The sequence below is a fragment of the Mustelus asterias genome, unplaced genomic scaffold (assembly GCF_964213995.1).
Source record: "Mustelus asterias unplaced genomic scaffold, sMusAst1.hap1.1 HAP1_SCAFFOLD_87, whole genome shotgun sequence".
NCBI classification, from domain to species: Eukaryota; Metazoa; Chordata; class Chondrichthyes; order Carcharhiniformes; family Triakidae; genus Mustelus; species Mustelus asterias.
This window is the reverse complement of record NW_027590140.1, coordinates 385954-458042: the sequence shown is the minus strand read 5'-3', so window position 1 is coordinate 458042 and position 72089 is coordinate 385954. Positions and strand designations below refer to the sequence as shown.

General features: G+C 43.8%; 9 non-coding genes across 9 annotated transcripts; 7 read left to right on the top strand and 2 right to left on the bottom strand.

The window, feature by feature from the left end:
• Nucleotides 1-13982: 13982 nt before the first annotated feature.
• trnap-agg (transfer RNA proline (anticodon AGG)) lies at nt 13983-14072 on the top strand. Its single transcript is given in 2 exon segments — nt 13983-14018; nt 14037-14072. It is a non-coding gene; the product is annotated as a tRNA-Pro (tRNA).
• A 4474-nt stretch (nt 14073-18546) lies between these two features.
• On the top strand, nt 18547-18619 carry trnac-aca (transfer RNA cysteine (anticodon ACA)). The gene has a single exon. It is a non-coding gene; the product is annotated as a tRNA-Cys (tRNA).
• A 19751-nt stretch (nt 18620-38370) lies between these two features.
• trnak-cuu (transfer RNA lysine (anticodon CUU)) lies at nt 38371-38443 on the top strand. Its single transcript has one exon. It is a non-coding gene; the product is annotated as a tRNA-Lys (tRNA).
• Nucleotides 38444-43309: 4866 nt separating this feature from the next.
• Nucleotides 43310-43382, bottom strand: trnat-ugu (transfer RNA threonine (anticodon UGU)). The gene has a single exon. It is a non-coding gene; the product is annotated as a tRNA-Thr (tRNA).
• Nucleotides 43383-47301: 3919 nt separating this feature from the next.
• On the top strand, nt 47302-47374 carry trnak-cuu (transfer RNA lysine (anticodon CUU)). Its single transcript has one exon. It is a non-coding gene; the product is annotated as a tRNA-Lys (tRNA).
• A 4117-nt stretch (nt 47375-51491) lies between these two features.
• trnac-gca (transfer RNA cysteine (anticodon GCA)) lies at nt 51492-51563 on the top strand. The gene has a single exon. It is a non-coding gene; the product is annotated as a tRNA-Cys (tRNA).
• A 5474-nt stretch (nt 51564-57037) lies between these two features.
• trnan-guu (transfer RNA asparagine (anticodon GUU)) lies at nt 57038-57111 on the bottom strand. The gene has a single exon. It is a non-coding gene; the product is annotated as a tRNA-Asn (tRNA).
• A 9668-nt stretch (nt 57112-66779) lies between these two features.
• Nucleotides 66780-66852, top strand: trnak-cuu (transfer RNA lysine (anticodon CUU)). The gene has a single exon. It is a non-coding gene; the product is annotated as a tRNA-Lys (tRNA).
• A 2744-nt stretch (nt 66853-69596) lies between these two features.
• On the top strand, nt 69597-69668 carry trnac-gca (transfer RNA cysteine (anticodon GCA)). The gene has a single exon. It is a non-coding gene; the product is annotated as a tRNA-Cys (tRNA).
• Nucleotides 69669-72089: the final 2421 nt, after the last annotated feature.

Here is a 72089-nt window from a genome sequence, read left to right as displayed (position 1 = left end):
TGAATTGAATATCTCTGGAATTGAATATCACAGAATTGCAAACATAACTGACTAACAGAACGAATCGAATCACCGGGTAATACAGATCGCAATTTTGAGATTGACTATCGCCAGCTTTTAAACAAAGTCAACTCCGTTTAAATGGAAGTGATTCAAGAATTAACTGTTCGTGACACTTGGGCCTTTTTTATTATGGGCGTGAATTATTGAGACGCATAAATTCCGGCCATTTATAGGAAAGTCCAGAAGATCTGCACTGAGTCCCGATTCCCTCATCTGTCTGAGTGTTTTTTTAAAAATTTCTTTGTTGTAAACAACGATTTTAAAATGGAATCTTCTGGGAAATGAGCGCCATTTCCGATAGATCACTTACACTATCACTTGTGTCAGTCTTCTGGAGCACATACTGCCATTAGATATATTTCAGACGGTGATTAGCCATGTCAGTCTGCACCTGTAAACCCATTAAATTCTGTTGGAGACTGAACGAGATGCGAATATGTGCTCGTTGTCAAAATCGAAACGTTTCTTTCCTGTCAGGCATCAAAAAAAAATCAGCATTTCTTATTTTACAGAAAACATTGGAGGCCGATGTCAGAGCAACGATAATATGCCTGTAATATCGAGGTTCAGATAATGTTGAGGAACGAACTGAAATCATGCAATTTTCCTTCACCCGACATGAGAAATCTTCATGAATGTTTCTGCTTCGTTTGGAACCAGGATCCTTCCGCGTGTCGGACGAACATAATAACCACTGCACTACAGAAACAGCTGGACGCAAGCTGCAGCAAATCGGCCTGTCCGCAATGTTCAACTGCTGCAGGTTCCAATGGTTAGACTGAGAGCACATGTCACTTAATTCAGGAAGATAACCGTTGCTTTCAATCTGATTGCTCAAATTATCTTGAACTTCAAAAGTTAAAAGCGTTCTTCTGGCAAATATCTAAGGGAACAATGATTTCTGGCCATTCATTAATGCATCATTCTCATCTTCCTTCGACTAATCTCAACCAATTTTACTCAGCGATAAAAGCAAATTCCTGCAGATACTGGAATCGGAAACCAAACGAAAAAATGCTGGTAAATCTCAAAACGGCTGACAGCACCTGTAAGGAGAGAAATGAACTGATGTTCGAATCCAGGTGACACTTTAACAAAGTTCATTGTACAATTGTACTCAGTATTTGTTTCAGTATTTAGTCTGAATGCATTATTTAACACATATGTCTTCATTATGAATTGTATACCTCTGAAATTCAATATCATAGAATTGCTCCTCCCTCTGGGGGAGGATGACCTCACTGGGCCTGGAGGTCTGGAGTGCTTATACTTAAATGCAAGGAGCGTAGCAGGTAAGACAGATGAACTGAGGGCCTTAATGCTCACGAGGAATTTGGATGTGGTTGCGGTGACAGAAACTTGGTTGAAAGAGGGACAGGACTGGCAGCTGAATATTCCGGGGTACAAGTGTTTTAGGCGAGACAGAGGAGGGGCCAAAAGAGGTGGGGGGGTAGCAGTATTAGTTGGAGAGCATATTACAGCGGTGCAGAGGGACGACAATTCAGAGGGGTCGTGTAACGAGTCACTCTGGGTGGAGCTTAGAAACAGGAAGGGCGCAGTCACTATGTTGGGGGTATACTACAGGCCCCCCAACAGCCCAAGGGAAGTGGAAGAACGGATATGTCAGGAGATACTGGATAGGTGCAGGAAAAATAGGGTTGTTGTAGTGGGAGACTTCAATTTCCCTGGTATAGACTGGAAATCGCTGAGAGCAGGGACTCTGAATGGGGAGGAATTTGTAAAATGCGTACAGGAGGGTTCTTTGGAACAATATGTAGATAGCCCGACTAGAGAGGGGGCTATACTGGACCTCGTACTGGGGAATGAGCCCGGTCAGGTCTTCAAAGTTTCGGTAGGGGAACATGTGGCAAATAGTGACCACAATTCTGTTAGCTTTAGGATAGTGATGGAAAAGGAGGAGTGGTGTCCCAAGGGTAAGGTGTTGGATTGGGGGAAGGCAAACTTTAGTGGGATTAGGCAGAAATTGGCAGCTCTTGATTGGGAGAGGCTGTTTGAGGGTAAATCCACATCTGGCATGTGGGAGTCTTTTAAGGAACAGTTGTTAGGGCTACAGGACAGGCATGTGCCTGTTAAAAAGAAGGATAGGAAGGGTAGGATTCGAGAACCGTGGATAACCAGGGAAATTGAGGGACTGGTCAAAAAGAAAAGAGAGGCGTATGGTAGGTCCAGGCAGCTAAAAACGGAGGGAGCTCTGGAGGAATACAAAGAAAGGAGGAAAGAACTCAAACGGGGAATTAGAAGAGCAAAAAGGGGTCACGAAATGTTATTGGCAGACAGGATTAAGGAGAATCCCAAGGCATTTTATTCATACGTTAGGAACAAAAGGGTTGTCAGGGAAAAAAATTGGACCTCTCAGGGACAAAAGTGGGGAATTATGCTTGGAGCCCAAAGAAGTAGGGGAGATCCTAAATGAATACTTTGCGTCGGTATTCACAAAGGAGAGGGATGTGTTGACTGGGAGTGTCTCGGAGGGGAGTGTTGAACCGTTGGAGAAAATCTCCATTACAAAGGAGGAAGTGTTAGGTTTGTTAGAGAATTTAAAGACTGACAAATCCCCAGGGCCTGATGGAATCTATCCAAGGCTGCTCAGAGAGACGAGAGATGAAATCGCTGGGCCTCTGACGCAAATCTTTGTCTCGTCACTGGACGCAGGTGAGGTCCCAGAGGATTGGAGGATAGCTAATGTGGTCCCGTTATTTAAGAAGGGTAGGAAGGATAACCCGGGTAATTATAGGCCGGTGAGCTTGACGTCCGTGGTGGGGAAGTTGTTGGAGAAGATTCTTAGAGATAGGATGTATGCGCATTTAGAAAGGAATAAACTCATTAACGATAGTCAGCATGGTTTGTGAGAGGGGGGTCATGCCTCACTAACCTGGTGGAGTTTTTTGAAGAAGTGACCAAAATGGTTGATGAGGGAAGGGCCGTGGATGTCGTCTATATGGACTTTAGTAAAGCATTTGACAAAGTCCCTCATGGTAGGCTGGTGAAAAAGGTTGGATCTCATGGGATAAAGGGGGAGGTGTCTAGATGGGTGGAGAACTGGCTTGGTCACAGAAGACACAGGGTGGTAGTGGAAGGGTCTTTTTCCGGCTGGAGGCCTGTGACTAGTGGTGTTCCGCAGGGCTCTGTATTGGGACCTCTGCTGTTTGTGATTTATATAAATGATCTGGAAGAAGGTGTAACTGGGGTGATCAGTAAGTTTGCGGACGACACAAAATTGGCAGGACTTGCAGATAGTGAGGAGCATTGTCAGAAGCTACAGAAGGACATAGATAGGCTGGAAATTTGGGCAAAGAAATGGCAGATGGAGTTCGATCCTGATCAATGCGAAGTGATGCATTTTGGTAGAAATAATGTCTGGAGGAGCTATATGATAAATGGCAGAACCATAAAGGGTGTAGATACGCAGAGGGACCTGTGTGTGCAAGTCCACAGATCCTTGAAGGTGACGTCACAGGTGGAGAAGGTGGTGAAGAAGGCATATGGCATGCTTGCCTTTATAGGACGGGGCATCGAGTATAAAAGTTGGGGTCTGATGTTGCAGATGTATAGAACGTTGGTTCGGCCGCATCTGGAATACTGCGTCCAGTTCTGGTCGCCACACTACCAGAAGGACGTGGAGGCTTTGGAGAGAGTACAAAGGAGGTTTACCAGGATGTTACCTGGTATGGAGGGGCTTAGTTATGAGGAGAGATTGGGTAAACTGGGTTTGTTCTCCCTGGAAAGACGGAGGATGAGGGGAGACTTAATAGAGGTGTATAAAATTATGAAAGGCATAGATAGGGTGAACGGTGGGAAGCTTTTCCCCAGGTCGGTGGTGACGTTCACGAGGGGTCATAGGTTCAAGGTGAAGGGAGGGAGGTTTAACACAGATATCAGACGGACATATTTTACACAGAGGGTGGTGGAGGCCTGGAATGCGCTGCCAGGCAAGGTGGTGGAGGCGGACACACTGGGAACGTTTAAGACTTATCTAGACAGCCATATGAACGGAGTGGGAATGGAGGGATACAAAAGAGTGGTCTAGTTTGGACCAAGGAGCGGCGCGGGCTTGGAGGGCCGAAGGGCCTGTTCCTGTGCTGTATTGTTCTTTGTTCTTTGTTCTTTATAACTGATCAAAAGGAATCGAGTCACGGGGAATACAGATCACAATTATGAGATTGACCATAGTGAACTACATTTAACCAAAGTGAACTACATTTAAATAGTCGAGATTGAAGAATTATCTGCTATTGACACTTGTGTCTTTTTTATTATGGGCGTGAAATATTCAGGCGCATAAATTCCAGCCATTTAAATGAAAGTCCAGTAGATCCGCACTAAATCTCGATTTCCTCATCTGTCTGAGTGGTTTCTTTTTCCTATTTCTTTGTTTTGAAGAACGATTAAAGAGAAAGATTCTTCTGGGAAATGTGCGCCATTTCCGATAGTTCGCTTGCAGTATCACTTGTGTTAGTCCCCTGGAGCACATACTACAATTCGAACAGTTCCAGATGGTGATTAGCTGCGTTAATCTGCACCCACGAACTCATTAAATTCTGTTGTTGACTGAACGTGATGCGAATATGTGCACAGTGTCGAAATCGAAATGTTTCTTTCCTGTCATTTCGTCACAAAGCTATCAACATTCTTATTTTACAGAAAGCATTTGAGGCCGAGGTCAGAGCAAAGATCATATGGCTGCAATATCAAGATTCGGATAACGTTCAGCAACGAAAGTCTAATACAGATAGGAAATATACAGTAAATGGCAGCACCCTTAAGAGTATTGATAGACAAAGGGATCTGGGTGTACAAGTACACAGGTCACTGAAAGTGGCAATGCAGGTGGAGAAGGTAGTCAAGAAGGCATACAGCATGGTTGTCTTCATCGGCCGGGGCATTGAGTTTAAAAATTGGCAAGTCATGTTGCAGCTTTATAGAACCTTATTTAGGCCGCACTTGGAATATCGTGTTGAATTCTGGTTGCCACACAACCAGAAGGATGTGGAGCTTTGGAGAGGGTACATAAAAGATTTACCAGGATGTTGCGTGGTATGGAGAGGATTAGCTACGAGGTGAGATTGCAGAAACTTGGTTTGTTCTCACGAGAGCGACGGAGGTTGAGGGGCGCCCTGATAGAAGTCTACAAGATTATGAGAGGCATGGACAGAGTGGATAGTCAGAAGCTTTTTCCTCGGGTGGAAGAGTCAATTACTGGGGGACATAGATTTAAAATGCGAGGGGCAAGGTTTAATGGAGATGTACAAGGCAGACTTTTTAAACAGGGATTAGTGGGTGCCTGGGACTTGTTGCCAGGGGAGGTAGTGCAAGCGAATACGGCAGTGACTTTTAAGGGGCGCCTTGACAAGTACATGAATAGGAATGGGAATAGAGGGATATGGTCCCCGGAAAGGTCGGGGGTTTTGGTTAATTCGGGCAGCATTGTCGGTACAGACATGGAGGGCCGAAGGGCCTGTTCCTGTGCTGTAATGTTCTTTGTTCTTTGTACTGAAATCATACAGATTTTCCTCAATCTAAATTAGGAAGCTCAATAAATGTTTCTGCCAGGTTTTGAACCCGGAACCTTTCGCCTCTCTGCAATGTTCAACTGCACTGTATTGCTGCAGTTTCAAATGATTAGACTGAGAGGCCATGTCACTTGTTTCAGGAAGATAACCGTTACTTTCAATGTGATTGCTCAACTTATCTTGAACTTCAAAATTTGAAAGCGATCGCCTGGCAAATATCTAAGGGATCAATGATTTCTGCTCATTCACTAATGCATCATATTCATCTTCCTTCGAATAATCTCAACCACTTGTGCTGATTAATTAAAGCAAATTACTGCGGATGATGGATTCTGAAACCAGAGGAGAAAATGCTGGAAAATCTCACATGGTCTGGCAGCATCTGTAACGAGAGAAAGGAGCTGACGTTTCGAGTCCAGATGACACTTTGTCAAAGCTCATTGTACAATAGTACTCAGTATTTGTTTCAATATTTAGTATCAATGCATGATTTAACACATATGTCTGAATATCTCTGAACTTGAATATCACTGAATTGCAAACGTAACTGGCCAACGAAAAGAGTCGAGTCACCGGGTAATACAGATCCCATGGTGTTTGTTTGAGATTGGCCATCGTCAGCTTTTAAACAAAGTCAACTATAATTAAATGGAAGAGATTGAAAAATTATCGGTGAGGTATACTTGAGCCTTTTTTATTATAAGTGTGAAACACTCAGGCGCATAAATTCCAGCCACCAATAGGAAAGTCTAGTTGATCCGCACTGAGTCTCCATTTCCTCATCTGTCTGAGTGTTTTTTTTCCGATTTCCATGTGATGAAGCAAGATTTTTTTAAAAAGATTCTTCTGGGAAATTTGCACCATTTCCCCTAGTTCCCCTAGTTCCCCTAGACTTCTATCAGGTCGCCCCTCAACCTCCGTCGTTCTAGTTCACTTCGAGTATTACTTGTGTCTGTCTTTTTGAGCACACACTCCCATTAGACATGTTTCAGATGGTGATTCGCTATTTTAGTTTGCACCTATGAACCCATTAAATTCTGTTGTCCACTGAACAAGATGATACTATGTGCGTGTTGTCAAAATAGAGACGTTTCTTTCCTGCCAGTGCGTCAAAAAACAAATCAGCATTTCTTATTCACAGAAACCATTTGAGGTTGAGGTCAGAGGAAAGATAATGTTGCTGTAATATCGAGATTCGGATAATGTTCAGCAACGAACTGAAATCATACAGGATTTCCCTCATCTTACATGAGAAAGCTTAACGAATGCTGCTTCCCTGTTTCGGACCGGCGGCTTTTCGTGTTTTAGGAGAACGGGATAACCACTCCATTGCAGATAGCATTGGGGCCTCAATGGCCCTGACTACAATGTTTAACTCCACTTTGTTGCTGCAGGTTTGAATGGTATGATTGAGGGCACATGTCACTTAATACAGCAGCACATCCCTTACTTTCAACCTGATATCTCAACTTATCTTGTTCTTCGAAATTGAAAAGAGTTCGTCCGGCAAATATCTAAGGAAGCGCTGATTTGTGCTCAATTATTAATGCGTCATTCTTATCTTCCTGTGAATAATTTCAACCAATTATACTCAATATCTGTTTCATAGAATCATAGAATCAGTGCAGAAACGGCCAATCGGCCCAACGAATCAGCAGCGACGCCAGAGTATCATAACCAGGCCATTTCCCCTGCTGTCCCCACAACGCTACTCCTTTCCCATGGCTAATCTATCTAACCGAGGGGCAATCCACCTTGGATCATCATTCAATTTTTAATATCAATACAGTTATTTAATATATATGTCCAAATTCTGAATTTAATATCTCTGGAACAATATCTCTGGAACATGCAATCGGTCTGACTGCATTGTTCAACTCCGCTCTATTGCTGCAGGTTCGAATGGTTAGACTGAGAGTCCATGTACCTCAGTGCAAGAAGGCAACCGTTACTTTCAACGTGATGTCTCAACTTGTCTCGAATTTCAAAATTTAAAATAATTCATCGGACAAATGTCTAAGGGAGCAATGATTTCTGCTCAATCATGAATGCGTCATTCTCATATACCATCGATTAACTTCAACCAGTTATATCCAGTATTTGTTCGGCAATCAACATTTAATATCAATCCAGTTATTCAACACAGATGTCCTCATTGCGAATTGAATATGTCTGAAATATACAACATTGAATTGCAAACATTACTGACCAACAAAATAAATCGAGTCACGGGTAATACACATCCCATGGTGCATTTTTGAGTTTGACCATGATCAGCTTTTAAACCAAATCAAATATATTTAAAGGGAAGAGATTCAAGAATGATCTGTCAGTTGTAATTGATCCCTCTTTATTCTGTGTGTGAAACATTCTGGCGCCTAAATCTCGTTCATCTATAGGAGATCCAGAAGGTCCGCTTTGTTTCTCGATTTCCTCTTCTGTCTGAGAGGTTTTCCCTATTTTGTTAGTATGAAGAAAAATTTTAAAAAGATGCTTCGGGGAAATGTTCTCCATTCCAAAGATGTGCGGGTTAGGTTGATTGGCCAGGTTAAAAAAAAATTGCCCCTTAGAGTCCTGAGATGCGTAGGTTAGAGGGATTAGTGGGTAAATATGTGGGGTTGGGCCTGGGTGGGATTGTGGTCGGTGCAGACTCGATGGGCCGAATGGCCTCCTTCTGCACTGTAGGGTTTCTATGATATGATTTCTATGATTTTCTCTACTTCAGTTACAGTATCACTTGTATCTGTATTTTTGAGCACACAATACTATTAGGCATGTTTCAGTTGGTGATGAAGTATGTTAGTCTGCATCTATAAACCTATTAAATTCTGGTGTGGACTGAAAATATTACTAATATGTGCACGGTTTTAAAATAGGAACATCTATTTCCTCTCATTGCGTCATGAAAATACAAGGTTTCTGATTTTGCTGAAAGCTTTTGAGGCCGAGGTGAGCGCAATTATAACATGGCTGTAACATCGAGTTTCGGATAATATTCAGCTACAATCTGAAATTATACAGACTTCCCTCAACCTTAATGAACAAATTTCATTAATGCTTCTGCTCGATTTCGAACGAGGCCATTTCCCCTGTTTTCCCCACAACGCTACTCCTTTCCCATGGCTATTCAATCTAACCAAGGGGCAATTTAGCATGCCCAATCCACCTTGGATCATCATTCAATTTTTAATATCAGTACAGTTATTTAATATATATGTCCAAATTCTGAATTTAATATCTCTGGAATATGCAATTGGTCTGACTGCATTGTTCAACTCCGCTCTATTGCTGCAGGTTCGAATGGTTAGGACTGAGAGTCCATGTACCTCAGTGCAAGAAGACAACTGTTACTTTCAACGTGATGTCTCAACTTGTCTCGAATTTCAAAATTTAAAATAATTCATCGGACAAATGTCTAAGGGAGCAATGATTTCTGCTCAATCGTGAATGCGTCATTCTCATATACCATCGATTAACTTCAACCACTTATATCCAGTATTTGTTCGGTAATCAACATTTACTATCAATCCAGTTATTTAACACAGATGTCCTCATTGCGAATTGAATATGTCTGAAATATACAACATTGAATTGCAAACATTACTGACCAACAAAATAAATCGAGTCACGGGTAATACACATCGAATGGTGCATTTTTGAGTTTGACCATGATCAGCTTTTAAACCAAATCAAATATATTTAAAGGGAAGAGATTCAAGAATGATCTGTCAGTTATACTTGATCCCTCTTTATTCTGTGTATGAAACATTCTGGCGCCTAAATCTCGTTCATCTATAGGAGATCCAGAAGGTCCGCTTTGATTCTCGATTTCCTCTTCTGTCTGAGAGGTTTTCCCTATTTCGTTAGTATGAAGAAAAATTTTAAAAAGATGCTTCGGGGAAATGTTCTCCATTTTCTCTCCTTCAGTTATAGTAACACTTGTATCTGTATTTTTGAGCACACAATACTCTTAGACATGTTTCAGTTGGTGATGAAGTATGTTAGTCAGCATCTATAAACCTATTAAATTCTGGTGTGGACTGAAAATATTGTTAATATGTGCACGGTTTTAAAATAGGAACATTTCCTCTCATTGCGTCATGAAAATACAAGGTTTCTGATTTTGCTGAAAACTTTTGAGGCCGAGGTGAGCGCAAATATAACATGGCTGTAACATCGAGTTTCGGATAATGTTCAGCTACAGTCTGAAATTATACAGACTTCCCTCAACCTTAATGGACAAATTTCATTAATGCTTCTGCTCGATTTCGAACGTGGGCCCTTACGTGCGTGAGGCAAATGCAATCAGCACTACACCACAGAAACTGTTAGCGGCTCCGCAGCCCAATGGGGCTGAGTTGATATGTTGCAATATTCGTTGGGAATGCTGGAGACACATTAATCTAAGAATGATTGAAAATGGTTAACAATGTCACAGAACGATGAGAGGCTCATCAATCCATCAGATCTTTGCGAATTATTTTATGAGGAGCTAAATAATTAAGATGTCGTTGCGGGATTGATGGGCCGATGGGCCTGTTCCTGTCCTGAACTGTTCTTTGTTCCAATTTCAATTTCCTCCTCTCATTCCATGAAGTTGATGTTTCTCCCTTTTAAGTCATTGAAAAATCCCAATTTGAAGAAGGAGTTTCTGCGGAATCCATGGACAATTTGCTTTAACAACCTTTCCCTTACCCAATGGCAGGAAGTATTGGATTTAGCTTCCTGATATAGTTTTCAACGTAAACATATATTTATTTTTGCAATTGATTTTATATCGATTTTACAAAACGAATTTAAATCTGATGCAGCATCTCCTCATTATTTCTGAATTATATCTAATATAACTACATTTACTCCACAGCCTTCCACAGAGTGTGGAATATAACAGACGAGAATAAATCACCTACACCTGAAGCAGTCTTCTTGTGCTGTCCTCCTGTGTCCTGAACATCCAATCCGAAAACCTCGAGAATGGATGGAGAATCTGTCTTATTCACACGGACTTCACATAGGCCAACACAGTGGCACAGTGGTTAGCACTGCTGTTTCACAACGCTAGGGACCCGGGTTCAATTGAAATTCCTCCTTAGTGTACACGAACAGGCGGCGGAATGTGGCGACGAGAGGATTTTCACAGTAACTTGAAGTATGAATTGCAGTATTAATGTAAGCCTGGTTGTGACACTAGTAAATATGTTTTGCACACGGACACATCCAGAATATGTTTGGCGTAAAAATAAATACATCCATTATTGCTTATTCTGCAAAAGGGTCCACGTCGATTTGTCAATCAATGATCAGCATTGATGAGAAATAGATTTCTGGCTGCTCCTGTTGTTAAAATGTTGTGTTCCATCGCAATGAATATCTAACACGATATTGCCGCACTTACACCACACCAGGGAATTCCAGTTCAGGAAGTTTACTCTGGAGCTAGCACGCTTTTTACGTTGCCAATGAGTTCATGTCTCTTTTGTGTGTCAATGGCTGTGCCAATCTGCTTGGTTATCTTTCTTAGTGATTGTCCGTGTGTCTCGTGGAACAAGCTGCCAGAGGTATTAGTAGAGGCCGTTACAAGTTTATCTTTTAAAAAGCATTTAGATAGTATATGGGTACGATGGGTATAGAGGGATATGGGCCAAATGCGGGCAATTGAGATTAGCTGAGGGGTTTAAACAAAAACGGGCGGCATGGACAAGTTGGGCCGCAGGGCCTGTTTCCATGCTGTAAACCTCCAGAGATTTTAGAGAGAGTGCAGAGGAGGTTTACCAGGATGTTGCCTGGTATGGAAGGGCTTAGTTATGAGGAGAGATTGGGTAAACTGGGGTTGTTCTCACTGGAAAGACGGAGGATGAGGGGTGACCTAAAAGAGGTGTATAAAATTATGAAAGGCATAGATAGAGTGAACGGTGAGAAGCTTTTTCCCAGGTCGGTGGTGACGTTCACGAGGGGTCATAGGTTCAAGGTGAGGGGTGGGGGGGGGGGGGGGAGGTTTAATACGGATATCAGAAGGAGGTATTTTACACAGAGGGTGGTGGGGGCCTGGAATGCGCTGCCGGGCAAGGTGGTGGAGGTGGTGGGAACGTTTAAGACTTATGTAGATAGCCACATGAACGGAGTGGGAATGGAGGGATACAAAAGAATGGTCTAGTTGGGACCAGGGAGCGGCGCGGGCTTGGAGGGCCGAAGGGCCTGTTCCTGTGCTGTATTGTTCTTTGTTCTTTGACTCTATGACTATGTTTGAGTCGATCGGTTTGGGAATATATCACTTTGTTTACTGGTCTCTGTGTTGATTCTGTGCAGTATCCGAGGTTTCCAGTGAACACGGAGGTGGAAGTATTCATGCATTATCATGGTTAGCAACGCAAACTAATAGGTGTCAGAAATCTGCAGAATAATTCTGGATTTATAACGAGGGACGTTAGAATTGATGTCACTGTCTGGGTATATATCTATATGGTTATATATCCTTATTCGTGTTGGTCTTTCCACGTGACCGTGTGTCTATCTGTTCTCCGCATGTCTGCTGGGTTTCCTCGGGTGCTGTGGTTTCCTCCAACAGACCAAAGATGTGCGGATTAGGTGGATTGGCCATGATAAATTGACCCCTAGTGTCAGGGAGATTATGTGTGCGGTTACGGGAATAGGGCCTCGGTGGAATTGTGGTCGGTACAGATTCGCTGGGCCGAATGGCCTCCTTCTGTACTGTAGGGGTTCTATGATTCAATGTTCCCTATAAGTGTCAGTCTTTTCAGGTTGCCGTGTGTGTACCTGTTTCCAATATGCGGCTGTGCTGTCCACGGGAGAGCACTCTCTGATCACTTATGAAAGATCACAGTCCCTTTCTAAAGGAAGCGTCTGTTTGAAGATGTAAAGATGGGCGGAGAGATGGAGTCACCTTGGACCTCATGACATCCCCCTGACTGGCGGCACGGTAGCACAGTGGTTAGCACTGCTGCTTCACAGCTCCAGGGTCCCGGGTTCAATTCCCAGCTCGGGTCACTGTCTGTGTGGAGTTTGCACATTCTCCTCGTGTCTGCGTGGGTTTCCTCCGGGTGCTCCGGTTTCCTCCCACAGTCCAAAAATGTGCGGGTAAGGTTGATTGGCCAGGTTAAAAAAAAAATTGCCCCTTAGAGTCCTGGGATGCGTAGGTTAGAGGGATTAGCGTGTAAAATATGTGGGGGTAGGGCCTGGGTGGGATTGTGGTCGGTGCAGACTCGATGGGCCAAATGGCCTCCTTCTGCACTGTAGGGTTTCTATGATTCTATGACTGTTTCAACATCTCCAATTGCAGATCTGATTCAGACAGTGATCAGTCTCTCTGTTTCTGCTGTTCAGACTCGAACCATGGGGGTGAAACTCTGTCTCACTCTGGTTATTGTCCTGATAACAGGTCTGTCATTTTGAACTTCTGCCTGAAATCTGCCAGTCACCACATTCATTCCCCATTTCCATCTGGAGGGGATTATTCCATTGTTGTTACTCCTTCTAACCCGCTGCGTGTCTGTTACCTATTTTCAGAATGAATAACGGTGACTCAGTGTCCCAGTCAGGACCAGGTGTTGAAGCAGCAGAGGGTGAAGATTCAGCAATACCCTGCAGTTACTCGGGACAGAGTTTAACTGTACAACATTACTGTTCTGGTATCGCCAGTATGCACACCGAGCCCCTCATTGACTGCTCAGAGCCGCGAATGTACCGAAACCGCTCAAGATTTTTTACACTGCAGCGGGAATCTCAACCTGAAACAAAGCACTTTTCACTTGCCCATGAAAGATGGGAAGGTGACAGACAGCGCCGTGTATTACTGTGCACTGAGAGCCACAGTGAATGAGGCTCCCGCGGGCCGCATACAAAATCTGGCACAGGTCGATAATCAATGATTCATTGTCAGGACAACACATGGGGTTAAAAATCAGACAAAATTTACTCATAGCGAACCTGACAATACAGCCCCGTCTGAGTGTTTTCCCTCACTGATTGTCACTGTTGGGAAATTTGACATGTTTTTACTCATATTACTATCACATCAAGTCCAATCGCTCCCCGATCCTTTCACACAAACCCTCAGATCTCCCAGGTAAACCGTGTCATCAGACAGACCACACCTTTCAAAAGTGATCAAATATCAAAGGCAGACTCAGAGTTGTCACATGTTGATGTTGCTGGGTTAAAATTATTGACTGTAACATGTGTACTTTATAAACAAAAACCCCCAGTTGCAAACAGTCGAGGTAACAATATTGGACGGATATTTTGCTGGAACTTAAAGTCCACAAATGCTGATGCGGTGAGTTATTTAATCAATTTCGGCTTTCACTCGAGGTGTCAGAACTGCTTTGTAGAAAGTTAAACAATTTTTATTTTGCTAGCTATTAACGTGCAGGCTCGTTGGTCTAGGGGTATGATTCTCGCTTAGGGTACCTCACCCGATTAGCATGCGAGAGGTCCCGGGTTCAAATCCCGGACGAGCCCCGTTTTGACCAAAATATTGTGTTCGAAAGGAGATATTTTGATTTGTTTCAGGTGCAAACGGCGGGATGGCTTTCTGCTGACTGGCTCCGAAAAAGATTCAGAAAGGCACAGAATTTTACAGCACGGATAGAGCCCACTCGGACACCCACATGAGAGCACGTGAGAGCTGGACGGGAAGCGTTAGTTCTGATTCTCGCTGCACAGATACTTCCAGAAATACTGACATAACCCAGCATTTTCTGTTTTTATTTCAGATTTAGACTTTGGGCTGACAAGTGGCAAGTAACATTCGCGCCACACAAATGCCAGACAACGTCCATCACCAATAAGAGAAAATCTAACCACCGCCTCTTGACAGTCAATAGTTTTTCCATCACTGAATCCCCCACTGTTAACATCCATACGGTTACCATTGACCAGATACTCAATTGGACTCGGCACATAAACACAATGGCTACAAGAGCAGGTCAGAGGCCAGGAATACTGCGGCGAATAACTCACCTCCTGATTCCCCAGAGTCTGTCCACCATCTACAAGGCACAAGTCAGGAGCGTGATGGAATATTCCCACCTCGCCTGGATGGGTGCAGCTCCAACAACACTCAAGAAGATTGACATCATCCAGGACAAAGCAGCCCGCTTGATTGGCACCACATCCACAAGCATTCAATCCCACCACAGCCGATGCTCAGTAGCAGCGATGTGTATTATCTAAAAGATACACAGCTGCAATTCACCAAAGATCCTTAGACAGCACCTTCGAAACCCACGACCACTTCCATCCAGAAGGAAAAGGGTACTGTTTCCACATGGGAACATCACCACCTGCAAGTTCTCCTCCAAGTCACTCACCATCCTGACTTGGAATTATATTGCCTTTCCTTAGCATGGCCTTATTCTGTGGTGTACTCATTTTCTAATTTAGTGCGTACCTCACCCTGAGGCCGTGAACCGCAAAGTATTTTCTCATTTCTCATTTCTGTCATCTCTCCCTCAATGTCAATAAAACGGAGATTGTCATTGACTTCAGAAAACGTAGAGGAGAACATGCCCCTGTCTCCATCAAAGGGAACGAAGTGGAATGGGTCGAGAGCTTCAGGTTGTTAGGTCTCCAGATCACCAACAACCTGTCCTGGCCTCCCATGCCGACACTATAGTGAAGAAAAGCCCATCAACGCCTCTACTTTCTCAGAAGACTTAGGAAATTTGGCATGTCAGATACGACTGTCACCAAGGTTTACAGGTGCACCATAGAAAACATTCTTTCTAGTTGTATCACAGCTTGATATGGCTCCTGCTCTGCCCAAGACCGCAATAAACTACAAAGGTTTGCGAATGTAGCCCAATCCGTCACTCAAACCCGCCTCCCATCCATTGATTCTGTCGACGCTTCTTGCTGCATCGGCAAAGCAGCCAGCATACTTAACGACCCCACGCACCGCGGACATTCTCTCTTCCACCTTCTTCCTTCGAGAGAAAGATACAGAAGCCTGAGGTCAAGTACTAGCCGACTCAAGAACAGCTTCTTCCCTGCTGCCATCATACTTTTGAATGGATATTACCTTGCATTAAGTTGATCTTTCTCTACACCCTGACAGTGACTGTAATACCACATTCTGAACTCTCCCGTTTCCTTCTCTATGAACAGTACGCTTTGTCTGTATAGCGCGCAAGATAAAATGCTTTTCACTGTATACTAATACATGTGACAATAAATAAAACCAAATCAAATCGTTGCATTTCTCCTGACTTCCAGACTATTCCCGTTGTTACATTTCCTCCCTCCTGAGTTTCAGTCGTTTCAAATTCCCACATTTTTCACCTTTTCCTGTTGTAATGAAAGGCCATGGACGTAAAAGATGAGCTTTGTTTCCCTGTCCACAAATTCTGCCTGAATTCCTAAGTTTCTGCAGCATCTTCCGCCTTCGCTGCAGTTATCTGATCGGCTTCGAATGGCCAAGAGAACATCGTTTCTTTCAAACAGTGGCTGCTTATAGGCTCCTTGGTGTAGGGGTATGAATCGCATTTTGGTATGCCTTAACCACCGAGATCCCGAGTTGAAATCCGAGACTAACCCTACTGTTTCTTCTTATCCCTGTTACATCAAAACATCGAAAGCAGGAGTAGGTCATTGGAACATCATCTACCATTCATTGTTGTCATGCCTGATAATCAAATTCAATACCCTGATCCGCCATTTAGCCCCATGAGCTATATTAAACTTCTCTTGAAATCATAGTGTTTGGCCTCAACTACTTTCTGTGGGAGTGAACTCTGCAGATTCACCACTCTCTGGCTGAAGGAAGTCTCTTCATCTCAGCCATTATCCTCAAACTATAATCCCAAGTTCTGGACTCCCCACTAACGAGAACATTCTTTCTGAATCTACCCTGTTTCATCTGATCAGAATGTTATAAGGTTCCATTAGAATCATAGAATCCCTGCAGTACAGAACGAGGCCAATTCGGCCCATCAAGTCTGTACGGAGCACAATCCCATACCGGCCCCTCTCCTGTAACTCCATGCATTCACCGTGCTAATCCCACTGACACTAGGGCCAATATAACACGGCCAATCAACATTAGCCACACATCTTTGGACAATGGGAGGAAACCGGAGCACCCGGAGGAAACCCATGCAGATACGGGGAGAATGTGCAAACTCCACACAGACAGTGACCGATGCCAGATTTGAACCTCGGACCCTGGCGTTTTGAGGCAGCAGTGCTAACCAATGTGCCACCCAAAACATATCTGCCCAGAAATAGCCAGGATTAGTTGGCAAGAAATGCATTTGCCAATGTTGGACACCTAAGTGTTAAAATAAGCCGCATCCCAGAAGTGACTCGAACACACGCTTCCTGGTTTAGGAAGCCGGTGCCTTACGCATTAGGTCACTGGAACTATAGGTGAGCTACTGCTGCAGCTTTAAAAAGCTGTATATCTCCATCCACATGGACTGTGACTAACCCCAGAATCGAAACCAGGTCCCTGGTATTGTGAGCCAGCAGAACTAAGCACTGTGCCGCCCTCTCCCACGAAGATTTCATCAGATTTTATGAGCTGCAGATTTTGTTTTTTTTCTTTGCATTGCAGACTTTGGGATTGGTTCACATGGGGTTTCGTTTGGGAACCTGAGCACAAACCGTGAGGAATCTATCAGCACAACACACTCGCTCGAAAATAAATATATGATCAACAGGGTTGGCTCTGTAACTTGACATTCATTTTATCTCCATTCACCTCTTCAGCTGGCCGCATGATTATGGGTTCAGAGAGCTGCCTGGATGTTTCTTTTTGTTCATGTGGGTGTCGCTGGCTAGATCAGCATGCACTGCCCATCAGTATTTAGCCTTGAGAAAGTAGTGCTGAGCGGTCTTCTTGAAACGTTGCATCCATTTGTACAGGTACACTTACAGTGCTGTTAGGGAGGGAATTCCACGAATTTGTCCCAATGACAGTGAAGGAACGGCGATATATTTCCAAATCAGAATGCTGAGGGACTTGAGGGTGGTGTTGGCTGTAGGCGTTGGAGGGGGGCGGGGGGGCGGGGCGGGGCGGGGGGTGGGGGAGCGGGGGAGCTGCCAGGTGGAAGCGGTCATGGGTTTGGAAGATGCTGTCTAAAGTGCCTTTGGTGGATTCCTGCATCATGCAGACAAGTGGTGAATATTCTATCGCATTCCTGACTTGTGCCACGTCGATCATGGAACATAGAACAGTACAGCACAGAACAGGCCCTTCGGCCCACGATGTTGTGCCGAGCTTTAAGTGAAACGAAGATCAAACTATCCCACTCTCTATCATCCTGGTGTGCTCCATGTGCCCATCCAATAACCGCTTAAATGTTCCTAAAGTGTCTAACTCCACTATCACTGCAGACAGTCCATTCCACGCCCCCAACCACTCTCTGCGTAAAGAACCTACCTCTGATATCCTACCTATATCTCCCACGATGATGCCTATAGTTATGCCGATCGTGGACTGTTTTTTAGAAGTCAGGAGGTGAGTTACTCCCGCAGGATTCCCATCCTCTGGCCTGCTCTTTCAGCCACTGAATAAACTGATAACATGTGTGCTGAGTCAAAATAGGTGTGTCTTCTTTCCTGCTCAGTTTGTCGTGAATTTTCAGCACTTTTGTCTTTTCCTGAATGTATTTTGAGGCTCAAGTAAGAGCCAATGTCATATGATTGTAAGATACTATATTCAGGTAATATTCAACAGTGGAATCACTGGCGGGAGGGGTACGGTTTCGAGTCATGTTGTTGACGCTGGATTTGACGCTTTGGGAACCAGGGTTCGAATTCCAACACAGCAAGTTAACTCAATTCAAGGCAAAGTACAATTACTGTAAGTGAGTCGAGAAAAATTTAATGATGCAACATTTCCTCACTAAAACGAATATGGTTTGACCATGGCTCTGCCGGTTTTGAAGCCTCGAACCGATATGTAAAACATTGCTGCATGGTGTTTCGTTGTGGGCCAGTGGCGCAATGGATAACGCGTCTGCCTACAAATCAGAAGATTCCAGGTTCGACTCCTGGCTGGCTCTCTGTGATAGTTTAACAATAGTTCGAAAACTCTATATTCGTGTGGATGAAACATGTGTCTTCACAAATTTTGGACCAATTCAGAGAAATGTTGACCAAATGCAGTCAGCTTCTCTGAAGAAATTTATCTTAGCTAATTATTTTTCAAAACAATGTTGACAATTTTAAGAAAGAAATTACTGATAAACTTCAATTATTTTTTTTTTTTAAATAGTTTCTTTAAATGACGAATTCTCGTTAAAGTATTTGGGAAAAATATGTTAGCAAGTTTAAGCTACCTTTTAAAAAGTTGGAATTTTCTCGAAAAATACGTGGAAACATTACATTTTTCAAAATGGTGAAAACATTTTCTAAAAGATTGATGAACTCTGCGGAAGAATTTCTTTTAAACATGTTTAATTTTAAGAAGCAAAATACACAGAAATGTTTTATAAAAGTTGACAAATTTCAGTTAAATCAGATGGAGGAATTTCTTTGGAGTAAGTTTAGTTTTTAAAAGTTCAAATTAGCCAGAATTTTCTGGTTTGTGATGCTGGGATTGTTGTCTAATGGAGCGAAGGAGATTGAGAATCGAGGTGGACTAGATCAGGCAAGTTTCGAGGGGGAGGGGCAAGTTTTAAGATATTGGGCAAGGTGTGGGCGAAGAAGATTTGGAAGCAACATTTTTTCCACAGCGAGTGCTCAGGACCTGGAACTCATTGCCTCCGAGAGTGTTGGATGGGGTCAATTTAGGTAATAGAAATTCTGAGGTTGAGGTGGACATGGACCTCCTGAGAAAGGAGATGCGTCTCCAGGAACATTCTAAGTCAGACAGATGGATCTCCTCGGTAACATTGAATCTGAAGATCAACCTGTAGCAGGACACCCCTCCCCGGCCCCGCCCCCGCCCCCACCAACTGTTGAGATGTTTGAAACATCGAAACCCTACAGTGCAGAAGGAGGCCATTCGGCCCATCGAGTCTGCACCGACCACAATCCCACCCAGGCCCTACCCCCACATATTTACCCGCAAATCCCGCTAACCTACGCATCTCAGGACTCTAAGGGGCAATTTTTAACCTGGCCAATCAACCTAACCCGCACATCTTTAGACTGTGGGAGGAAACCGGAGCACCCGGAGGAAACCCACGCAGACACAAGGAGAATGTGCAAACTCCACACATACAGTGACCCGAGCCGGGAATCGAACCCAGGACCCTGGAGCTGTGAAGCAGCAGTGCTAACCACTGTGCTACCGTGCCGGCCCTTTGATAAGAACTCCGCTGATATTAAATGCGCGGGCATCAAAATCAAAGAGGGGATTTTGGAACATTGGTTCTTAGTTGTATGTATTTTCAATTTCATATAATGTGAAAAAGGAAATGCAAAATATTCAGCCTGTTGAATGGGAACCCCCGACATTTTGAATGGGAACTCCCGACATTGTTACAAGGATAACATTAACTATTTCCCCTCATTACCACCATCTCAGAAGCTGTCTCGGCGAAAGAGCCAACATTGCGGTGAATCCTCGTTTCGGTCCCGCTGTGGGGAAAACAACTTAATTGCTTCGCTGTTCCTGCTCTGACGTAATAAACTGGAGAACAAAGGGTCTGTGAGCTGATTGGATGAATTGGAGAATCAGGGACATGATTGGACGTTACCAGTTGACTCTTTTGGGAATTAACCAATCGCTGGAGAGACCGGATATATATGTAAATATCTTCACCCAAACAATTACAGTTTAAACCCATTCTGTTAAATTCCGCAATAAACACGCTGTAAACATGTCGGGTCTCATTTTGTATTCATTTCTCATTGTTTCAGCTCTTTTGCCTGGTAAGTCGGCAAGGGACATAAATTTCTTCTTGCAAGCGATGTCGACAGTAATTTAATTCCGCTTTCATGCTGATGATAATGTGATCCATGTTCTGATGTTATGAGTTACAATAGAATGATAATAATATCTTATCTTTCAATATTTCTAAATTTCTGCCGGTGTCACGACTGGAGACTCAATATCAAAGGAGCCGGCTACAGCGATGAATTTTGAATGGGACTCAAAGAACAAAGAACAAAGAAAATTACAGCAAAGGGACAGGCTCTTCGGCCCTCCAAGCCTGCACCGATCACGCTGCCCGACTGAACTAAAATCCGCTACCCTTCCGGGGACCATATCCCTCTATTCCCATCCTATTCATGTATTTGTCCGGACTCCCCTTAAAACTCACTATCGTATCTGCTTCCACTCCCTCCCCCGCTAGGCACCCACCACTTTCTGTGTAAAACACTTGCCTCGTACATCTCCTTTAAACCTTGCCCCTCGCACGATAAACCTATTCCCTCTCGTAATTGACTCTTCCACCCTGGGAAAATGCTTCTGACTATCCACTCTGTCCATGCCCCTCATAATCTTGCAGACTTCTATCAGGTCGCCCCTCAACCTCCGTCGATCCAGTGAGAACAAACCAAGTCTCTCCAACCTTTCCTCGTAGCTAATGCGCTCCATACCAGGCAACAGCCTGGTAAATCTTTGCTGTACCCTCTCCAAAGCCTCAACATCCTTCTGGTAGTGTGGCGACCAAATTTGAAAACTATATTCCAAGTGCGGCCTAACTAAGGTTCTATAAAGCTGCAATATGACTCGCCAATTTTTAAAGTCAATGGCCCGGTGACCAATAGGTTAACTGCTCAGCAGCTGGTGCATATTAAATTCATTTGTATCGCCAGGACCGGGAGAAGGCTCCCAGCAAAAAGAACGGATAAAGCCCCCATCTTCTTGATCTATATCTCTTATTATGGAGATATTTCCGGTGCAGAGTGTGTGGGCATTCGATTTTCTGCATATATCGAGAGGTCGAAAAGCAAGGGGAATTTTAGCATGTGTGAGCTGTGGCTGTCGGACAGCGCGGTGTATTACTGTGGACTGAGAAACGCAGTGACAGAAACCAGAGGGAGCCTGGTATGAAAAAAAAAACACTGCCAGAGTGACAGGGTGAACTCTCCATAAAAAGGTTTGAGGAATGTTTCGAGCCGGTTTGGAACCAAGAACTTTTCACGTATGAAGCAAAAGTGATAACCACTACTCTACAGAACCAGGTGACACTACGTTACAACAAATCGGCCTGTCGGCAATGTTAAACTGCGCTGTGTTGCTGCAGGTTCCAATGATAGGACTGAGAGCTCGTGTCACTTAATGCGGGAAGATAACCGTTACTCTCAATCTGATTGCTCACCTTATCTTAAACTTCAACAATTAAAAGCGTTCGTCTCGCAAATATCTGAGGGAGCAATGATTTCTGCCCATTCATTAATGCATCATTCTCATCTTCCGTCGAATAATCTCAACCAATTGTACTCAGTAATAAAAGCAAATTACTGCGGCGGCTAGATTCGGAAACCAAAAGGGAAAATTCTGGCAAATTTCACAATGTCTGACAGCAGCTGTAAGGAGTCAAAATGGCTGAGGTTTCGAGTCCAGATGGCACTTCGGCAAAGCTCATTGTACAATTGTACTCAGTATTTGTTTCAATATTTAGTATCAATGCATTATTTAACACATATGTCTTCATTATGAATTGAATATCTCAGGAATTGAACATCACTGATTTGCAATTATAACTGACCAACAGAAGGGATCGAGTCACCTGGTAATACAGATCGCAATTGTAAGATTGGACATAGTCAGCTTTTTAAAAGTCAACCACATCTAAATGGGAGAGAGTTAAGAATTATCTGTGAGTGACTCTTGAGCCGTTTTTTTTATTATGGGCGTGATGTATTCAGACGCATACATTTCGGCCCTTTACAGAAAAGTCCAGTCGATCCGCACTGAGGTTCGATTTCCTCATCTGTCTGAGTGGTTTTTCCTGTTTCTTAGTGGCGAAAAACGATTTTAAAAAAGATTCTTCTGTGAAATGTGCGCCATTTCCTCTAGTTCACTTACAGTATCACTTGTATCTATATTTTTGAGCACACACTACTGTCAGATATTTCAGATGGTGATTAACCATATTAGTCTGCACCGATAAACCCATTAAATTCTGTTGTAGACTGAACGATATGCGAATAAGTGCTCGGTGTCAAAATCGAACTTTCTTGTCAGTGCGTCAAAAGAAAAAGCGTTTCTGATTTCACAGAAAGCATTTGAGGGTCCTGTCAGAGCAATGATAACATGCCTTTAACACGAGGCTCAGATAATGATAATAATAATAATGATAATAATAAATCTCGTCCATCTATCGGAAGTCCAGGAGGTCCGCACTGAATCTCGATTTCCACATTTGTCTGAGTGGTTTTAACTATTTCTTTACTGTGAAGAGCAATTTTTAAAAGGTGCTTCTGTGAAATGCGCCTATTTCCTCCCGTTCAGTTTCAGTTTCAATTGTGTCTGTCTTTATGAGCACATAATACTAATCGATATATTTCAGATGGTGATTAACTGCGTCAGTCTGCACCTCTAAACCCATTAAATTATTTTGTGGACTGCACGGGTTGCGAATATGTGTACAAACAATGGAGTTCTTTATTCCCTGCGTCCTCAAAGACAGCATTTCTGACTTCCCTAAATGCTTTTGAGGCCGAGATCAAAGGAAATATAACATGACCGTGACATCGGATTCGCATGAGGTTGAGCTATGAACTTACATCATGCAGACTTTGCTCTTGCTTAATGACACCGATCCAACAGTGTTTCTGCCTGGTTTCGAACCGGGGACTTTTCGCGTGTGAGGCGAATGTGAGAACAACTACACTTCAGGAACAGCTGACAATGCCCACGTGCAGTTTCACTTGTATCTGTCTTTTTGAGCACACACTATCATTGGACATGTTTCAGATGGCGATTAACTACGTTAGCCTGCACCTACTAACCCATTAAATTCTGTTGTCGACTGAACGAAATGCTAATGTGCGCATGTTGTCAAAATAGAAACATTTATTTCCTGTCAGTGCGCCAAAATATTCAGCATTTATTTTACAGGAAGCATTTGAGGCCGACGTCAAGCAAAGATAATATGAATCGAGATTCGGATAATGTTCAGCAACAAACTGAAATCATTCAGATTTCTCTCACCCGACATGAAAAACCTTAATATATTCTTCTGCCCGGTTTCGGACCGCGGTCCTTTACAAGCACTACAGTAGAGAAACAAATGACAGCATATCGCCCTCAATCGGCCTGACTACAATGCTCAACTCCACTGCTGAAGGTTCGCATGGTTAGATTGAGAACCCATGCCACTTAATTCAAGAACAGACTCGTTACTTTCAACCTGTTGTATCAACTTATCTTGGACTTCCAAATTAAAAAGCGTTCCTCCAGCAAATGTCTGAGGGAACTCAATGAGTTAAAGCTCAATTGTTTCAGTTCAGAGTTCAGAAGATGTTGAGTAATATCCGGCCCCAATGGTGAGAGGTTCATTCCTTTCCAGCAGGAGACACCCAATCAGCTCACAGCTCCTTTATCCTACATTTCACCCAATCAGCTCCGAGTGTCTTCAGTCTCCAATTCATGACGTCAGAGGGAGTAGCAGGAACCATTTGAATCTGTTCTCAGAACAATGAGCTGAACAGAAGAACGTAAGAGAATAGGGAAGAGGTGTTGCAATGGACCATTTGTTCCTTCATTCGGGCCTGTTCCGCCATTCAGTAAAATCATTGTTGATCTCCCTCACAGTAAGAAGTCTCGCAACACCAGGTTAAAGTCCAATCAGTTTACTTGGTCGCACGAGCTTTCGGAGGACTGCTCCTCCATCAGGTGAGTGGAGAGTTGGGTTCAGAAACAGGGCATAGAAAGGTACAGACTCAATTGCAAGATAATGGTTGGAATGCGTGTCTTAACAGCGAATCAAGTCTTTACAGGTACAGACAATGCGAGTGGAGAGCGGGGACAATGACAGGTTAAAGCAGTGTGAATTGTCTCAAGCCAAGCCATTTAGTAGGATTTTGCAAACCCAGGCCAAATGGTGAGGGTGACAAGTCGTGTGACATGAACCCAAGGTCCCGGTTGAGGCCGTTCTCGTGTATGGAATTTGGTTATCAGTTTCTGCTCAGCGATACTGCGTTGTCGTGCGTCTTGAAGGCCGCCTTGAAGACCGCTTACCCGAAGATCGGTGGTTGAATGTCCTTGACTGCTTAAGCGTTCCCCGACAGGGAGGGAATACTCTTGCCGGGTGATTGTCGAGCGGTTGCCATTCTTCTGTTGTCGTAGCGTCTGCATAGTCTTGGCGATGTACCATGCTTCAGGATATCCTTTCCTGCAGCGTATGAGGTAGACAACGTTGGCCGAGTTGCATGTGTATGTATCGTCTACCTGGTGGATTCTGTTCTCACGTGTGATGGTGGCATCCGGGTCGATGATCCAACACATCTTACAGAGGTTGCCGTGGCAGGGTTGTGTGGTGTCGTGGTCGCTGTTCTCTTGAAGGCTGGGCAGTTTTCTGCGAACAATGGTCTGTTTGAGGTTGCGCTGTTTTTTGAAGGCAAGTAGTGGGGGCGTGGAGATGGCCTTCGCGTGATATTCGTCTTCATCGATTGTACGCTGAAGGCTCCGAAGAAGATGTCATAGCTTCTCCACTCCGAATAAGATGTCTTGGCATCTGCACTCTGGGGCAGGACTGGAGGAGGAAGGGCACTCTGAGGGCTGTGTCCCGTACGTGTCTTCTGAGGAGGTCGGTGCGCTTTTTTGCTGTGGCGTGTCGGAACTGTCCATCGATGAGTCAAGCGCAATATCCTGTTCTGTACAAGGCCGTCTGTCAAAAACGACACCGCTCAGACTCCTGCGTTCAACCCGAGCTGTTGGACTTCAGCTCCAAGGACAAAAACTTCCATCAACTCTGGCAGCGATGGGATTCGAACCCACGCCTCGAGAGAGAGTGGAGCCTAAATCCAGCGTCTTAGACCGCTCGGCCACGCTACCACACGGAAAGGCTCGATAATCATGTAGTTTCATTGCATTAATACTGAAATATATCAAACTCCGTGGAGTTGGGATGGGCCCTGACGAAATCGGAGCCGAATCAGATGATCCTGAAATGCGTAGCAAACAAAACTCATCTCCAGTCAGAAACACAATGAGCTGCAGTGAAGGGCCGGCTCCATTTACACTGTCCTTAAGCTCGTCTGTCTCCCAGAAAGGACAATATGGCTTCCTGTTGAATTTGCTCAGGGTCTTCACTTGAGAAAGGACAGGACACAAGGTGAGGCTGAGATTTGTGCCTTCTGCCGGGAAATAACTGATATTTGTTCTCACGCATTGGAGGAGAGCAATAAATCTTCATTTCCTGACCTGCAATCAAAACAGCAGTGAAAGTTTCAAACTCTAACCGCCAGACCAACAGATTACAGCTTGTTTTACAATTTGCTCTGCCCACGATCCATTTGTTATTTTAATTTCCACGCCGGACCACTTGCACCACAAACTTCTCCTGCAAAATGCCACCTACTGTTTCAACACCAGAGAAGTGTTCAGCCAATTACAGGAATAATTCCACGACAGTTATCGCGTCCACCTGCCACGGCGTGAAACTGGTAGAATGTTTTCCCAAATCATTTTCATTGCAGACTGAGGGAACAGTTCTATTATTCATTTATTTGCAAATTTTAATTAGTCTGATGGGTTTCCCCTGAATTTTCTAGTTGTGAAGTCAGGGGTCACTCCTTGAAAAGGGCAGAAGGTAAGGTTGGGCACAGAAAACGAGGGAGGATGTATAATTTGACACAAGGAATGATAGACAAGGCGACATTGAGCTGGTGATGGCGGAACTCGGGTGTTCCAATGGTGCAAAGTCATCGTCTTCACGGCCATGGTCTCGATGGCAGGTGACAAATGTGGAAATAAGCAGAGTATTTTTTTAAAATGAGAAACCTGTCTATTGTGTGACGGAAGACAAGGAAGAGAATGGCTAAAATGACGAAGATCCGCTGATTGGGAAAGTCACTGTCAGCTTCCCTGCTGGTCGAGTGGTTTGGATTCGGCACGTTCATCACTATGGACTGGATTCAATCCCCAGCCAGAGGGTAACTCGTTTGTATTGCTGTGTGAACTGACACCATGAAAAGGAATTCCGCATTGAATGAAACCAGATCTGGCAGCGTCTGTGGAGAGAGAAACAAAGTTCATCTTCCAGCTGGATCCTTCATCAAAGCTGGAAAAGTCGGAAATGTAACAGATGGAAAACAACTGCTTGGCTATGATTCCAAAATATTGTGAGGGGCTTGAGGGGCAAAATGTTCCATCCAAAATCTCAATTATATTCTAACCCGTTGCCGGTATTATTCCGAGCAATAGTTACGTTTGACTGTTAGCGGAGCCGCATGGTCTTAATTGCTAAATTTAAGCTTCAATATCTGAATTGCTGTGGATTCAAATCCCACCACTGCCAAAAAGTGCAGCTCGTTTGTCTTTTCAGCGAATGGCATTTTGTAAGGAAGGAAAAAGGAGGGATGAAAGGTGCAGCGTGACCTTCTAGAACAGAATGTTCCCTTTTGTTGCTGTAACTATTCAATGGTTTGATCTGAGTAACACGAACACATTGATACCGGTTGCAGTGGAGGCCAAGCGGCTCAGGCGGTGGATTTGAAATTATTGTTTTCTCACGGAGATTTGAACCTCACCCAATGCGCTGCCCGGCATTCATTCCTTTCGATGACTGCAGAATTAATTATTCTTTCAATGGAATCAAAATCTTTCAAATATTCCCATCTGTTTTTCCTGCTTCACTTCGCATTCCTTCATTTCTGTTCATCAGCTAGAATTCACCAAAGCCCCAGCCAGAAATGGAAGAAAACTGAACCCAGTTGGTGACATCCTTGATCTATGGGTGTTTGTGTCTTGTCCGCCCTCTGTCACTCTCGGTGTCTGTGTGTGTTCCTCTGTGTATCAATGTGATTCAGTTCCCAGAGGGGGTGAACACATTTTTTACCATCACAAACTGCGTTCACTTATTCATATACTTCAAGGCAAATGGTACAGAGAATAACAACAAGTTTGAAAGTTGCGAGAAAGATTGACTGATGCAGGCTTTTTTTGACTGGCTATTGCTATTTGACTCAGTGGCCGTGTGTTACACAGCAGTGGATGGTTGAAATTTTCACTGATCAACATTTAAACAGACAGTGGATTCACTCGGTGTGATGTTGCGTTCCAGTTATATATCTTCAACTATAGCATCAATTTCTATCAGTTACTGTGAATCCCATATTTCTAATAGGTTGGAAATATACAGCAGCATGATCCAATGTATCTCGTTTTATTTGAAATGAATATTCATCGATCGATTTGTATGACAATTTAGTGAATATCAGCAAGACTGGCAAAGTTTGGACAGTATTTCCCTGATGCAGAAGGACACAAAGTATATCAATATTGGGAACATAAGTAGAACCAGTAATAGAGGGAGTCTATTTGGCGCAGGATGCTCTCAAACCTCCTCCCTTTCAGTTGGCAGCAACTTTCCTGAACATTTTTCCAACAGAAATCCTGCGGCAGTTTAAATTCAGCGTTTCACTGCCTGGATCCAATTCAATTCCCATTCTCGATGCTGTGCTAATTGCTCTAACTCGCAATCAGTTACTGGTTTGCAAACAGTCATATTGCACTCGGAAACTTAATTCTATACCTTGCTCCACATTTGTTGCAAGCCCTGTTGAGATCTTTCAGCACTTTCTGCTTTTATTATGAAATGAATAACAGGAGAAGAAGCAGACCACTCAGTCCATCGGGACTGTTCCGCAATTCAATACCATCTTGATTGATCTTGGGCTACAACTCAGTTTTTCCACCATCTCCCCTTATCGCTGAATTCCCCAAGAGACCAGAAACCTGTTCATCCCAACCTTAAATGGGCTCGATGATGGGGCGTACAGAACTGTCAGGTACAGAGAATGCCAAAGATTCTCAGCCCTTTGAGGAAAGTAATTTCTCCTTATCTTAGCCCAAAATGATCAGCACCTTATCTATGCCACAGTGGGTAAGATTCTCCGACCAGCAGAAAAAAAAACAATCTCTCAGCCTCCATCCTATCAAACCTATTCAGAGCTGTGTCGGTGTAATGAGATCGCCTCTCATTCTTCTAAACTCCAGAGAATTTCATCACAGGACAACTCCCTCACCCCAGGAAGCAATCTGGTGAATCTTCTCTTTACCGTTTCCAACGCAAGCACATCCCTTTTTAAACTTGACTATCACATCTGCACAGAATATTCAACATGTGGTCTCAACTAACCCTGTGGAACAGCAGAAACACCTCGTTATTCTTGGACTCCAGTCTGCCGGCAATAAAGACCAAAATGTAATGTCCTTTCCAATTATCTGCTGCACCTACATGCTCACGTCATGCATTCCTTGGACAAACGAATCTATTCCATTCTTAATATCAACATTAATATTTTTCAGCTCGTCAAATATATTCTACTCTTTCTGTTTTTTTTACGAAGAAAATCTTTGCGCTTTTCAAGTTGGCACCTGATCTGTCCCTTCACTCATAAAAGCTTCCTGTTTTGTCTCGCAGTCTGTTGGACTCGACCCTACAGCTTCTTTCAACTAAGCTTGGTCGACATGAGAACTGAAAACACGATCCCTGGTTTATAAGGCCAGTGCTCTAACCACTGAGCTACGGAGCCAAGCGCTGCAAGTCGCTCACATTACGTGCAGCATTATCAGTGGATTGAGGAACAGCATAGTGTTTGAGGTCGGAGATTTTTGATCTGGTGGAGAGTTTGATTTGGTGGAGAGCAGGAAATTAAAAGACGCAACTTGAAAATGACATGATTTGACATGTGTGCTGTGTGTGTATCTGACATGTATGTTGTGCTTGTTATGTGATTCTTCTTCAGAGTTGTTCGTTGTTGTTACATGGAATCATAGAGTCATAGAGTCATAGAGGTGAACAACATGGAAACAGGCCCTTCGGCACAACTTGTCCATGCCGCCTTTTTTTTCAAAACCCCGAACCTAATCCCAATTGCTCGCATTTGGCCCATATCCCTCTATACCCATCGTACCCATGTGACTATCTAAATGCCTTTTAAAAGACAAAATTGTATCCGCCTCTCCTACTACCTCTGGCAGCTTGTTCCAGACACTCACCACCCTCTGTGTGAAAAATTGCCCCTCTGGACGCTATTGTATCTCTCCCCTTTCACCTTAAACCCATGCCCTCTAGTTTTAGACTCCCCTACCTTTGGGAAAATATATTGACTATCTAGTTGATCTGTGCCCCTCATTATTTTATAGACCTCTATAAGATCACCCCTCAGCCTCCGACGCTCCAGAGGAAAAATGTCCAAGTCTATCCAGCCTCTCCTTATAACTCAATCCATCAAGTCCCGGTGGCATCCTAGACTTGCATCTCTGACGTTTCCAACTCCGATGCAAGTTCATTCAGCTGGAAGATTTAGACATTGCTCCCTTCACAGACGCTCTGAGGCGTGTTTTCATTAAATGAAGAATTGAACAAAAAGTTATTCACTCCGTGACTGGGGATTGAAACGACGTCACGGCGCCGATTCTGGTCACTAGACCCTCAGAGACGCTGATGTGAGAGATTTTCAGTGAGTTGATCATCTCTGTACCCATTGCTTCATTTCCAATAACTTTCAATAAAAATAAGGAACGACGGGAAGCGGACATGACAGGATTTGAGCCTCAGTTTAAAAATCCCAATCTACCCCTGGGCCGGGACTGCAGTCTCAATGTTTGCAATCCTGTGGTTATATCGGCAGATAGCCATTCAGCCTGTGTTCCCGTTTGTATTCTCTGTCGGAGCAACTCAATTCCTTCCAGTTTTGACAAAGGGTGATCTGGACTCGAAACATCAGCTCTCTTCTCTCATAATAGATGCTGCCAGACTTGATGAGATTTTCCAGCATTTTCCCTTTTTGTTTCCGATTCCAGCATCTACAATAATTTGCTCCACTCCTTCCACATGCGCTTCTTTACCTCAACAACTGTTTACATTGGTCAGTGTCTCCGCTTTCTTCCTGACAAAAACGACACGGCAGAAACTCCTGCATTCAATCTGAACTGCTGGATTTCAGCTGCACAGACCAAAACTCAAGCCCACTCTCGCAATGGCGGGATTTGAACCCACAGCTGAGACAGAGATGGGACCTAACTGCTGGTTTAAACTGCTCCGTCACGCTACCCCATGACCATCCTGCTCTTTACTGAAAACGTTAATGAAATTTAGTAGCAGCAAAGGAGCTGAGAAAGGCCATCAGTCGGTTTGAGCCTGCTCCTTCACTGAATCAATTCATCCTGAACTCTGTAACAAACAGAAATCACATCCAGTCAGAAACAGAATCAGCTGCAGTGAAGGACCAGCACCATTTAAACTGTCCTTAACCTTGTCTGGTTCCCAATATACTGCCAGATATGACATGAAAACGTCCTGTTGGATTTGCTCAGTCTTCACCTCAGGACACGAGGAGAGATTGTGTTTTATATGTTCCACCAGGCAATAACTGACATTTGTTTTTATGGTTTGGATGATTCACCACAAGTAAGTCTCTATCGCAAAATGGCACCTTCTGTTTCCACCACAGTGATATATTCAGTCCATTATAACAGACAACAGACATTCCACACACAGTTATTACTTTCGCTTCCGACGGTTCAAAACTGGGCAGAAACGTTTTCAAACATTGTTGTTGCAGAGTGAGGGAAAGGTTTAATAATTCAGTGTGAACGCTAAAATCTGACCGATTTACCTTCCAGATGTTACCTTACATCACCATCTCTGTCGTCAGCGCTTTGCAGCCTATCACTGTCTTTCTGCTCCTATATTTGTTCTTGACTTGTTGCACATGTGACATTTCCAGCTGTGATGGAGACTTGCAAACCTCACTCGGCTGATTTTAGTAGATCTGCTTTTGATCAGATAGCAAATCAGGTTATTTTTAATAGTTTGCCGAGAACAATAAATAATTGTTTCCTGAGCGGGAATTGAAACCAAACAACACTGGGGTGGGACTGAACACAACTCCCTGGACAACCAGGGTCACGGGTGAAATGTGTTTTTCAAATTGACTTACCGTACATCACTTAATATGTCCAGTTTGGATGGAACATGGACTGCTTCAGCTAATGACAACACCGATTGAGTTCGCTGGGACATGAAATCGACACTGAGGTAAAATAGTCCCACAACATGCTGGAATTTTTAGAACTAGAAATTAGAACAGTACAGCACAGAACAGGTCCTTCGGTCCACGATGTTGTGCCGAGCTTTATCTGAAACCAAGATCAAGCTATCCCACTCCCTATCATCCTGGTGTGCTCATTGTGCCTATCCAATAACCGCTTAAATGTTCCTAAAGTGTCTGACTCCACTATCACTGCAGGCAGTCCATTCCACACCCCAACCACTCTCTGCGTAAAGAACCTACCTCTGATATCCTTCCTATATCTCCCACCACGAACCCTATAGTTATGCCCCCTTGTAATAGCTCCACCCACCCGAGGAAATAGTCTTTGAACGTTCACTCTATCTATCCCCTTCATCATTATATAAACCTCTATTAGGTCTCCCCTCAGCCTCCTCCGCTCCAGAGAGAACAGCCCTAGCTCCCTCAACCTTTCCTCATAAGACCTACCCTCCAAACCAGGCAGCATCCTGGTAAATCTCCTCTGCACTCTTTCCAGCGCTTCCACATCCTTCTTATAGTGAGGTGACCAGAACTGCACACAATATTCCAAGTGTGGTCTCACCAAGGTCCTGTACAGTTGCAGCATGACCCCACGGCTCTTAAACTCCAACCTCCTGTTAATAAAAGCTAACACACTATAGGCCTTCTTCACAGTTCTATCCACTTGAGTGGCAACCTTTAGAGATCTGTGGATATGGACCCCAAGATCTCTCTGTTCCTCCACAGTCTTCAGAACCCTACCTTTGAACCTGTAATCCACATTTAAATTTGTCCGACCAAAATGAATCACCTCACATTTATCAGGGTTAAACTCCATTTGCCATTTTTCAGCCCACTTTACATCCTATCTATGTCTCTTGCAGCCTACAACACCTTGGCGGGTAAACGTGTAGGGATATAGGAGTGGGGCCTGGGTGGGATTGTGGTCGGTGCAGACTCGATGAGCCGAATGGCCTCTTTCTGCACTCTAGGGTTTCTACGATTTCTATGATTTCATCCACTACTCCACCATTCTTGGTGTCATCAGCAAATTTACTGATCCACCCTTCAGCCCCCTCCTCTAAGTCATTAATAAAAATCACAAAGAGTAGAGGACCAAGCACTGATCCCTGTGGCACTCCGCTGGCAACCTGCCTCCAATCCGAAACATTTCCATCCACCACCACCCTCTGTCTTCGATCAGACAGCCAGTTACCTATCCAATCGGCCAACTTTCCCTCTATCCCACACCTCCTCACTTTCATCATAAGCAGACCATGGGGGACCTTATCAAACGCCTTACTAAAATCCATGTATATGACATCAACTGCCCTACCTTCATCAACACACTTAGTTACCTCCTCAAAGAATTCAATCAAATTTGTGAGGCACGACTTGCCCTTCACGAATCTGTGAAGGGCAAGTCGTGCCTCACAAGTGATCGGGGTATATGAAATTCTAAAAAGAATTGATAGATTGAACGTCGACGAAATGTTTCTTCTCATGGGGCAGTCGAGAAGAACAGCTCAAATGTATAGGTTGAGAGGCCGTAGATTTAAAACTAAGATGAGGAGGAACTACTTCTCGCAGAGGGTCGTGAATTTTTGGAATGCATTTCCCCATAGCGCGATGGAGTCTGAATCATTAAATGGCTTCAAGAAAGAGACAGATATATTCCTGATAATAAAAGGGATGAGGGGATATTGGAACAGAGAGGGAGGTGGATTTTAGAACAGGGAGAGATCAGTCATGAACTGATTGCATGACGGTTAAGGCTCGAAGCGCTGTATTAGCCCACTTCTGCTCCTAATTCTATTTCCTAAGTGTAACTTTCAATTTTCAAAACCCACCAACTCATTACTGTGGCTCCAATTACATCCATAGGTTCCCCTTCATCCACAACACAACTGCGTCCTGTAAAGGACTTAGGAATGGCCCCATTCTGTGGTGTCATTACTTTAAAATTCTTTGTTTCCCCCATTTAATATCTCCTGATTTACACCCGGCCAGAGGCCTCCCCTCTTGTTATGCTGCTGGATAACACTTCTTTAAAACTTCCTACATTTCTAACCATTCCCCGTGGTAATCAAAGATTATGGAGCTAAAATATGAGATTTGTTTTCCAGCATTTTCACCTTTCACTGCAGAAGTCTGAGTAGCTTTGAATGGCAATGGAAATATTTTCATTGAACAACTTCGCCAGCAGCGGCTCGTTGGACGAGGGGTATGATTCGGGCTGAAGGTGTTAACATCACCAACTTGCGAGAGGTCCTGGGTTCACAGGCCAAGCAAGAGGTCTCATTCAGCTGTCATTTCGTATTGGAAAAGTCAAAGGTTTTGTAAATGTATTTGCAGTGCAAACGGTGGGATTGGTTTACGTGGGATTTGGTTTGAGAACCTGAGCACACAGAGCAGGCAATCTATCAACACAACACACACAAGAAAATCAAGACATTAAAAGGTGAATATGCTTGTGGCCATTCACTTGATCTCTGGTCACCAGTTTAGAGGACCCCATGTTTGTTGGTTCAGGCAGCTGGCTGTGTGTATATTGTTATTCATTCATGGGTTGTGGATGTGTACCTCACTCGCTATTTCTGTTTTTCATTGTCTCTATATATCTCCCTCAGAATCTGTCAGTGTCTCTGACTGTGTTTTTATTACGTTGACCGATTTTGATCCTTGCAGTCTTCATTCATTCTCAGACCGTGTTTTCCAGATTCTGAAGGGGGAGGGGAAACAGTCACAAGTCGTGGTGCACATTGGTACCAATGACATAGGTAAGAGAAGGGACGGGGATTTAAAGCAGGAATTTCTGGAGCTGGGCTGGAAGCTGAGAGCCAAGACGAAACATGTGGTCATCTCTGGTACGTTGCCGGTACCACGTGATAGCGAGTTGAGGAACAGGGAGAGAGTGCAGTTAAATATGTGGTTGCAGGGATGGTGTAGGAGGGAGGGTTTCAGATACGTGGATAATTGGAACACGTTCTGGGGAAGGTGGGACCTGTACAAACAGGACGGGGTGCACCTGAACCAGAGGGGCACCAATATCCTCGGAGGGAAATTTGTTACGGCTCTTCAGGGGGGTTTAAACTAAATTGTCAGGGGAGTGGGAAAGGGAGTTGTAGTCCAGAAGTCAGTGAGGGTGGTGAGGTATTGGGGAAGGTATCAGGGTCAAGGGTGGGTACTGGTAGACAGGAAGGTGGGTTGAAGTGTGTCTACTTCAATGCAAGGAGCATCCGGAACAAGGTAGATGAACTTGGGGCGTGGATTGGTACTTGGGACTACGATGTTGTGGCCATTACGGAGACGTGGGTAGAACAAGGACAGGAATGGTTGTTGGACGTTCCGGGGTATAGATGTTTCACTAAGTGTAGGGAAGCTGGTAAAAGAGGTGGAGGAGTGGCATTGTTAATCAAGGATAGTTTAACGGCTGCGGAAAGGCACTTCGTGGGGGATCTGCACACTGAGGTAATATGGGCTGAAGTTAGAAATAGGAAAGGAGCGGTCACGTTGCTAGGAGTTTACTATAGGCCCCCAAATAGTAATAGAGATGTGGAGGAAGAAATTGCTAAGCAGATTATGGATATGTGTGGGGGTCACAGGGTAGTTGTCATGGGGGACTTTAACTTTCCAAATATTGATTGGAACCTTTGTAGGTCAAATAGTTTGGATGGGGCAGTTTTTGTGCAGTGTGTGCGGGAGGGTTTCCTGACACAATATGTGGATGGGCCGACTAGAGGTGAGGCCACATTGGATTTGGTACTGGGAAATGAACCGGGCCAAGTGTTAGATTTGGTTGTGGGAGAGCAATTTGGAGATAGTGACCACAATTCGGTGTCTTTTGTTATTGCAATGGAGAGGGATAGGGCCGTACGGCAGGGCAAGGTTTACAATTGGGGGAGGGGCAATTATGATGCGATTAGGCAAGAATTAGGGGGCATAAGTTGGGACCAGAAACTGTCAGAGAAAGGAACTAATGAAAAGTGGAATTTTTTCAAGGAACAAATACTGGATGTCCTTGATAGGTATGTTCCTGTCAGGCAGGGAGGAAATGGCCGAGTGAGGGAACCATGGTTCACAAAAGAGGTGGAATGTCTTGTGAAAAGGAAGAGGGAAGCTTATGTAGGGATGAGGAAACAAGGTTCAGATGGCTTGATTGAGGGTTACAAGTTAGCAAGGAATGAGCTGAAAAAGGGGCTTAAGAGAGCTAGGAGGGGACATGAGAAGTCCTTGGCGGGTCGGATCAAGGAAAACCCCAAGGCTTTTTACTCTTATGTGAGGAATAAAAGAATGACCAGGGTGAGGTTAGGGCCGGTCAAGGACAGTAGTGGGAACTTGTGTATGGAGTCAGTAGAGATAGGCGAGGTGATGAATGAATACTTTTCTTCAGTGTTCACCAAGGAGAGGGGCCATGTTTTTGAGGAAGAGAAGGTGTTACAGGCTAATAGGCTGGAGGAAATAGATGTTCGGAGGGAGGATGTCTTGGCAGTTTTGAATAAACTGAAGGTCGATAAGTCCCCTGGGCCTGATGAAATGTATCCTAGGATTCTTTGGGAGGCAAGGGATGAGATTGCAGAGCCTTTGGCGTTGATCTTTGGGTCCTCGCTGTCCACGGGGATGGTGCCAGAGGACTGGAGAATGGCGAATGTTGTTCCTCTGTTTAAGAAAGGGACTAGAAATGACCCTGGTAATTATAGACCGGTTAGTCTTACTTCGGTGGTTGGTAAATTGATGGAAAGGGTCCTTAGGGATGGGATTTACGACCATTTAGAAAGATGCGGATTAATCCGAGATAGTCAGCACGGATTCGTGAAGGGCAAGTCGTGCCTCACAAATTTGATAGAATTTTTTGAGGAGGTAACTAAGTGTGTTGATGAAGGTAGGGCAGTTGATGTCATATACATGGATTTTAGTAAGGCGTTTGATAAGGTCCCCCATGGTCGGCTTATGATGAAAGTGAGGAGGTGTGGGATAGAGGGAAAGTTGGCCGATTGGATAGGTAACTGGCTGTCTGACCGAAGACAGAGCGTGGTGGTCGATGGAAAATTTTCGGATTGGAGGCAGGTTGCTAGCGGTGTGCCGCAGGGATCAGTGCTTGGTCCTCTGCTCTTTGTGATTTTTATTAATGACTTAGAGGAGGGGGCTGAAGGGTGGATCAGTAAATTTGCTGATGACACCAAGATTGGTGGAGTAGTGGATGAGGTGGAGGGCTGTTGTAGGCTGCAAAGAGACATAGATAGGATGCAAAGCTGGGCTGAAAAATGGCAAATGGAGTTTAACCCTGATAAATGTGAGGTGATTCATTTTGGTAGGACAAATTTAAATGTGGATTACAAGGTCAAAGGTAGGGTTCTGAAGACTGTGGAGGAACAGAGAGATCTTGGGGTCCATATCCACAGATCTCTAAAGGTTGCCAGTCAAGTGGATAGAGCTGTGAAGAAGGCCTATAGTGTGTTAGCTTTTATTAACAGGGGGTTGGAGTTTAAGAGCCGTGGGGTTATGCTGCAACTGTACAGGACCTTGGTGAGACCACATTTGGAATATTGTGTGCAGTTCTGGTCACCTCACTATAGGAAGGATGTGGAAGCGCTGGAAGGAGTGCAGAGGAGATTTACCAGGATGCTGCCTGGTTTGGAGGGTAGGTCATATGAGGAAAGGTTGAGGGAGCTAGGGCTGTTCTCTCTGGAGCGGAGGAGGCTGAGGGGAGACTTAATAGAGGTGTATAAAATGATGAAGGGGATAGATAGAGTGAACGTTCAAAGACTATTTCCTCGGGTGGATGGAGCTATTACAAGGGGGCATAACTATAGGGTTCGTGGTGGGAGATACAGGACGGATATCAGAGGTAGGTTCTTTACGCAGAGAGTGGTTGGGGTGTGGAATGGACTGCCTGCAGTGATAGTGGAGTCAGACACTTTAGAAACATTTAAGCGGTTATTGGATAGGCACATGGAGCACACCAGGATGATAGGGAGTGGGATAGCTTGATCTTGGTTTCAGATAAAGCTCGGCACAACATCGTGGGCCGAAGGGCCTGTTCTGTGCTGTACTGTTCTATGTTCTATGTCTCTGTGCATCCGAGGTTCACTGAATTGATTTCTGCGTTTCTCCTGGGAGGAGAGATTCAGCGGGATGAGTCTGTTCGCTCTGGAGTTTAGAATAATCAGAGGTGATCTTATTGAAAAGTCTGAAACTCGAAAACAGTTTGACAGTGTCCATGCTGAGAGGCTGTTCCCCCCACCCCAGGCTAGTTTATTATGAACAAAAAAAGGTGAATTGTGTAAGAGGAGTTCGGAATGTTTGGGAGAGGTGAAGCGAAGATTTGGAATATGTGAATGATGTAATTGATGATTGAGAGGAAGGGATAGGAACCTTGGGGATTCTGTAGGTCGATTCAAAGAACAAAGAACAAAGAACAGTACAGCACAGGAAACAGGCCCTTCGGCCCTCCAAGCCTGTGCCGCTCCTTGGTCCAACTAGACCAATCGTTTGTATCCCTCCATTCCCAGGCTGCTCATGTGACTATCCAGGTAAGTCTTAAATTCATTGTAAACTTTGAAATCAGGGCAAGTATCGACACCAGTTGGAAAAACAACATTTGTCTCCATACATTTTAGGTTATGGAAACCAACCTGATCCATGTGCCTGGCGAGCTCAGTCGGTAGAGCATAAGACTCTTAATCGCAGGACCGTGGGTTCGAGCCCCACGTTAGGCGTCATCGTTTTAAACTTTGCCCCATTCTTGGGTGAATTCCCGATCTTCGTTCCTCCAGAAGCATCACCACTCAAACTGAGTCTTTCTCCTTTCTGCGTTGTTTATCTCAGAGTTGTGGGTTTGTGACTGAAAACTGCCTGCAGTTCACTGGAAGGCGGGAGTTTAGCGCTGAACTCAGCGAGAGGTTTTGTTCTCATTTATTGTGAGATTCAAACGCAGATCGGCGCGATTGTGTCAGTGGGAACAATAATCATCTCCATTGTAATTCAATCACTCCAGCCTTCCATCCTATCAAAAGACCGTTTGTCCTTTCCTCCTCTCCCTCTCTATTTTCCTTGATTCTGTCCTTGTTTGAAAACCATTAAATGACAAATTTCTTCCAGTTAGGGTCAAAGGTCAGCAACCTGAATCATTCACTCTCTTTCCCTCTCCACAGAAGCTGTTGAAGCCCATGAGTGCTTCTAACATTTTCTGTTTTGAGGTGGGATTTGCAGCAACTACAATACCTTGCTTGGGATCACAGTGGATCACTTTACTCTGACTGAACCTTACCTGTTTGAACAGTTAAAGGGCTGCGGTTTTAAATAATGAGATACCAGAATATGTCACCCTATTTGACATGAAATGAAACAAAATGAGAATTAATCATTTCATAAAATGCTGCTAATGCAATATATATTTCATTGTCAATGCCAGCATTTGTTATCCACCCCTATTTCCCACTGAACTGCGTATTTTGTTGGGCCATTTCAGAGGGCAGTGAAGAGTCAATCACATTGACTTGAGTTTGGAGTCCAATGGAGGCCAGAAAGCGGAAGGATGGCAGATTTCCTTCTGCAAAAGTTCCAGATGAGTTTTCATGACAATCAGAAAACAAGCTTCATTACTGAGACTAGCTTTCACTTCCGTTTCAGATCTAGACTGTGGTGGGATCGGGACCTGTGAGCCTGAGCCACGGGATTCATGCTCCACTGATTTTACCACTACGTCACCATCATCCCCGAAGGGTATAAGTGTAAATCCTTCACATGGAACAAACTGCTTAATTTCACATTGAAAACAAAGATTTAAAGCAGTGTACTGTGGAAATCAGTGTCGTACACTCAGGATACCGGGGAATTGATGAGATATCGATTGCGTTCATTGAAAGACAGAAAAATGTGGTGAATGCTCAGTGTGTGTGATGAAGGAGCTGCGCTCCGAAAGCTAGAGATTCCAAATAAACCTGTTGCACTTTAACCTGGTGTTGTGAGAATTCTTACCGGGCACTGAAGGGCATTTGATTTACAATTCGCAAAAAGATGATTTTTATAAAATTAACAGCTTTCAGCAAATCGCACTGCAATCACATTGCAGACGGTGCAGTGAGTTACTCTCCTGGTCTCATTGCATCAGCCCAGAGGACGATTGCTCAAGAACACGAAAAGCTCAGCGATAAAGAGGTCGACGGCTTCATTCATCAGCGATTACCCTGGAGCACGAGACCTTTCTCCTTAACCACATACGCACGCACGCACACTCCCGCCTGCCCGCCCACCCGCACGCACCCACCCACGCACGCACGCACGCACGCACACACACGCAGGCACGCACACTTGCTCAAAAATGCTCAGGGTACCTCAATTTCCTTGTTGGTCTGGTCGTTGGAATTCGCCGCCTTCAATGCCATGGTCTGGGTTCGATTCCCGGTTAGGGAATGATGATTCATTGCTCTCGTGCAACACATGAATTAAGGAGAGTGGGTATTGCTTCCTGATTCAAAACGGGAGCGATACTTGTGGCAGGTTGAACAGCAGGGAGGAAAAATCTGCCCCAATCCACAATCCTGTCAATTACCCACAACAATTAATATTTACATTAAGCAGTCTCACAACAGCGGATCGATTTGGAATCAAGAGCTTTTGGGGCGCTGATAAAATAAAGCAAATTTATTTTATTATCGGAGCAAATGAACCAGTTGGACTTTAACATGATGCTGTGAGTCTTCTTATTCTGCCCATCCCAGTCCAACGCCCGTATCTCGACATCATATTTACATTGCAATTGCTGGCACCTCCTGTCAAAATGAGTGAGCTACCTTCTGCTGCATTAAATTTCACTGTAGCTCACCACATTCAAAGAGTAATGTTTGTTATAAACCTTATTGCAGTAAATCTATTGAAAAGATTAAGCTTATCACAGCTCCGCTTTCATCACACTGGAAGCGAATGTGAAAATATGAACAATTTCAAAGCTGAACAACGTGCACAAGATTGGAAGGTGATTGCTACCGTGAATAATTGGCACTGTGCATAATCCTGTACTCAGTTTCTGGGAGAATCAGGAAGATGAAATTCTGGTGTTCCAGTGGTTAGGATTCGGCGCTTTCAGAGTCATAGATCGGCTTCGATATGCTAAGATTTAAAGTTTTTCATAATCCGTTCAACAAACCTGAATTGCTTCCTGATCGAAAACAGCTCTGTCAGAGGCAGTGCAGTTCGATCTATAATTCTGTGTCTGAATTGGAAATGTCACATGGGCAACAGTTTAAGAATAAACATAGATAGTGAAAGGCCGTGATAGGCTGCAAAGCGCTGCATTATTGGGGATGGGAGATGGGGATACAAATCTGTATGACAATGGGGTAGATTTTATCGATTAGCTTGACACATATATCTCCTCGACCGAGATCCAAATCTCAGCCAAATCACAAGAAAACATCTCGGTAACTTAAACACGAAGCTCTCCGACTTCACTCAGAAACCAGTAAATCTGAGACAAAGCGGGATGCAGTCTGACCACTCGATCCCCCTCCACACTTAATAAGAATATGCTGGATCCCGTGAACCAGCTTGCGACTGAGTGGGTGTAGCTCAGCGGTAGCGCATTTGACTGTAGATCTCAGAGGTCCTCGGTTCAAATCCGAATGCACTCTTCCTTGTCGAGCTGATACTTTTTTTTCAATTGGAACTGTCTTCCATTGGCTGCACAGCGCTTTGTGACGTCCAGCAACCGGGAAAGGCGCTACATAAATACAAGTCGGTCTTTCATTAATTGTCTTTAATCCCAATCCTTTGGTTACTGACCCTCGTCAGTGGAAACAGTGTGTCCCTATCTGCTCTATCAAACAGCCCTTTCCCATGTGAACTATCTGCTCTAAATCTCAGGACTTTGCAATTATAAAAACAGCATTCTGGTGAAAGTTTAACTCAGTCCTCATTCCACTGATCTTTGCCGACTTGCTGTGTATTTTCCTTATTGAACACATTTCAGGTTGCGACAGACAGATTCCTGAGAAATCTGAGAAAGAAGGGGAGTGTGCAGGAAAATGGAAACCCAAGATCAAACATGGGTTAAAGTTTCGAGTTCAGTTATTGAGTTTAATAATATTTGAAATATATAAATTGTTACAAATAAGATGTTGGAGATAAATGTTCAATAAACTAACGTCGGCTAACAGTAGAGGCAGAAACACACGATAAGTTTTTTTTTAGTGTTGCCCAAGGACTCAGTGACACTCAAAAACCGAGAGACAATGAAAGCAGATGGAGAGGAAAAAAAAGTGAAAGTGATGGTCTCGAACCATCAACCTTTCGGTTAACAGCCGAACGCGCTAACCAATTGCGCCACAGAGACTGACAAAAATGGAGCTTACATGGCATCCTAAATCAGGGTGACAGTGTGTTGGCTGCAAGTTAGACGCCAATTCAATTTTCACCAAACCTGACACAGAAAGACCAAATGATGGCATCGTTTACAAATCTAAACATGTATATTTTATTATTTTACCCCACAGTGTTGTTGTGGTGTAATGGTTCATCCCTTCTAACATGGAAAACAGCCGTTTGATAGAGCAGGGAGGGACAGACTGTTCCCACTGACAGGGCTCAGTAACAGTGGACTAGGATTGAAGATCATGAAATATTTGCATTTATATAGAACTTATCCCGACCAGCGGACGTCACAAAGCATTTTCCAGTCAATGAAGGGCAGTACCTTAATTAACATGTTTTACTTGTTTCCTTAAAGTTCTTGGTTATTTGAATAAAATAGCTTGTTATGGCTGATCCTGGGGTACAACTCAGTTTTTCACCAGCTCCCCATATCCCTGAATTCCCCGAGAGGCCAGAAACCTGTCTATCCCAACCTTAAATGTATTCGATGATGGAGCTTCCATAACTGTCGGGCATAGGGAATTTCAAAGATTCACAACCATTTCAGTGAAGTAATTTCGCCTTATCTTAGGCCGAAATGATCAGCTCATTTCCCTGAGACTGCACTGCCGTGGGTTAGATTTCCCGACAAGCAGAAGAAATCTCTCAGCCTCCACCCTGTCAAACCCAATCAGACTTGTGTCGGTTTAATGAAATCGCCTCTCATTCCTCCAAACTCCAGAGACTTTCAGCCCAATTTACTCAGCCTCTCATCATACGACAACTCCCTCATCCCAGGGATCATCTGCTGAACCTTATCTGCACCGTTTCCAATGCAAATAAACCCTTTATTAAATGTGAATATCATATCTGCACAGAATATTCAACATGTGGTCTCAACAAAACCCTGTACAACTGCAGCAACACCTCGTTATACTTGGACTCCAGTCTGCCGTCAATAAAGACTAAAATGCAAGTTTCCTTCCAATCATTGCCTGCACCTACATGCCAGCTTCATGCATTCCTTGTACAAATGCATCTATTCTATTCTCAATATCGACACTAACCTATTTCAGCTCTTCAAATATGTCCTGCTCTTTCGATTTTTTTCCGAAGAAGGACATATCTTTTCGCTTTCCAAAATCACACCCGATCTGAACCTCGACTTATCTCTTGTTTGACTTTTAGACTCTCTTCCCCTTTCCGACAGCTTCTATCAGCTAAACTTTGCCCGTAGGCTCCAGCGAGAATTGAACTCGCGACCCCTGGTTTACAAGACCAGTGCTCTAACCACTGAGATAAGGAGCCAAATGCTGCAAGGAGCTGCCACTAAGTGCAGCATTATCCGTGGATTGAGGACCAGGATGGGGTTTGAGGACGGAGATTTTTGATGAATGTGGAAATGTCTGAGGTGGAGAGCCGGAAGTTAAAAGACAGAAGTTGAAAGTGACATGATTTGACATGTGTATTGTGTATGTACTTGACATGTATGTTGTGTGTGACATGTGGTTCTTCTTCAGAGTTTATCGTTAATGTTACATCTCTGATTTTTCCAGCTCTGATACAAGTTCATCCAGCTGGAAGATTTAGCTTGTTGTTCCCTTCACGGACGCTGCTTTTATTGAATGAAGAAATGAACAAAAATTTATTCACTCCGAGACTGGGAATCGAAACCGCGTCACGGCGCCGACGCTGATCACTAGACCCTCAGTGACGCTGATGTGACAAATATGGAGTGAGTTGATCATCTCTGCACCCATTGCTTCATTTCCAATAACTTTCAATTAAAAAAAAGTCACAATGAGGAATGACGGGAAGCGCACATGATAGGATTTGAACCTCAGTTAGAAAATCCCAATCCATCCCCTGGGCCGGGACTGCAGTCTCAATGTTTGCAATCCTGCTGTTTATTTCGACAGACAGCCATTCAACCGGTGTTCCCGTTTATATTCTCTATCGGAGCAGTTCCACTCCTCCCAGCTTTGACAAAGGGTCATCTGGTCTCGAAATGTCAGCTTTCTTCACTCCTTACAGATGCTGCCAGACCTGGTGAGATTTTCCAGCATTTTCTCTTTTTGTTTCCGATTCCAGAATCCACGATAATTTGCTCCAGTCCTTCCACACTCGTTCCTTTACCTCAACACCTGTTCACATTGCTCTATCGCCCCTCTTTCTTCATGCCAAAAACGACACGGCACAAACTCTTGCATTCAATCTGAAATGCTGGACTTCAACTGCAGGGACCAAAACTCAAACCCATTCTGGCAGTGGCTGCAGTCGAACACAACAACTCCGTAGAGACTGGACCTTCAGCCACTGGCTTAGATTACTCGGCTACGTTACCATGTAAGCAGCTGTGTCCTTTACTGGTATCGTTATTGAAATTAGCAGCAATGGAGCTGCGACAGTCCATCAGTCGGCTTGAGCCTGCTCCTTTACTGAATCAATTGATCCTGAACTCTGTAACAAGCAGGAATCACATCCAGTCAGAAACAGAATGAGCTGCAGTGAAGGACCAGCATCATTTAAACTGCCCTTAACCTTGTCTGGTTCCCACTATCCTGCCAGAAATGACAAGAAAAAACCTCCTGTTGAATTTGCTCAGTCTTCACTTCAGGACATGAGGCGAGATTGTGTTTTATATGTTCCACAAGGCAATAACTGACATTTGTTTTTACGGTTTGGATGGGAGCAACAAATGTCCATTACCTGACCACCAATCCAAACAGCAGTGAAAGTGTCAAACTCTAACCACCAGACCAGCTGCTTTTCGCCTGTTTTACAACTTGCTTTACACACACTGCATGTATTGCTTTATTTTTCGCGCCAGGCCAGACTACATTCACCACAAGCAAGTCTCTGTTGCAATACGGCACCTTCTGTTTCCATCCCATTGATACATTCAATCAGTGACAACATACAACAGACATTCCACTTACAGTTATTAATTCCACTTTCGACTGTTTGAAACGAGAGAGAATCTTTCCCAAATATTTTCGTTGCAGAGTGAGGGAAAAGTTGAATAATTCAGTGTGAACGCCAAAATCTGACCTTTTTACCATCCAAATGTTATCTTCCATCACCATCTCTATTCTCAGCGCTTTCCAGCCTATCACTATCTTTCTGCTACTGTGTTTGTTCTTGACCTGTTGCACATGTGACATTTGCAGCTGTGATGTAGACTTGCAAAACTCACTCGGCTGATATTGGTAGATCTGCTTTCGATCAGATAGTAAATCAGGTTATTTTTTAATAGTTTGCCGAGAGCTATAAATAATCGTTTCCTGAGCGGGAATTGAAAACAAACAACACTGGGGAGTACTGAATACAACCCACTGGACTCCCAGGGCCACGGGTGAACTGTGTTTTTCAAAATGACTTACCATATATCCCTTAATGTGTCCAGTTTGGATGGAACATAAGTGACTGCTTCAGCTAATGACAACACCGATTGTGCTTGCTACGAAATGAAACCCACATTCAGGTGAAATAGTCCCACAAGATGCTGAAGTGATCGTGGTGTATAAAATTCTAAATAGGATTGAAGAAATCTTTTTTCTTCTGCGCAATCGCGAACACCATGTCAAATGTATACGTTGAGAGGTGGTAGATTTAAAACTGAGATGAGGAGGAACTGCTTCTCACTGAGGGTCGTGAATTTGTGGAATGCATTGCCCCATAACACGGTTGAGTCTGAATCATTAAATGATTTCAAGAAAGAGACAGATATATTCCTGATAATTAAAGGGATGAGGGGATATTGGAACAGGTAGGGAGATGGACTTGAGAACAGGGAGAGATCAGTCATGAACTGATTGCATGACGGTTCAGGCTCGAAGGGGTGAATTTGCCACTTCTGCTCCTAATTCTATGTTCCTAAGTGTAACTTTCAATTTTCAAAACCCCCCAACTCATCACTGTGGCTCCAATGCAATCTACGTACATTACATCGACAGGTTCCCCTTCATCCACAACACAACTGAGTCCTGTAAGGGACTGAGGAATGGCCCCATTCTGTGGTGTAATTACTTTAAAATTCTTTGTTTCCCTCATTTAATCTCTCCTGATTTCCACCCGGCAAGAGGCCTCAAACCCTCTTGTTATGCTGCTGGATAACATTTGTTTAAAACTTCCTCCATTTCTCAAAATTCCCTGTTATTCCCAATGAAAGTTTATGGAGCTAAAATATAAGATTCGTTTTCCTGTGCACACAAGCTGTCTGGCTTTCTGATTTTTTCCAGCATTTTCACCTTTCACTGCAGAAATCTGAGCAGCTTTGGATGCCAATGGAAATATTTTCATTGAACAGCATCCTCAGCAGCGGCTCGTTGGGCGAGAGGTATGACTCGGGCCTGGGACGTAAACATCCACAAACGTGTGAGCGATCGCTGGTTCACATGCTGGGCTCGATCACTCAATCAGCTGTTGTTTCGTATTGGACAAGTCATAGGTTTTTTCAGTGCAAACGTTAGGATTGGTTTACGTGGGATTTGGTTTGAGAACCTGAGCACAGATAGCAGGCAATCTATCAACACAACACTCACACAAGAAAATCAAGACATTAAAAGGTTAATATGCTTGTGGCCATTCACTTGATCTCTGTTCACCAGTTTAGAGGACCCCATGTTTGTTGGTTGAGACAGCTAGCTGTGTGATTATTGTTATTCATTCTTGGATTGTGGTTGTGTACCGCACTCGCTATTTCTGTTTTTCATTGTCTCTATATATCTCCCTCAGACTCACTGACGATGTTTTTATTACGTTGACATCTTTTGCTCCTTGCTCTGTCCATTATTTAGCTGTCTGTGTGTAACCGAGGTTCACTGGATTGATTTATGAGTTTCTCCTGGGAGGAGAGAATCAGTGGGACGAGTCTGCTCGCTCTGGAGTTTAGAATAATCATAGGTGATCTTGTTGAAAAGTCGGAAACTGGGAAACAGTTGAACAGTGTAAATGTTGAGTTCCCTCCACCCCTGGCTAAATTATTAAGAACAAAGAAAAATAAGGTGAATGACGTAAGAGGAGTTTGGAATATTTGGGAGAGGTGAAGCTAAGAATTGGAAGATGTGAATAATGTAAGTAATGATTGAGATGAATGGATAGGAATTGGGGATTCTGTCGGTGGATTCATTGTAAACTTTGAAATCAGAACAAGCTGAGACACCAGGTGGAAAAACCGTATTTGTCTCCATGCATTTTAGGTTATGGAAAGCATTCGAGTACGTGTGCCCGGCTAGCTCAGTCGGTAGAGCATGAGACTCTTAATCTCAGGGTCGTGGGTTCGAGCCCCACGTTGGGCGACATTGATTTCTAAACTTTGCCTCATTCCTGAGTGAATTCCAGATCTCCGTTCCTCCAGAAGTGTCACCGCTCAAACTGAGTCTTTCTCCTTTCTGCGTTGTTCATCTCAGAGTTGTGGGTTTGTGACTGAAAACTGCCTCCAGTTCACTGGAAGGCGGGAGTTTAGCGCTGAACTCAGCGAGAGGTTTTGTTCTCATTTATTATGAGATTTAAACCCAGATCTGCGAGATTGTGTCAGTGGGAACAATAATCATCTCCATTGTAGTTCAATCACTCCAGCCTTCCATCCGATCAAAAGACCGTTTGTTCTTTCCTCCTCTCCCTCTCTATTTTCCTTGACTCTGTAATTGTTTGTAAACCATTCAATCACTACTTTTTTCCAGTTAGGGTCAAAGGTCAGCAACCTGAATCATTCACTCTCTTTCCCGCTCCACAGAAGCTGTTGAAGATGATGAGTGCTTCCAACATTTTCTGTTTTAAGAACATAAGAACATAAGAACATAAGAAATAGGAGCAGGAGTAGGCCATCTAGCCCCTCGAGCCTGCCCCGCCATTCAATAAGATCATGGCTGATCTGACGTGGATCAGTACCACTTACCCGCCTGATACCCATAACCCTTAATTTCCTTACCGATCAGGAATCCATCCATCCGCGCTTTAAACATATTCAGCGAGGTAGCCTCCACCACCTCAGTGGGCAGAGAATTCCAGAGATTCACCACCCTCTGGGAGAAGAAGTTCCTCCTCAACTCTGTCTTAAACCGACCCCCCTTTATTTTGAGGCTGTGTCCTCTAGTTTTAACTTCCTTACTAAGTGGAAAGAATCTCTCCGCCTCCACCCTATCCAGCCCCCGCATTATCTTATAAGTCTCCATAAGATCCCCCCTCATCCTTCTAAACTCCAACGAGTACAAACCCAATCTCCTCAGCCTCTCCTCATAATCCAAACCCCTCATCTCCGGTATCAACCTGGTGAACCTTCTCTGCACTCCCTCCAATGCCAATATATCCTTCCTCATATAAGGGGACCAATACTGCACACAGTATTCCAGCTGCGGCCTCACCAATGCCCTGTACAGGTGCATCAAGACATCCCTGCTTTTATATTCTATCCCCCTCGCGATATAGGCCAACATCCCATTTGCCTTCTTGATCACCTGTTGTACCTGCAGACTGGGCTTTTGCGTCTCATGCACAAAGACCCCCAGGTCCCTTTGCACGGTAGCATGTTTTAATTTGTTTCCATTGAGATAGTAATCCCATTTGTTATTATTTCCTCCAAAGTGTATAACCTCGCATTTATCAACGTTATACTCCATTTGCCATATCCTCGCCCACTCACTCAGCCTGTCCAAATCTCTCTGCAGATCTTCTCCGTCCTCCACACGATTCACTTTTCCACTTATCTTTGTGTCGTCTGCAAACTTCGTTACCCTACACTCCGTCCCCTCCTCCAGATCATCTATATAAATGGTAAACAGTTGCGGCCCGAGTACCGATCCCTGCGGCACGCCACTAGTTACCTTCCTCCAACCGGAAAAACACCCATTTATTCCGACTCTTTGCTTCCTGTCGGATAGCCAGTCCCCAATCCACTTTAACACACTACCCCCAACTCCGTGTGCTCTAATCTTCTTCAGCAGCCTTTTATGGGGCACTTTATCAAACGCCTTTTGGAAATCCAAAAACACCGCATCCACCGGTTCTCCTCCATCAACCGCCCTAGTCACATCTTCATAAAAATCCAACATGTTCGTCAAGCACGACTTTCCCCTCATGTATCCATGCTGCGTCTGATTGATCGAACCATTTCTATCCAGAAATGGGATTTTTGAGGTGGGATTCGCAGCAACTAAAAAACCTAGTTTTGGATCACAGTGGATTACTTTTCTCTGACTGAATCTTCCCTGTTTGAACAGTTGAAAGGTTGAGGTTTTAAATCTTAAGACACCAGAATATGTCACCCTGTTTGACATGAAATGAAACAAAATGAGAATTAATCATTTCTTAAACTGCTGCTAATGCAATATATATTTCATTGTCAATGCCAGCATTTGTTGTCCACCCCTATTTCCCACTGAACTGCGTATTTTGCTGGGCCATTTCAGAGGGCAGTTAAGAGTCAATCACATTGCCTTTCCTCTGGAGTCCCATGGAGGCCAGAAAGGAGAAGGATGGCAGATTTCCTTCTGCAAGATGTGTTTTCATGACAATCGGAAAACAAAGCTTCATTACTGAGACTAGCTTTCACTTCCGTTTCAGTTCTAGACTGTGGTGGGATCGTGACCTGTGAGACTGGGCCACAGGATTCATACTCCACTGATTTTACCACTACGTCACAATCTTCCCGGAAGAGTGTAAATGTAAATCCTTCACATGGAATCAAACTACTTAATTTCACATTGAAAACAAACATTTAAATCAGTGTACTGTTGAAATCAGTGTCGTACACTCAGGATACCGGGGAACTGACGAGATATCTATTGCTTTCATTCAAAGACAGAAAAATGTGGTGAATCCTCAGCGTGAGTGATGAAGGAGCTGCGCTCCGAAAGCTCGTGATTTCAAACAATCCTGTTGCACTTTAACCTGGTGTTGTGAGAATTCTTACCGGGTACTGAAGGGCATTTCATTTACAATTCGCAAAAAGATTATTTTTATAAAATTAACAGCTTTCAGCAAATCGCACCGCAATCACATTGCGGACGGTGCAGTGAGTTACTCTCCTGGCCTCATTGCATCAGCCCCAGAGGACGATTTCTCAAGAACACAAAACGCTCAGCGATAAAGAGATCGGAGGCTTCACTCAGCAGGGATCACCCGAGAGCACGTGACCTTTCTCCCTAATCACACACGCACACACACGCCCACAATTGCTCAATAATGCTCAGGTCACTTCAATTTCCGTGTTGGTTTCGTCGATAGAATTCGCTTCTTTAACTGCCATGGTTTGGGTTCGATTCACGGTTAGGGAATGATGATTCATTGCTCTCGTGCAACACATGAATTAAGGAGAGTGGGTATTGCTCCCTGGTCGAAAACGGGAGCGATGCTTGTGGCAGGTTGAACAGGAAGAAGGAAAAATCTGCCCCATTCCACAATCCTGTCAATTACCCACAACAATTCATATTTACATAAGGAAGTCTTACAACACCAGGTCTATTTGGAGTCAGGAGCTTTCGGGGCGCTGATAACATAAAGCAAATTGATTTTATTATCGGAGCAAATGAACCTGTTGGACTTTAACATGATGCTGTGAGTCTTCTTATTGTGCCCACCCCAGTCCAACCCGGTATCTCGACATCATATTTACATTGCAATTGCTGGTACCGACTGTCAGAATGAGTGAGTTACCTTCTACTGCATTAAATTTCACTGTAGCTCACCACATTCAAAGAGTAATGTTTGTTATAAACCTTATTGTGGTAAATCTGTTGAAAAACTTCAGCTCATCACTGATCTGCTTTCATCACACTGGAAGCTAATGTGAAAAGATGAATACTTTCAAAGCTGAACAACGTGTACAAGACTGGAAGGAGAATGCGACTGTGAATAATTGGCACTGTGGAATTCCTGCATTCAGTCTATGGGAGAACCAGGAGAATGAAATCCTCGTGGTCCAGTGCTTCGGATTTGGCGCTTTCAGGGTCATTGATCGGCTTCAATATGCTAAGATTTAAAGTTTTTGATAATCCATGTAAGAGACCTGAGTTGTTTCCTGATCGAAAACAGCTCTGTCAGAAGCAATGGAGTTAGATCTATAGTTTTGTGTCCGAATTGGAAATGTCACATGGGCAACAGTTCAAGAACAAACACAGATTGTGAAGGACAGTGATAGGCTGCAAAGCGCTGCCAATAGAGATGGGGATACAAGTTCAAATCTGCATGACAAATGGGGTTGATTTTATCGGTTAGATTGACACAAACATCTCCTCGTCCTGGATCCAAATCTCAGCCAAATCACAAGAAAACATCTCGCTAACTTAAACGCTGAGCTCTCCGACTTCACTCAGAAACCAGTAACTCTGAGACAAAGCGTGATGCAGTCTGACCACTGGAACCCCCTCCACCACTTAATAAGACTATGCTGGATCCCGAGCATCAGTTCACAGCTGAGGGGGTGTAGCTCAGTGGTAGAGCATTTGACTGCAGATCAAACGGCCATCGGTTCAATTCCGAGTGCCCCCGTCCTTGTCTTTGTCTTAGTTTCAGTTGTGGTTGTCTTTCTTTGGCTGCAAAGCGCATTGTGACGTCCACCAACCGGGAAAGGCGTCGCATAAATACAATTCTGTCTTTCATAAATTACCTTCAGTCCCAATTTTTGGTTACTGACAATCGTCAATAGAAACAGTTTGTCCCTTTCTGCTCTATCAAACGGCCCTTTCCCATGTTGGGAGAAGCGGGAAACCCCTAAATCGCTGCAACACTGTGGGGGGTAAAGTCGTCAAAGGGGTTTGCATAGTATTGTAAACGATGTGGTCATGTTGTAGTTCTCGACTATGTTTTTAAAAAAGAAAATTGGGGTTGGATATATAACAGCACTTGCTGACACCCTAATATAGAGTGTCTTCGTCTTAATTGCGGAATTCGTTATTGCGTTCGACTTTAAGCAAATGTTTGGTGGCTCAGTACCATCCAGAGGCGGTGGTTGTACTTTTATTTTCCCCATAAGCATTCATTGTCGCGCAGTTCCGGCTTGTGAACAGAGGCAACAATAAAAATATTTCTCGAGTGTTGCCGCTCGACTGTTGTCAGGTGTTGTCAACATTATTTATTTAATGAATATTCATATCATCCATATCACATGGTATAATATATATTCATTTCAAATATGCAATTAAAGTTAAGAATTAGAGTCTTGGCTGGATGTGTTTGTGTGTCAGTTCTCCGATGAGTCCTCATCTGAGACTGGGAAACAATGTCTCAGTATTCTGTAGGTTCAATAAGATTGTCTCTCAGTCTTCTAAACTCCAGGGAATTTCAGCACAATTTACACAGCCTCTCATCCCAGGAGAACTCTCTCATCACAGGAACCTACCCAGTGGACCGTCTCCGATGGAAGGGTAGCCTTTTTCGAAAATAAAAAGCATTGTCGATATCAGAACTGCACCGAATATTTCACACTTGCTCCCAACAAAACCCTGTATAAATGTAAATTGGTGTTTTTATTCTTCTACAGCAATCTGTTGGCAATAAAAACCAAAATGCTATTCCCTTCCTATTGTTTGCTGCACCACCATGCTATCTTCCTGCGTTCCTTGTACAAACACACCCAAATCTCTCAAGACAAACGCTTATATTAGGAAAGACGATGGCCTGGTGATATTATCGCGAGATTATTTATCCAGAAACTCATCCAATTTTATGGGGCCCCGCTTTTGAATCCTGCCACGGCACGTTGTAGAATTGTTTTTCAATAAAAACTATCTGGAATTAAGAATCTACTGATGACCATGAAACCATTGTCGATTGTCGGAAAAACAAACATTGAGTTCGGTAATGTGCTTTACGGAAGGAAACCTGCCGTCCCTTATCCGGCCTGGCCTACACTGACTCCAGAGCTGCAGTAAAGTGTTTGATCCTAACTGTCCCAGGGCAACCAGGATGGGCAATAAATGCTGGCCGGCAGCGACATCCATTTCTAATCAATTAAAAATGAACTAGGTCACCTTCACAAACATTGTCTGCTCTTTCTCCGTTTATGAACAAGATAAGATCTTTCTGGGCAACATGGTGGCACTGATGCCTCACAGCGCCAGGGGCCCGGTTTCAATTCCCGGCATTGGTTACTGTCTGTGCAGAGTCTGCATGCTTTCCCCGTGTTGCGTGGGTTTCCTGCGGGTGCCCCTTCTTATTCCCACAGAGTGAAAGATGTGCTGGTTAGGTCCATTGGCCATGCTAAATTAGCTGTCAATTTACCCGAGAAGGTGCCGGTTCTGCCGATGACGTAATTGTCACAGAAACTTCATTGCGGTGTTAAAGTAAGCTTAATTGTGGCACTAATAAATAAACTTTAAACTGTCCAACTGATGCAACCACTGAGCATTGGAGCCAATTCCTGCGCCCAGCGTGGAGTTGGTGTATCATCATCAGTGGAGCGAAGAAGAGATTGAATTTTCAGGTGGGTGATATTTGATGGAAGTGGAAATATCCGAGGTGGAGAACAAGGAGTCAATCGATGAGACTTGAAAGAGGAAGAATTTGACATGTGTGTCAGTTGTTTTTGTGATAAATGTCTGCCGTGTCATTCTTCTTCACAGTTTGTTATTGTTACATCTCTGATTTTTCCGGCTCTAATACAATTCATACAGCTGAAGATTGATCTTGTTTCTCCCTTAACAGACACTGTGAGGCGTGCTTTCGTTTAATGAAGAGTTAAATAAGAAGTTATTCGCTACTTGCCTGGTACTCCAACGTGGAACATGGCGATGAAACCTGACCACGGCATGCCAGGAAAGCTAATATTAGAGATTTGAAATTCTTTGATAACCATCTCTGTCTCCACCGCTTCATTTCAAGTCACTTTTGCTACTGACATTGTCACACAGTCATTCTAACATCTTATGACCAACTGAAGCAAATTATGCCTTCTTCCTTTATGTTCAGATACTTTCATCTCCAGAAAGTCAGTCCGTGCTGAGCAAAGTGCTCTGTTTAGTTAACAGTTTATCATCAATTCCGGGCCATAGCTATGGAAACATTGACTCTGAACCACTAGACCACCCAGGCTCCACCATCACTTCCTCGATGTTGTCTTTTCCACCATTCATGGTGTCATGTAATCCATCCTGCTTTGTGCCCTATCACAAAAATCCTTTTTTTTCCCTTTCGCTCAGTGATTCCTCACTTTACAATCAGAAAATACTAGGAATACTCAGTCGGTCAGTTCATGTTTAGTGACAAACGCGCAAATAATTCCAGTAGTCGAATCCCTCTGAAATTAAAAGCTTTTGTTTTTTTTTGTGAAGGCAAAATACTGCGGATGCTGGAACCTAAAACAAAAATAGAAAAATGCTGGAAAATCTTAGCAGGTCTGACAGCAGCTGTCGAGAGAGAATAGAGCCATCGTTTCGAGTCCGGAGCTCTGACGAAGGGTCATCCAGACTTGAAAATTTGGCTCTTTCCTCTCTCCACAGATGCTGTCATGTCTCATTAGACCTTCCAACCTTTTCTGTTTATGATGAAAGTATTTCTGCCGCGATCAAACCAGGGATCTTTCGTGTGTAAGGCGAATGTGACAACCACTACACCACAGAAACATTGCGATGCAATGATTCAAGGAAACTGGTTCCACAAACCCATCAATTGCAAACAATAATTTACATTTGCGTTCCGTTGGAATTTGTGTGATAACAAAGGTATTTCATAAAGTTAAGGAACTGGATGAGATTCGATCACACGCTTCAACTACTATCACTGCCCAGTCAGTTCTCTCACAGCACCAGGTTAAAGTCCAACAGGTTTATTTGGTAGCACGAACTTTCGGAGCACTGTCCGAATCAGGTGACTCACGTGATGAAGGGGCGTGCTCCGAAAGCTTGTGCTACCAAATGAACCTGTTGGACTTTAACCTGGTGCTGTGAGATTATTTACTGTGCCTAACCCAGTCCAGCGCCGGAAACTCCACATCATTACTGCCCTGAGCTCATCAATGGTACCAGCAGAACCTATTGATGCCGTATCTGGTATTGCCAATGAACAGCATCAATGGAGTAGAATTGGGTCACATGAACCATTGAGCCTCCTCCATGACTGAATCAAGGCAGATCCACAGCCTCAATCCCAATTTCCCAGCTTATACCAACAGCCCTTCATTCACTTAGATTCCCACAACTCTCCACCTCAAAGTCTTCATCAACTGAAGATTCACAAACCTCTGTGCCGCTACAGAATTGATGCAAGATGGCGTCCGAGCGAGGCGAACTCTTGGAAGCTGTGCCCAGCATACCTTCTAACTCTATCTTTTACTCTCGTTCTATGCTTCTAAAACTTCATTCTAACTCTTTTAAACTCTCTCACAATGCTTCAATTCAATTTCTAGCATCCCGGCTATGACTGTAACACTACACTCTGCACTCTCTCGTTTCCTTCTCTATGAACGGTATGCTTTGTCTGTACAGCGCGCAAGAAACAATGCTTTTTATTGTATGCTAATACATGTGACAATAATAAGTCAAATAATTCCAAAGATTCACAAGCCTTGGAGTGAAGAAATATCTCCATATCTCAGTCATGAATGGCTGAAACATTAACCAGAAAATGTAAGCCCAGAGTACCTTGCTGAGGCACTTTTGCCATTGTCGAACCGGAACATCACTCATTTGCCATGGCTGAGCCATCTAGCCTGCATCAGCTGCATCGTGAGTGTGACAGTGGAAGCAGAAAAGCAACAGTATGCCAGCGGCGACTTTGCTGAGGGTATTCTTTTTCAATAAATGGTAAAGAACAAATTTACATTTTGTCTGCTCCAATCCAGTTCATATGCAACAGCGATCAAGAATCGGGGAAAATTCAAAAAAATATTAATTTCGATAATGTTTCGACCTTATTTTGAATCGGGGAACTCATCGTATATGAAATGAACATGTTAACTCCGACAATCCAGAAACTCTGCTCATGACCAATGTGACCGGCCGAGAATATCAAACCGTGCAGTCTGATTGCAATTTAAATCCTTGTTTTATTGAAATATAATTCGGTTGCAAACCTTAGCCATGTGCCAGAGTCATTGATCTAACATAAGATTCAGAAAATAACATTTGTCCCGAATTTTATCTCTTTCTCCATGAATGCAGTTGCAGAATATTATTCAAGCATTGGGGGAGTGTAAATGCCACATGGCTGTGAGATAATGTGATTCCTTGATATTTAATAACACTTAGAGATGGGGCAGCTGCTTTGAAAAGTTTTTATCAACTTTTTTTGAACACAAGGATCAGTATACTTCAGGAACACAGGTGACACATGGAAGTGTTTAGAATTTGATGCGTGTGCACAGATTCTGCCAAACCTGCTGAGAATTTCCACCATCTCATGCTTGTATTATAAATACAGGTTTTATCAGAACATAAAACGGCAAGACGGCAATGATAAATGAAATAGTCCCACAAGCTGTTCACGTGTAACTTTCAATTTCCAAAACCCACCAACCTCATCATTACTGATCCTGTGAAAACGTACCTTGTAAAACACGGCAGGCATTCATCTCTCAAAGAACTGAAACGCCTCAAATGTGAACCCTCTGCTCTCAATCTCAGGACTTTTCAATTATAAAAGCAGCATTCTGGTGAAAGTTTAACTCAGTCCTCATTCCACTGATCTTTGCCGACTTGCTGTGTATTTCCCTCAATGAACACATTTCAGGTTGGGACAGACAGATTCCTGATCTATCTGAGAAAGAAGAGGAATGGGCAGGAAAATGGAAACCCAAGATCAAACATAGGTTAAAGTTTCGAGTTCAGTTATTGAGTTTAATAATTTTGAAATATATAAATTGTTACAAATAATATGTCAGAGATAAATGTTCAATAAACTAACGTCGGCTAATAGTAGAGGCAGAAACACACGATAAGTTTTTTTTTAAATGTTGCCCAAGGACTCAGTGACACTCAAAAACCGAGAGACAATGAAAGCAGATGGAGTGGAAAAAAAACTGAAAACGCCGTCCCTGGATGGTCTCGAACCATCAACCTTTCGGTTAACAGCCGAACGCGCTAACCAATTGCGCCACAGAGACTGACACAACTGGAACCTACAAGGCATCCTAAATCAGGGTGACAGCGTGTTGGCTGCAAGTTAGACGCCAATTCAATTTTCACCAAACCTGACACAGAAGGACCAAATGATGGCATCGTTTACAAATCTAAACATGTATATTTTATTATTTTACCCCACAGTGTTGTTGTGGTGTAATGGTTAATCCCTTCTCCTAACATGGAAAAGGGCCGTTTGAAAGAGCAGGGAGGGACAGACTGTTCCCACTGACTGGGCTCAGTAACAGAGGACTTGGAATGAAGATCATGAAATAATTGCATTTATATAGAACCTATCCCGACCTGCAGACGTCACAAAGCACTTTCCAGTCAATGAAGGGCAGTTTTAATTGAAAAAAAAGCAATTAAGCGCGGAAGCAGGCATTCGATTTGAATGCAGAAACGTCGTGACCTGCAGTCAAATGCTCTATCCCGAAGCTATATTCCCTTTCTGCTCCGCTCCCGTTTTGTCGCTCGTTAGTCCTCTGTCTCGCGTGGTCTATACTTATGTTTGCTCCTCTGTGTGCGTCACTGTGCTTCCGTATCCCAAGGGTGTGAACGCGTTTTTTTTTTCACCATCACAAACTCTATTCACTTACTTTATAAATCTTCATGGTAAATGTACAGAAGATGGCAAAAGGCTGAAAGTTGCGAGATGAAATTGACCTTTTCTGTTATTTGTGAGTGAAAGGTGCTTATTGACTGAGTTCCCGTATGTTCCATTGTGCAATATAATTAAAAGTTTTCATTGATCAACATTTAAACAGACAGCGGATTCACTCGGTGTGATGGTGGTCCCAGTTCTATATCTGCGATCACAGCATCAGTTCATGTCACTTACTGTAAACCCAATATTTCTAATAGGTTGGACGTCCCAATATTTCTAATACGTTGGATGTTTAATCTAATTTACTTCATTTTATATTTCATTATTTTCATCTCAGATCTATTTCCACCAGAGGCAAGTCTCTCTTTCAAAATGTTCTGTTCAGGTTGAACATAAGTTAGTCCTTCATCCAGTGGCAACAACGATTACTTTTCGCTGCCGTATAAAAGCGGCAATGAGGTGAAATAGTCACACAAGCTGCTCATGTGTTCCTCTCAATTTCCAAAATCCACCAACCTCATCACTGCAGCTCCTGTGTAATCACTGTACAGTACACCCAACGGCTCCCTATTATCCACAGGACACGCGACTGCTTCAAAGATCTTGTGAATGGTCTCATGCTGCGGTGCAAACATTCTGTGATACTCTGCTTTCCTCACTCTCAGGCCATGGACAACACAGTACTTGTTCATTTATCACTCCTGAATTGTACCCTATCAGAGCCCTTTCCTGTTGTTATGCTTTCTACCTCCTGGATTTCACTTGTTTAAAACTTCCTACATTTCCTACCTTTACCAGTTGAAAAGAAAAGTTATGAAGGTGTAAGAGGAGATTCCTTTCCCTGTGTGCACATGCTGCCTGGCTTCCTGAGTTTTTCCCACTTGCACTGCAGTTGTCAGATCAGATTGATATGGAAATATAATATCTGTCTTGGGGCCGATCTTGCAGCAGTGGCTCGTTGGTCTAGGGACATGATTCTCGCTTTGTGTGTTATGATTTGCAAGTTTGGGAGAGGCCCTGGGTTCAAATCCCAGACAAGCCCCGTTGTTGTTCGCAATGGCGAAGTCTTGCTCATTTCTTTGCCGTGGACAGGGCAGGGTGAGTTTACTCACGGTCCGGTTTGGGAAACTGCCTCTCAAGGAATTCGAGATGTTTTCAAAAGTTGACTATGCTGTTGAACATTCTCTTTGTCCCGAGTCAACGATTCAACGACCCAATGCTTCTGGACTCCGGCCGCTGGCTTTGTCTACATTGTTATTCATTCATTGGATGTGGCTGACTCCCCCACTCACTGTCTATATCTGTCTCTTTGTTTCTGTATATCGACATCAGTCTCTTTCACTGTCTGAGTCTCCCTTTGTGCCTCTGTCAACTTTCCATACTTTGCTCTTATTTCCCTCTATTCTCGCGCTGTTTGTGTAACCAAGATTCACTGGATTGATTGTTGTGATGAGGCAGTTGCCCTTGGAGGAGAGATTCATTGCTGTTGCCTTGTTCTCCCTGGGGTTTGGAATAATGAAATGTTATCCCATTGAAAAGTCTGGAACGGCGAGACTGTTTGACAATGTACATGCTGAGAGCTTGTTTCCACCGACCCTCTCCCCGCCGCCGCCCCTCCCCCCCTCGGCCCCCGCAGCACCCCGTCCAACCCCCACCCCCACTCCTCCCCCGCCTCTTGCTGGAGTCTGGAGTGCTTTGAACTGGGCTCACATTATCCGGATGGTGTGTCAACCATTTAGGACTGAGTTGAGGAGACAATTCCGCACTCAGAGGCCATTGTCATACTGAACAGAACGGATTACTGCAAAGAAGTGTACCGACAACTGAACAACGAGGAACACTACAGACAGTTACCCACAGATCAGACCAAAGAACACACCCGTCAACTCAGCACTCCGATCAAAACCCTTGATCCGGACCTTCAGAGCACCCTCCGTGCTCTCAGCCCACGTACTCCCCGCGTTGGAGATCACTACTGCCTCCCAAAGATACACAAGGGAAACACACCCGGCCGTCCCATCGTATCGGGCAATGGGACGCTGTGCGAGAACCTCTCCGGCTATGTCGAGGGCACCCTGAAACCCATGGTACAAAGAACCCCCAGCTTTTGTCGCGACACTACGGACTTCCTACAGAAACTCAACACACATGGAACAGTTGAACCAGGAGCACTCCTCGTCACAATGGATGTCTCGGCGCTCTACCACCAGCATCCCCCACGACGATGGCATTGCTGCAACGGCCTCAGTGCTCAACGCCGACAACTGCCAGTTTCCAGATGCAATTTTACAACTCATCCGCTTCATCCTGGACCACATTGTCTTCACCTTCAACAACCAGTTCTTCATCCAGACATACGGAACAGCCATGGGGACCAAATTCGCACCTCAATATGCCAACCTCTTCATGCACAGCTTCCACCAAGACGACTTCACTGCACAGGGCCTTCAATCGATGCTATACACTAGATACATCGATGACATTTTCTTCCTTTGGACTCGTGGTGAACAATCACTGAAACAACTGTATGATGACATCAATAAGTTCCATCCCACCATCAGACTCACTATAGACTACTCTCCGGAATTGGTTGCATTCTTGGACACACGCATCTCCATTAAGGACGCTCGCCTCAGCACCTCACTATACCGCCAGCCCACGGATAACCTCACAATGCTCCACTTCTCCAGCTTCCACGCTAAACACGTTAAAGAAGCCATCCCATACGGACAAGCCCTCCACACACACAGGATCTGCTCTGATGAGGAGGATCGCAGCAGACACCTCCAGACGCTGAAAGATGCCTTCATAAGAACAGGATATGGCGCTCGGCTCATCGATCGACAGTTCCGACGCGCCACAGCGAAAAACCGCACCGACCTTTTCAGAAGACAAACACGGGACACAGTGGACAGAGTACCCTTCGTCGCCCAGTACTTCCCCGGAGCGGAGAAGCTACGGCATCTCCTCCGGAGCCTTCAACATCTCATTGATGAAGATGAACATCTCGCCAAGGCCATCCCCACACCCCCACTTCTTGCCTTCAAACAACCACACAACCTAAATCAGACTATTGTCCGCAGCAAACTACCCAACCTTCTGGAGAACAGGGACCATGACACCACACAACCCTGCCACAGCAACCTCTGCAAGACGTGCCGGATCATCGACACGGATGCCATCATCTCACGTGAGAACACCATCTACCAGCTACACGGTTCCTACTCTTGCAACTCGGCCAACGTTGTCTACCTGATACGCTGCAGGAAAGGCTGTCCCGAGGCATGGTACATTGGGGAAACCATGCAGATACTGCGACAATGGATGAATGAACACCGCTCGACAATCACCAGGCAAGACTGTTCTCTTCAGCAGTCACGGGCATTCAGCCTCTGATCTCCGGGTAAGCGTTCTCCAAGGCGGCCAACACGACAGTGCAGAGTCGCTGAGCAGAAATGGATAGCCAAGTTCCGCACACATGAGGACGGCCTCAACAGGGATATTGGATTCATGTCACACTTTCGCTAACCCCCACAGCTTGCCTCCTGGACTTGCAGAATCTCACTGGCTCTCCTGTCTGGAGACAATATACATTTCTTTACCCTGTGCCTAATGCTCCCTCCACTCACATTGTCTGTATCTTTGAGACTAGGTTGGTTGTAAGGATTGGCATTCTAATCAGTATTCTGTGACTTGATTTTCTATCTCTGTGTGCCTTGTTTGCGAGCAGATATCCACTCCATCTGACGAAGCTGCAGCGCTCTGAAAGCTAATGGCATTTGCTACCAAATAAACCTGTTGGACTTTAACCTGGTGTTGTTAAAACTCTGAGTGTGTTTACCTCAGTCCAACGCCGGCATCTCCACATCAGGTAAGAAAAGGCCAGAGGAACAGTCATCACTCGATAATATCTTGCGTGACCATCTCCAGAGGCCAGGGCAGCCAGTCAAAAAAACATTTTCCTCTACAGCAGCTCTCCACCCCTGACAGATTAAAATTCGCTTAAGAAAACTATCTAACAGAAGGATGCGGAGTTAGAAAGACCTTACAGACACCGCACAGTTACTGAAGAACTCCAAAATCTTCTGAATCCCATCGAGGCTGTTTGTATAATTTCTTTGAGAGTGACTGAAATTCTGTTATTACAGTTTTTTTGTTAATGAATGTTCCTAGTATTATTTGAACTGCATTTCAGTCGAACCGTACCTTAATTAACATGTTACTTGTTTACTTAAAGCTCTTGGCTATTTGAATAAAATAGCTTGTTAATTATTCACTCAAAGTGAGTGACAGGCACTTTTATCATTAATAAGCCTCTGAACGTTAATAAAAAAGCTTCCATAACTGTCTGGCATAGAGAATTTCAAAGATTCACAACCATTTCAGTGAAGTAATTTCGCCTTTTCTTAGGCCGAAATGATCAGCCCATTTTCCTGAGACTGAACTGCCGTGGGTTAGATTTCCGGACAAGCAGAAGAACTCTCTCAGCCTCCACCCTGTCAAACCCAATCAGACTTTTGTAGGTTTAATGAAATCGCCTCTCATTCTTCCAAACTCCAGAGACTTCCAGCCCAATTTCCTCAGCCTCTCATCATACGACAACTCCATCATCCCAGGGATCATCTGCTGAACCTTATCTGCACCGTTTCCAATGCAAACATATCCTTTATTAAATGTGAATATCATATCTGCACAGAATATTCAACACGTGGTCTCAACAAAACCTTGTGCAACTTCAGCAACACTTCGTTATACTTGGACTCCAGTCTGCCGTTAGTAAAGACCGAAATGCAATTTTCCTTCCAATCATTGCCTGCACCGACATCCCAGCTTATGCATTCCTTGCACAAACGCATCTATTCTCTGCTCAATATCGACACTTACCTTTTTCATCTCTTCAAATATGTCTTGCTCTTTCTATTTTTTTTACGAAGAAGGGAATATCTATTCGCTTTCCAAGACTACAGCCGATCTGCGCCTCCACTCACCAAAGCTCTCCATTTTCACGGACTCTCTACCTTTTTCCGGCAGCTTCTATCAGCTAAGCTTCGCCCATAGGCTCCAGCGAGAATTGAACTCGTGATCCCTGGTTTACAAGACCAGTGCCCTAACCACTGAGCTGTGGAACTAAATGCGATAACGAGCTTCCAGAAAGTGCAGCATTATCCGTGGATCGAGGACCAGGATGGGGTTTGAGGACGGAGATTTTTGATGAATGTGGAAATGTCTGAGGTGGAGAGCCAGAAGTTAAAAGATAGAAGTTGAAAGTGACATGATTTGACATGTGTATTGTGTATGTACTTGACATGTATGTTGTGTGTGTCATGTGGTTCTTCTTCAGAGTTTATCGTCAATGTTACATCTCTGATTTTTCCAGCTCTGATACAAGTTCATCCAGCTGGAAGATTTAGCTTGTTGTTCACTTCACGGACGCTGCTTTTTTTAAATGAAGAAATGAACAAAAATGTATTCACTCCGTGACTGGGAATCGAAACCGCGTCACGGCGCCGACGCTGATCACAAGACCCTCAGTGACGCTGATGTGACAAATTTGCAGTGAGTTGATCATCTCGGCACCCATTGCTTCATTTCTAATAACGTTCAATAAAAAAAAGTCACAATGAGGGGAAGCGAACATGACAGGATTTGAACCTCAGTTTGAAAATCCCAATACATCCCCTCGGCCGGGACTGCAGTCTCAATGTTTGCAATCCTGCTGTTTATTTCGACAGACAGCCATTCAACCGGTGTTGCCGTTTATATTCTCTATCGGAGCAACTCCACTCCTCCCAGCTTTGACAAAGGGTCATCTGGACTCGAAATGTCAGCTTTCTTCACTCCTTACAGATGCTGCCAGACCTGGTGAGATTTTCCAGCACTTTCTCTTTCTGTTTCCGATTCCAGAATCCACGATAATTTGCTCCACTCCCTCCACACTCGTTCCTTTACCTCAAAAACTGTTTACATTGGTATGTCGCTCCTCTTTCTTCATGCCAAAACGACACAGCACAAATTCTTGCATTCAATCTGAAATGCTGAACTTCAACTGCAGGGACCAAAACTCAAACCCATTCTGGCAGTGGCTGCAGCCGAACCAGCAACTACCGTAGAGGCTGGACCTTGAGCCACTGGCTTAAATTACTCGGCTCCGTTACCACGTAAGCAACTGTGTCCTTTACTTGCATTGTTATTGAAATTAGCAGCAAAGGAGCGACGACAGTCCATCAGTTGGCTTGAGCCTGCTCCTTCACTGAAGCAATTTAATCTGAACTGTGTAACAAGCAGGAATCACATCCAGTCAGAAACAGAATGAGCTGCAGTGAAGGACCAGCACCATTTAAACTGCCCTTAACCTTGTCTGGTTCCCAATATCCTGCCAGAAATGACAAAAAAAAATCTCCTGTTGAATTTGCTCAGTCTTCACTACAGGACACGAGGCGAGATTGTGTTTTATATGTTCCTTCAGGCAATAACTGACATTTGTTTTTACGGTTTGGATGAGAGCAACAAATCTCCATTACCTGACCACCAATCCAAACAGCAGTGAAAGTGTCAAACTCTAACCACCAGATCAGCTGCTTGGTAGCCTGTTTTACAACTTGCTTTACACACACTGCATGTGTTGCTTTATCTTTCGCGCCAGGCCAGACTACATTCAGCACAAGCAAGTCTCTGTTGCAAAATGGCACCTTCTGTTGCCACCCCGGTGATACATTCAATCAGTGACAACATACAACAGACATTCCACTGACAGTTATTAATTTCACTTCCGACTGTTCGAAACTGGGGAGAACCTTTTCCAAATATTTTCGTTGCAGAGTGAGGGGAAAGTTGAATAATTCAGTGTGAACGCCAAAATCTGATCTTTTTACCATCCAAATGTTACCTTCCATCACCATCTCAATTGTCAGCGCTTTGCAGCCTATCACTATCTTTCTGCTACTGTGTTTGTTCTTGACCTGTTGCACATGTGATATTTCCAGCTGTGATGTAGAATTGCAAAACTCACTCGGCTCATATTAGTAGATCTGCTTTCGATCAGATAGTAAATCAGGTTATTTTTTAATAGTTTGCTGAGAGCTATAAATGATCGTTTCCTGAGCGGGAATTGAAAACAAACAACACTGGGGAGTACTGAATACAACCCACTGGACTCCCAGGGCCACGGGTGAACTGTGCTTTTCAAAATGACTTACCATATATCCCTTAATGTGTCCAGTTTGGATGGAACATAAGTGACTGCTTCAGCTAATGACAACACCGATTGTGCTTGCTGGGACATAAAATCGACAGTGACGTGAAATAGTCCCACAAGATGCTGAAGGTATATAAAATTCTAAATAGGATTGAAGACAGTAAAATCTATTTTCTTCTGCGCAATCGGGAACACTATGTCAAATGTATAGGTTGAGAGGTGGTAGGTTTAAAACTGAGATGAGGAGGAACTGCTTCTCACTGAGGGTCGTGAATTTGTGGAATGCATTGCGCCATAGCACGGTTGAGTCTGAATCATTAAATGATTTCAAGAAAGAGACAGATATATTCCTGATAATTAAAGGGATGAGGGGATATTTGAACAGGTAGGGAGGTGGATGTGAGAACAGGGAGAGATCAGTCATGAACTGATTGCATGACGGTTCAGGCTCGAAGCGCTGAATCTGCCCTCTTCTGCTCCTAATTCTATGTTCCTAAGTGTAACTTTCAATTTTCAAAACCCACCAACACTGTGGCTCCAATGTAATCTACGTACATTACATCCACAGGTTCCCCTTCATCCACACCACAACTGAGTCCTGTAAGGGACTTAGGAATGGCCCCATTCTGTGGTGTAATTAATTTAAATTTTTTTGTTTCCCTCATTTAATCTCTCCTGATTTACACCCGCAAGAGGCCTCAAACCCTCTTGTTATGCTGCTGGAGAACACTTGTTTAAAACTTCCTACATTTCTATAAATTCCCGGTTATTCCCAATGAAAGGTTATGGAGCTAACATATAAGATTTGTTTTCCTGTGCATACAAGCTGTCTGACTTTCTGAGTTTTTCCAGCATTTTCACCTTTCACTGCAGAAGTCTGAGCAGCTTTGGATATCAATGGAAATATTTTCATTGAACAACATCCTCAGCAGCGGCTCGTTGGACGAGGGGTATGACTCGGGCCTGGGGAATAAGCATCTACAAACGTGTGAGCGATCTCGGGTTCACATGCCGGGCTAGATCCCTCAATTAGCTGTTATTTCGTATTGCACAAGTCATAGTTTTATAAATGTATTTTCAGTGCAAACGTTGGGATTGGTTTATGTGGGATTTGGTTTGAGAACCTGAGCACACAGTGCAGGCAATCTATCAACACAACACTCACACAAGAAAATCAAGACATTAAAAGGTGTATATGCTCGTGGCCATTCACTTTATCTCTGTTCACCTGTTTAGAGGACACCATGTTTGTTGGTTGAGACAGCTGGCTGTATGTATATTGTTATTCATTCGTGGACTGTGGATGTGTACAGCACTCGCTATTTCTGTTTTTCATTGTCTCTATACTTCTCCCTCAGACTCACTGACTATGTTTTTATTACGTTGACATCTTTTGCTCCTTGCTCTGTCCATTATTTCGCTGTCTGTGTGTAACCGAGGTTCACTGGATTGATTTCTGCGTTTCTCCTGGGAGGAGAGAATCAGTGGGATGAGTCTGTTCGCTCTGGAGTTTAGAATAATCAGAGGTGATCTTACTGAAAAGTCTGAAACTGGGAAACAGTTTGACAGTTTAAATGTTGAGTTCCCTCCACCCCTGACTAAATTATTAAGAACAAAGAAAAATAAGGTGAATGATGTAAGAGGAGTTTGGAATATTTGGGAGAGGTGAGGCTAAGAATTGGAAGATGTGAATAATGTAATTAATGACTGTGAGGAATGGATAGGAACTTTGGGGATTCTGTCGGTCGATTCATTGTAAACTTTGAAATCAGAACAAGCTGAGACACCAGATGGAAAAACCGTATTTGTCTCCATGCATTTTAGGTTATGGAAAGCAGCTTGCTCCATGTGCCCGGCTAGCTCAGTCGGTAGAGCATGAGACTCTTAATCTCAGGGTCGTGGGTTCGAGCCCCACGTTGGGCGACATTGCCTTTAAAAGTTTGCCTCATTCCTGGGTGAATTCCATTCCTCCAGAAGTGTCACCGCTCAAACTGAGTCTTTCTGCTTTCTGCGTTGTTTATCTCACAGTTGTGGGTTTCTGACTGAAAACTACCTCCAGTTCACTGGAAGGCGGGGAATTCAGCGCTGAACTCAGCGAGAGGTTTTGTTCTTATTTATTATGAGATTTAAACCCAGATCTGCGAGATTGTGTCAGTGGGAACAATAATCATCTCCATTGTAATTCAATCACTCCAGCCTTCCATCCTATCAGAAGACCGTTTGTTCTTTCCTCCTCTCCCTCTCTATTTTCCTTGACTCTGCACTTGTTTGTAAACCATTCAATCACTACTTGTTTCCAGTTAGGGTCAAAGGTCAGCAACCTGAATCATTCACTCTCTTTCCCTCTCCACAGAAGCTGTTGAAGCCGATGAGTCCTTCCAACATTTTCTGTTTTGAGGTGGGATTCGCAGCAACTACAATTCCTAGTTTTGGATCACAGTGGATCACTTTTCTCTGACTGAATCTTACCTGTTTGAACAGCTGAAAGGCTGAGGTTTTAAATAATAGGACACTGGAATATATCACCCTTTCACATGAAATGAAACAAAATGAGAATTAATCATTTCTTAAAATGCTGCTAATGCAATATATATTTTGTTGTCAATGCCAGCATTTGTTGTAAATCCCTATTTCCCTCTGAACTGAGTATTTTTCTGGGCCATTTCAGAGGGCAGTTAAGAGTCAATCACATTGCCTTTCCTCTGGAGTCCCATGGAGGCCAGAAAGGAGAAGGATGGCAGATTTCCTTCTGCAAGATGTGTTTTCATGACAATCAGAAAACAAAGCTTCATTACTGAGACGAGCTTTCAATTCCGTTTCAGTTCTAGACTGTGGTGGGATCGTGACTTGTGAGACTGGGCCACAGGATTCATACTCCACTGATTTTACCACTATGTCACCATCTTCCCGGAAGAGTGTAAGTTTAAATGCTTCACATGGAATCAAACCACCTAATTTCACATTGAAAACAAACATTTAAAGCAGTGTACTGTGGAAATCAGTGTCGTACACTCAGGATACAGGGGAATTGACGAGATATCTATTGCTTTCATTCAAAGACAGAAAAATGTGGTGAATCCTCAGCGTGAGTGATGAAGGAGCTGCGCTCCGAAAGCTCGTAATTTCAAACAAACCTGTTGCACTTTAACCTGGTGTTGCGCGAATTCTTACCGGGCACTGAAGGGCATTTCATTTACAATTCGCAAAAAGATTGTTTTTATAAAATTAACAGCTTTCAGCAAATCGCACCGCAATCACATTGCAGACGGTGCAGTGCGTTACTCTCCTGGCCTCATTGCATCAGCCCCAGAGGACGATTTCTCAAGAACACAAAAAGCTCAGCGAAAAAGATGTTGGTGGCTTCATTCATCAAGGATTACCCTGGAGCACGTGACCGTTCTCCGAAATCACGCACGCACACACAAGCACACAATTGCTCAATAATGCTCAGGTCACCTCAATTTCCGTGTTGGTTTCGTTGATAAAATTCGCTGTTTTCACTGCCATGGTCTGGGTTCGATTCGCGGTTAGGGAATGATGATTCATTGCTCTCGTGCAACAGATGAATTAAGGAGAGTGGGTATTGCTTCCTGGTCAAAAACGAGAGCGATATTTGTGGCAGGTTGAACAGGAAGAAGGAAAGATCTGCCCCATTCCACAATCCTGTCAATTACCCACAACAATTCATATTTACATTCGGAAGTCTTACAACACCAGGTCTATTTGGAGTCAGGAGCTTTCGGGGCGCTGATAAAATAAAGCAAATTGATTTTATTATTGGAGCAAATGAACCTGTTGGACTTTAACAATGTGCTGTGAGACTTATTATTGTGCCCACCCCAGTCCAACCCGGTATCTCGACATCATATTTACATTGCAATTGCTGGCACCTACTGTCAGAATGAGTGAGTTACTTTCTACTGCATTAAATTTCACTGTGGCTCACCACATTCAAAGAGTAATGTTTGTTATAAACCTTATTGTGGTAAATCTGTTGAAAAACATCAGCTTATCACTGCTCTGCTTTCATCACACTGGAAGCTGATGTGAAAAGATGAATAATTTCAAAGCTGAACAACGTGCACAAGACTGGAAGGAGAATGCGACTGTGAATAATTGGCACTGTGCATATTCCTGTATCCAGTCTATGGGAGAACCAGGAGAATGAAACCCTGGTGGTCCAGTGCTTCGGATTTGGCGCTTTCAGGGTCATAGGTCGGCTTCGATATGCCAAGATTTAAAGTTTTTGCTAATCTATTTCACAAACCTGAGTTGTTTCCTGATCGAAAACAGCTCTGTCCGAAGCAGTGGAGTTAGATCTATATTTCTGTCCGAATTGGAAATGTCACATGGGCAACAGTTCAAGAACAAACACAGATAGTGAAGGACAGTGATAGGCTGCAAAGCGCTGCCAATAGAGATGGGGATACAAGGTCAAATCTGTATGACAATGGGGTAGATTGTATCGATTAGATTGACACAAACATCTCCTAGACCTGGATCCAAATCTCAGCCAAATCACAAGAAAGCATCTCGCTAACTTAAACGCTAAGCTCTCCGACTTCGCTCAGAAACTCTGAGACAAAGCGGGATGCAGTCTGACCACTGGATCCCCCTCCACCACTTAATAAGACTATGCTGGATCCCGAGCACTAGTTTACAGCTGAGGGGGCATAGCTCAGTGGTAGAGCGTTTGACTGCAGATCAAACGGCCCTCGGTTCAAATCCGAGTGCCCCCTCCCTTGTCTAATTGTTAACTTAGTTTCAATTGTGATTGTTTTTCTTTGGCTGCAAAGCGCATTGTGACGTCCACCAACCCTGAAAGGCGTTACATAAATACAAATCGGTCTTTCATAAATTACCTTCAATCCCTATTATTTGGTTACTGACAATCGTCAGTGGAAACAGTTTGTCCCTTTCTACTCTATCAAACGGCTCTTTCGCATGTTGGGAGAAGCGGGAAACCACTAAATCGCTGCAACACTGTGGGGAATGAAGTCGTCAAAGGGGCTTGCATAGTATTGTAAACGATGTGGTCATGTTGTAGTTCTCGACTATGTTTTTATAAAGAGAATTGGGGTTGGATATATACAGCACTCGCTGACACCCTAATATAGTGTGTCTTCATCTCAGTGGCGGAATTCGTTATTGCGTTCGACTTTAAGCAAATGGTTGGTGGCTCAGTACCATCCAGAGGCGGTGGTTGTACTTTCATTTTCCCCATAAGCATTCACTGTCGCGCAGTTCCGGCTTGTGAACCGAGGCAACAATAAAAATATTCCTCAAGTGTTGCCGCTCGACTGTTGTCAGGTGTTGTCAACGTTATTTATTTAATGAATATTCATAGCATACATATCACATGGTATAATATATATTCATTTCAAATATGCAATTAAAGTTAAGAATTAGAGTCTTGGTTGGATGTGTTTGTGTGTCAGTTCTCCGATGAGTCCTCATCTGAGACTGGGAAACAATCTCTCAGTATTCTGTAGGTTCAATAAGATTGCCTCTCAGTCTTCCAAACTCCAGGGAATTTCAGCCCAATTTACACAGCCTCACATCCCAGGAGAACTCTCTCATCACAGGAACCTACCAAGTGGACCGTCTCTAATGGAAGGGTAGCCTTTTTCTGAAAAAAACATTGTGGATATCAGAACTGCACCGAATATTTCACACTTGCTCCCAACAAAACCCTGTATAAATGTAGGTTGGTGTTTTTATTCTTATACAGCAATCTGTTGGCAATAAAGACCAAAATGTCATTTCCCTTCCTATTGTTTGCTGCACCACCACGCTATCTTCCTGCGTTCCTTGTACAAACACACCCAAATCTCTCAAGATAAACGCTTATATTAGGAAGGACGATGGCCTTGTGGTATTATCGCGAGATTATTTATCCAGAAACTCATCCAATTTTACGGGGCCCCGCTTTTGAATCCTGCCACGGCACGTTGTGCAATTTGTATTCAATTAAAACTATCTGGAATTAAGAATCTACTGATGACCATGAAACCATTGTCGATTGTCGGAAAAATAAACATGGAGTTCGGTAATGTGCTTTAGGGAAGGAAATCTGCCGTCCCTTATCCGGCCTGGCCGACATTGATTCCACAGCTGCAGCAAAGTGGTTGACTCCAAACTGTCCTAGGGCAACCAGGATGGGCAATAAATGCTGGCCAGCCAGCGACGCCCATTTTTAATGAATTAAGACAGAACTAGGTCATCTTTCCAAATACTGTCTCCTCTTTCTCCGTTTATGAACAAGAGAATATCTTTTTGGGCAACATGGTGCCACAGCTGCCTCACAGCGCCAGGGACCCGGTTTTGATTCCCGGCATTGATTACTGTCTGTGCCGAGTCTGCATGTTTTTCCCGTGTTGCGTGGGTGTCCTTCTTACTCCCACAGAGTGAAAGATGTGCTGGTTAGGTGCATTTGCCATGCTAAATTCGCTGTCAATTTACCCGAGAAGGTGCCGGTTCTGCCGACGAGGGAATTGTCACAGTAACTTCATTCCAGTATTAATGTAAGCTTAACGGTGCCACTAATAAAAAACCTTTCAATTGTCCAACATTATACCCGATGTGCTCCAACCACTGAGCTATGGAGCCAATTCCTGCGCCTAGTGCGGAGTTAGTGTATCATCATCAGTGGAGCGAAGAAGAGGTTGAATTTTCAGGTGGGTGATATTTGATGGATGTGGAAATATCCGAGGTGGAGAACAAGGAGTTAATCGATGCGATTTGAAAGAGGAAGAATTTGACATGTGTGTCAGTTGCTTTTGTGATAAATGTTTGCCGTCTCATTCTTCTTCAGAGTTTATTGCTGTTGTTACATCTCCGATTTTTCCAGCTCTGAAACAATTCATCTCAGTGGTTGGAGCACATCGGGTGTAATGTTGGACAATTCGGTTAATGAAGAGTTAAATAAGAAGTTTTTCACTATTTGCCTGGCAATCCAACGCGGAACATGGCGCCGAATCCTAACCACGGGACGCCAGGAAAGCTGATATCAGAGATTTGAAATTCGTTGATAACCATCTCTCTCTTCACTGCTTCATTTCAGGTCACGTTCGTTACTGACATTGTCACGCAGTCATTCCAATATCTTGGAACCAACTGAAGCAAATGATGTCTTCTTCCTTTATTTTCAGATACTTTCA